This window comes from Dipodomys merriami, unplaced genomic scaffold, assembly GCF_024711535.1.
Source record: "Dipodomys merriami isolate MVZ:Mamm:240054 unplaced genomic scaffold, mDipMer1.0.p SCAF_322, whole genome shotgun sequence".
Lineage (NCBI taxonomy): Eukaryota > Metazoa > Chordata > Mammalia > Rodentia > Heteromyidae > Dipodomys > Dipodomys merriami.
In genome coordinates this window covers 210,628-273,224 of record NW_027204738.1, presented here as the reverse complement: position 1 = coordinate 273,224, position 62,597 = coordinate 210,628, and the positions used below count along the sequence as shown (strand labels likewise).

Genomic DNA, 62,597 nt, shown 5'->3' with positions numbered 1-62,597 from the left:
TCTAGATGCCAAGCAGAGGTGGGAGAGGGTGGAGCTGGGAAACCTGCCCTTCCCCCTCCTCAGCTGGGAGCTAGGTACCCCCCATCCAGTGCCCTCCAGTGCTGCTTCCCATCAGTGGGCACCAGGCATTTCCAAGGGCCTTCCCCCGGCAGAGACAGCGGCCAAGAGCCTTCGGTGGAAGTTTGGACAAGCCCTGGGGGCGGGGGGTGCTGGGGAGAAGTCCAGGTCCAACCAGCCTGGAGGAGGGGGGCACTGGAGGAGAGGGGCACCGGGGAGGGCCCTGGGGGAGGGGTCACCGGGGAGGGCCCTGGGGAAGGGGGGTCACCGGGGAGGGCCCTGGGGGAGGGGGCACGGGGAGGGCCCTGGGGGAGGGGGCAGGGGGAGGGGGCACGGGGAGGGCCCTGGGGGAGGGCACGGGGAGGGCCCTGGGGGAGGGGGCATGGGGAGGGGGCATGGGGAGGGCCCTGGGGGTCACTGGGGAGGGCCCTGGGGGAGGGGACACAGGGAGGGCCCTGGGGGAGTGGGGGGGCACCAGGGAGGGCCCTGGGGGAGGGGGCACGGGGAGGGCCCTGGGGGAGTGGGGGGGCACCAGGGAGGGCCCTGGGGGAGGGGACACAGGGAGGGCCCTGGGGGAGTGGGGGGGCACCAGGGAGGGCCCTGGGGGAGGGGCACGGGGAGGGCCCTGGGGGAGTGGGGGGGCACCGGGGAGGGCCCTGGGGGAGGGGGCACGGGGAGGTCCCTGGGGGAGGGGGCAGGGGGAGGGCCCTGGGGGAGGGGCACGGGGAGGGCCCTGGGGGAGTGGGGGGGCACCGGGGAGGGCCCTGGGGGAGGGGGCACGGGGAGGGCCCTGGGGGAGGGGGCACGGGGAGGGCCCTGGGGGAGGGGGCAGGGGGAGGGCCCTGGGGGAGTGGGGGGGCACCGGGGAGGGCCCTGGGGGAGGGGGCACGGGGAGGGCCCTGGGGGAGTGGGGGGGCACCGGGGAGGGCCCTGGGGGAGGGGGCACGGGGAGGGCCCTGGGGGAGGGGGCACGGGGAGGGCCCTGGGGGCAGCCCCACTCTGCCAGGCACGGTCTTCAGTCTTCAGCTCCTGGAGCCTCCACTATCTCCAGAGGCACAGGCGGTTCCAGCTTGCCTCGACGTCTCTCAGGCGCTCTGTGTCAAAGCCAGCCCCCACCAGCCCTACCCTAACCTCAAGGCCCGCCCCCGTCATGTGATGCCCCTACCCTAACCCCAAGGCCCGCCCCCATCATGTGATGCCCCTACCCTAACCCCAAGGCCCGCCCCCGTCATGTGATGCCCCTACCCTAACCCCAAGGCCCGCCCCCGTCAGGTGACCCAGCCGCCTGTGCTCAGAGATCAGGCTGCTGCAGACGCGCTCTGCCCCAACCTGAGGCCAAGAGGCTCACCAGACCCACGCGGACCTCACCTGTACATGGGGGCGGGGACTGCAGGAGAGCCCAGTCTGGACACCTGTGGCTCAGGTCTATAATCCTAGATACTCAGGAGGCTGAGATCTGAGGATCACAGTTCAAAACCAACCAGAGCAGACAGATTCTTGAGACTTTTATCTCCGATGAACCAGCAAAAAGCCAGAAATGGAAGTTTGGCTCAAATGGTAGAACACCGGCCATGAGGGGGAGAAGCTGATGGAGAGCATGAGACTGAGCTCAAGCTCCAGTGCTGGTTCAGAGAGACAGACATGCAGACACCGATCTCGATGCCAGCAGGGAGGCCATCGGTGAGGCAGAAGGGTCATCGCCCGGGGAGCAAGTGTGCACACCCCCACACCACTCATACACCACCCCCCACGCTGGGCTCGCTCGTGCTCTGAGCAAGGGACGAGGGCTGGGGGCCGGTCCCCTCACCAGCTTCACTCTGGGTCATGTTCTACTAGAAAATGATACACATTTAACTTCCTATATTACATGAAGAGAAAGACGAGACTTAGAAGCAGGCTGGGGCTGGGAAGGTGGCTTGGAGGTAGAGTGCTTGCCTTGCATGCATGAGGCCCTGGGTTCGATTCCTCAGCACCACATAAGCAGAAAAAGCCGGAAGCGGCACTGTGGCTCAAGTGGTAGAGCGCTAGTCTTGAGCTGAAGAGCTGAGGGACAGCACCCAAGCCCAGGATTCAAGCTCCACGACTGACCAAAAAAAGAAGAAGGAGGAGGAGGAGGAGAAGGCTGAGAAGGGGCTGGTAGAGAGGCCCCAGTGAGCAATGACCAGAGAGTCCTGAGGTGCCCCAGGCGCTTCCTTGAAGGCCCCAGCGCAGCCTGGCTGGCTGGCGACCAGAGGTGTGTGTGGTAATTTCTATATCAAGTATGTATGAGGTGCTTTCCAGCTGGAGAGGGAAGAGATGTGGGCACGTTCGGTGGCCAGGGCAGGTGGCTGGGGTCACTGGGCCAGGGGTGGACAGGGAAGGCGGGTAGTGCCCCTTTGGCAAGCCTGGGTGTGTTGGGGTCGTGGCAGGATCATGAGCAATCTGGGGAGTTTGTCTGGATGGTCGGCACTCTGTGGGGCTCCTTCCAAGTTCACGTGGAATTGGGGTAGCTTGTACATGTCAGATAACTGTAACACAGCCAAGAGCTCCTGCCGAGCCCAGAAGCCTCTCTGTGGAGGCAGAAGAGAAAGGAAAGGGCTTGTCCCCGCCTGAGTGAGGCTGGGCTGCCTGAGCCAGCAGCAGACGCAGCAGCGTGCGCTGTCCCGGCGATAAACACAGCTAGGCCTCACATGGGGGGGAGGGGGCAGCACCATTTGTCACTCATACTCTATCCCAAACCCACCTGGGGATTGTGCCGGCCATCTGTGCTAGCTAATTGGCTTTCTCCAAAGGGAGATAAGCTTCTGTGTCTCTATGACAGAAGCTTGTTTGGTGCAACCTGCAGCTGGCGTTTGGCCCCGGCCTCCCCAGCCGCCCTCCAGTGCCGGCCCCGTGCGGTACGAGCCCTGACTTTCCTGCTCTTGACATTTCAGAGAGACAGACGACTCCCGGGTCCTGCCGGAAGAGCTCTGGCTGTGTGCAGCCAAGTAATCCTTAGCTTCTAAAAAGATGGACGCACGTGTCAAGTGCAACCCGATTGTGTGTTCAGAGTCAAAGCTGAAGGAAAGAGGAGGTTGCTCTCCTTCTGGCCCTGAGAAATTTTTCTTTTCTCTTTGTGCTTGGCAGTTACCCAGATGGAGCATCCCTCCGCTCAGCATCATGGGATCGATTGCGTTGGGCCCTGGGTGCTCGGTGGCTGCCAGAGGGGAGCTAAGGGCAGAGTGGTGAAGGACCGGCCCCCCGCCTGCCGTTTTCCTTGCCTGCCAGAGGGCGAAGGCCATGGAGCTCCTTCCTCTGGGGGGTGTGCTGCGGCTCCCTCCAGGCGGTGAGCTGGCCCAGGGGCAGGTGCCGCTCAGGGGAGCAGGGAGGAGTGAGCAGGTCCTGGGGACAGAGGATCGGAGGATCACCGAGGCGGGGCCAGGACCCGAGGGGCTCCAGGGATGAGACAGGAAGTGCCCAGGTCTGGCATCTGGTTGCCAGGCACAACCAGCCCTGGACAGGATCTGGCAGGGCCGAGCCCCCTGCTGAAGATGTTGCAACACTGTGATGTGGAGGCCAGAGGGGGCTGGGGACCGTGCTGCCCTGCCGGGGTCAGGGGAGGTCAGAGGGGGCCGGGGACCGTGCTGCCCTGCCCAGGGGTCAGCGGAGGTCAGAGGGGGGCCAGGACCGTGCTGCCCTGCCCAGGGTCAGGGGTTAACGCTGTGATGCGGGGGTCAGGGGTTAACGCTGTGATGCAGGGTCAGGGGCTAACACTGTGATGCGGGGGTCAGGGGTTAACGCTGTGATGCGAGGTCAGGGGCTAACACTGTGATGCGGGGTCAGGGGTTAACGCTGTGATGCGGGGGTCAGGGGTTAACGCTGTGATGCGGGGTCAGGGCTTAACGCTGTGATGCGGGGGTCAGGGGTTAACACTGTGATGTGGGGTCAGGGGCTAACATTGTGATGCGGGGGTTAGGGGTTAACGTTGTGATGCGGGGTCAGGGTTTAATGTTGTGATGCGGGGGTCAGGGGTTAACGCTGTGATGCGGGGTCAGGGGTTAACGCTGTGATGTGGGGGTCAGGGTTTAACATTGTGATGCGGGGGTCAGGGGCTAACGTTGTGATGCGGGGTCAGGGGTTAACGCTGTGATGTGGGGGTCAGGGTTTAACGTTGTGATGCGGGGTCAGGGGTTAATGCTGTGATGCGGGGTCAGAGGTGGTAGGGGCTGTCCTGCCAAGGTCAGGGGTTTCAGGGGTGGAAGCTAGATTTGGAGCCTCTGCCACATGCACGTCTCAGGCTGACTCCTCCCTGCGCTACCGTGCGGGGCCCTGGGGCAGAATGCCCCGGGGATGGGGCCTCCCCTCCTTAACCCATGGGCAGGGAGCCACTCCTCAGGCCGCCGGGAAGCCAAGTGCTGCCGTCCAGTCCCCGCAGGCCCAGAGCCACGGTGAAATGCGGGTCCATGGACTGCCTCCCAACACGCACCGCACGCACCGCACGCAGGCTCCCCATACCCCGTGCCCGCTGCCGTACCCGGGCGCAGGCTCCCCGTACACCCTGCCCGCTGCCGTACCCGGGCGCAGGCTCCCCATACCCCCTGCCCGCCGCCGTACCCGGGCGCAGGCTCCCCGTACCCCCTGCCCGCTGCCGTACCCGGGCGCAGGCTCCCCGTACCCCCTGCCCGCTGCCGTACCCGAGCGCAGGCTCCCCGTACCCCCTGCCCACCGCCGTACCCGGGCGCAGGTTCCCCGTACCCCCTGCCCACCGCCGTACCTGGGCGCAGGTTCCCCGTACCCCGTGCCCGCTGCTGTACCCAGACGCAGGCTCCCCGTACCCCGTGCCCGCTGCCGTACCCGGGCGCAGGTTCCCCGTACCCCGTGCCCGCTGCCGTACCCAGATGCAGGCTCCCCATACCCCGTGCCCGCTGCCGTACCCAGATGCAGGCTCCCCATACCCCGTGCCCGCTGCCGTACCCAGATGCAGGCTCCCCGTACCCCGTGCCCGCTGCCGTACCCGGGCGCAGGCTCCCCGTACCCCCTGCCCGCCGCCATACCCGGGCGCAGGCTCCCCGTACCCCATGCCCGCTGCCGTACCCAGACGCAGGCTCCCCGTACCCTGTGCCCGCTGCCGTACCCAGACGCAGGCTCCCCGTACCCCCTGCCCGCTGCCGTACCCGGGCACAGGCTCCCCGTACCCCCTGCCCACCGCCGTACCCGGGCGCAGGTTCCCCGTACCCCGTGCCCGCTGCTGTACCCAGATGTAGGCTCCCCGTACCCTGTGCCCGCTGCCGTACCCAGACGCAGGCTCCCCGTACCCCGTGCCCGCTGCCGTACCCAGACGCAGGCTCCCCGTACCCCGTGCCCGCTGCCGTACCCAGACGCAGGCTCCCCGTACCCCGTGCCCGCTGCCGTACCCAGACGCAGGCTCCCCGTACCCTGTGCCCGCTGCCGTACCCTGGCGCCTGCAGCCTTTGCCCTTTGGTCTGGACATGTCGAGGGGCACTGAGTGGTAAACAGACGTGCCTGGCAGAGCAGACTATGAAAACGGTGCAGAAGCCCGCGAGGACTGTAATCAAGCCTGGGATCTGTGGGTGCGCCAGAGTCAGTCCTGGCAGGCCCTGTCCGTGTCTCCAGTCAGGCCCTGTCCGTGTCTCCAGTCAGGCCCTGTCCGTGTCTCCAGTCAGGCCCTGTCCATGTCTCCAGTCAGGCCCTGTCCCTGTCTCCAGTCAGGCCGGGGTCTTTTGGATCACACTGCCAGTTAGACTGTGGTCCAGACTATCTGCCTGGACCCTGGGCCTTGGGCCAGAGGTGGGGTATTGGCTCTGCACTGGCTGGGGGCAGAGGTGGGTGTCTGCTCTGCTGGAAACTGAGCTGTGACGCAGACGGATGAACCGGCTGTGTGGTGGAGCCGCACTGTCGCACAGAGGAGGCCGTGATTAACGGCAAGTTGGATTCAAGAGAAATGGCCGACGTGGACAACAGAGCCAGTGCTGCCGGCTGCCGCCCCGACAGCTTCAGTGGGTGTTAGGTCCCAGCCACAAGCTTGAAGCCTGGGCTTAGTGTGGGCACAACGTGGCTGCCAGGAGCTGTGACTCCTGGCGTCAGTCCCTTGGCTGCATACCTCAAGACCTAGAGATAAGAACCCCCCTTTCCTGACTTCTCCCTTGGCTCACCTGGGCTGGGACAGGGAAGGGGAAGGGAAGGCCTGGGGCTCTGCGTCCCACCCTTGGGCACTGGGCTGGGCTAGGACGGGGGGGGGGGGGATTCTGAAGCTGTTCTCCTTTGTGGCCCTGCCCTGCCCTCTCTGCCCCTCAGTGTGGCTGAGGGCATTGCGTCTGGTGCCCCCACTGCCCACCCCCAAAGACCGGCTCTCTGCTCTGTGCTCGGGCAGCAGACCTGAGTGTGGCTGAGCTGGTCTGGGTCCCCATTTCCCTGAAGCCTCCTCCTCCAAGCCTCCTCTTCCTGGCCTCCTCCGTGGCTCCTCCTCTTCACTGCTCCTCAGCCTCCTCCTCCCCGCCTGCTCCTCCTCACTGTTCCTCCAGCCTCCTCCTCCTCCTGGCCTCCTCCTCCCGGCCTCCTCCTCCCAGCCTCCTCCTCCTAGCCTCCTCCTCCTCCTGGCCTCCTCCTCCCAGCCTCCTCCCGGCCTCCTCCTCCTAGCCTCTCCTCCTGGCTTCCTCCTCACTGTCCCTCCCGGCCTCCCTGGCAGCCACATGCGACTGTATGCAGGGAGGCTCACTCCTCTGGGTGGGTGCTTTGGGGTGCAGTTCTAGGGCTGTCCTCATTTGCTCCTTGGAGCTGCTGAGATGTTGGGTACCATCACTCTTCTAGAAGGATGGAGGGAGGAGAGCTCTGGCTGGCAAGTGGGATGGGAGCTGCTCTGACCTGCGCAGTCTTGAGGTGCTTGGGGTGAGGCAGAGCAGGCCTGTGGCACTTCAGTACCGGTCTGTCGGGCACCGTGTGGCGTGGAGTCTGAGAGCGCTTTCCCTGTCTGTTCTGGCCGTGGTTTGCACGTGGTTTCGGGTGGTCCCATCTCTGTGGGGCTCAGGGGACCCTGTCCTGGGCTCCAGGCCCCGCTGTGCCTGGGGAGGGGTCAGTGCTGAGATCCCCAGCATCTTCTCCTTGAAGCGTGCACAGCCTCGGCCAGGGACACGGATCCTGCTCTGGCTCACGCTCCTCCACTCCATGCTGCATTCCCACAGCCTTCCCAGCACCCCGAGGGGTGAGGCGGCCGGGTGCTGCTCTGCAGAGGGGACCCGGGCCCGAGGAGGCCACAGCACCTGAGCCTCGGCCTCACCTTACCCTCCTGTCCCTCCCCTCCCGCCCCCCAGCCCCCAAAGGTCAGTGCTGCTGGACACCAAGCCCCGGGAGGCTGCCCCGGGAGGCTGCAGAGGAGGCTGCCCCGGGAGGTTGCGCCGGGAGGCTGCCCTGGGAGGCAGCTTCCACGTTCCCCCCACAGCCCGCCTGACTCCTGGGCTGCTGAGGACTGCCCAGCCTCAGTGGCTCTGTCCTCCTGGCAGCCTTGAGCGGTCACACGGTGGGGCCGCGGGTGTCATGGCGGGGGAGCTTCCTGGACTTACCTGGCTGCTCCTCCTTCACCCCACGTCCTGTCACTTTCTCCTGGAGATCTGTTCCCAACAAACCTGTCACCCCTCGCGTCCCGGCCCTGGGCACAGCGGAGTCCCGAGGGTCCTCTGCCTCCACAGCCCTGGCGGCGGGCCAGGGGCCTGGCTGGACGGTGGGCAGCTCCGGGCCTCTCTGGGAGGCTCCTTTGCTGGCTCTCTGCCCCCAGGGCGGCCTGCGGGGTCCAATTCTTCCAGAGCGGCTCCTGGTCTGGCAGCACCTGCTCTCCTGGTGGCCTGCTTGCTCTGCCTTGGCCCGCTGGCTGCCCACCTCCTGGCACCATGCGTCCCGGACACTGTCCCCATGCCTGCCAAGGGCGAGGCTCCTGGGCTCATGTCCTGCCGGCTGCTAATGAGCTGAGAGCTTCAGCAGCCCCTCACCTGTCTGGCCTCTGTGGTCCCGAGTGCGGAAGAGAATTCCTCAGCCTCAGCCTCTCCCAACGCACGGCATCACTGCTGTGTGCTCCGGAAGGCATCAGTGCCGGTGTGACGCTCCCCCCACAGCAATGCAGGGACTCCCCCCACAGCAATGCAGGGACTCCCCTCCCAGATCACCTGCAGGGACTCCCCCCTCCCCCGCAGCACCTGCAGGGACTCCAGGTGTGTGACAGTGCCCCTCCCCCCACAGCACCTGCCGGGACTCCAGGTGAGATCTGGCAAGGAGCAGCAGCAGGCCCTGGGTGTCTGACATCAGAGATGCTGCGGAAGGAGAGAGACTGCACCTGTGCCCCAGGACCTTGACTCCCCGTTTTCCACCCGTCTACCAGCCCTGTGTGGCTGCTGTGCACTTGGAGTATGGATTGGGCAAGGAAGGAACAACTTTTCTTTTATTTGAAATAATTTAAGCTTCAAAAAACACAACCATAACAAAACTTGATACTCGACGTAGTGATGAGGAAACTTCAGTAATTACTGTGTTTGGAACAACATACGTGAACTTATTTTCTGAATTGTGCAGTTTACAAGATCTAAATACAGATAAGTATTTCCAATGCAAATTTAGTGTCTAAATCGAGAGGCACTGAGCGTAAAAGATGGCCAGATTTCAAAGATTTAGCAGAAGGAAATGCAGTGCTTTGTGATATGAGTCTACATCGAAGTTACAGTAATCTGCCTAAATTAAATATGTCATTGAAAACGAGTATCTATTTCTCCAGGTGTGAACGTGGGTCAGGTCCCTGGTCTGCGGCCCTCATGTGGAAGGAAGGTTCCAGCACCAGTAGTGGTCTCGGGCTGGCGATGGGTTTCACCCCCAGGGGACAGGGGAGAGCTGTGACCCTGAAGAGGGGCAGCTGCCAGTGGCCTCCACCCACAGGCAGCCCAAGGCAGAGCTAAAGAGCATCACCTTCATCTGTAGGCCATGGATCCGATAGTCGCAGTGAGGTTAACATAAAGAGCCAGACATGGTTGTGCACGCCTGTAGCCTCAGGACTGCAGGCTGAGGCGGGAGGATCACTTGAGCTAAGAGTTCAAGACCTGCCTGGGTAACACAGCAAGGTCCTTATCTTAAACAAGACGAAACATACCAAAAATAAAAATAGCCAGGCTTGCCGAGTCCGTGGCTCACGCCTGTCATCCTAGTGACTTAGGAGGCTGAGATCTGAGGATCGTGGTTCAAAGCCAGCCCGGGCAGGAAAGTCTGTGAGAGTCTTACCACCAATAAACCACCAGAAAACCAGAAGTGGCGCTGTGGCTCAAGTGGTAGAGCACTCGCCTTGAGCTGAAGAGCGCAGGGACAGCGCCCAGGCCTGAGCTCCCAATCCCCCTCGGAGTCTGGAGGGCGGGATTACAGGTATCGGGCCATGCCTGCCTCAAAGACACTTCTCTCTGGCTTGGGTTTGCAGCCCAGGAGGCCCGGGTTCGGTGGGAAGCCACGCCGCATTCGCAGAGGCCAGGCCAGACTGCATCTCGTCAGCGAGGTCGCACAGCGCGACCACGGCTGCCGTGCGGGTCGGGTCTGCACCACGCCTGTCCTGGGCCTCGCTGCGGGCCTCTGCCGCCTGCCGGCTCTGCTGGCTTTGGTGGGGTTCTGGTGGGCCACAGTGCCCATCCCGGCACTCAGTGCTCCTCTCATTTCATCTGATCTCCAAACCTTTTGTCAAAAGGATGGAGAGAGAACAGACCCGATAATAATGCTCTTCAGCCCCATACTCCGCCTTGCAGCCCAGGAGAGAGGGAGACTGTGAGCTGTCAGCGAGGCTGAGAGCCTGCTCAGCCCTAGGCCTGTCCCCAAAGTGCTTCATCACAATCACTGGGCTATCATTTGTTATAGCCCCATAATTAAGGGCTACCTGGCTCACGGGGTCCCTTGGAGCTGAGGCGATCAGAGGCCGGAGGCTGGGAGGCCGGCGATGGGTGACAAGCAGCGGCAAGGAGCCCAGGAGCACCTGCCCAGCCCAGCCTTGTCTCAGGGCGGCGAGTGTGGCCCGGCCTGGGGTGGCTGGGGCTGCAGGAGTGGGCGTGCAGCCCCTGGGGCAGAGCCTGGGCCGGGCGCCTTCACCCGCACAGCACCATCAGGTACAAACCTTGACCTGGCATGAGGTTCCTGGGCGCAGGGACGAAGGGCGCCGGGCTGGGCACCGGCCTGCCGCAGTCTGTTGGAAGAGGACACAAGTCCTAGCAATAGGTGGCGGGGCTGGTTTCCTGGGGATCTGGGGAGCTGTTGCCCGTCCCTCCCTCCCTGTCAGCCTCCTGTGGCTCAGGGCACTGCTCTGTCTTGCCCTCACGCTGCTCTCCCCCCTCCCCCTCCCCCTCCCCCCTCCCCCCGGGGTGTCTGAGATGTGTGAGGGCTGGCCTGCTCCTCCTCTCCAAGCGTGACTCCAGGGCAGCTCTGGAGCTCAGAGCAGAGGGCGGGTGCTGAGGGACACCCTGATTCCACCCCCAAGCTGAGCACAGAGACCTTTTTCTTTGCTTTTGGCCCCGGGGCATCGTCTCCTGAGAGGGCAGCGTTTGAGGGCTTTCCTGTGGGCACAGAGCCCTGACCACCAGCTGCGTGGTTTTGAGGAGAGCAACACTTCACCCAGGGGCCGTGTGTGTGTGTGCGTGTGCGTGCGTGTGCGTGCGTGCGTGCGTGTGCGCGTGTAGGTGTGCATGTGTGTGCGTGCATGTGTGTGTGCGTGTGTGTGCATGTGCGTGCGTGCGTGTATGTGTGTGTGCATGCGGGTGTGTGCGTGCCTGTGTGTGTGTGCGTGCCTGTGTGTGCGTGGGTGTATGCGTGTGTGTGTATACGTGTGCGTGCATGTGTGTGTGCGTGCGTGTGCGTGCGTGCGCGTGTGTGTGTGTGTGTGTGGTGGACCTCATCCCTGGCCTGCAGGACTCTGTGGGGCGGCAGCTGTGGGCTGGTGGGGGGCCCAGGACAGGAACGGCTCCCAGGACCCCACCCTTGGAAGGCAGGTGTGGGAAGCAGGGTCCTGCAGTCTCTGGGTGGGAACTTGGGGGCCTCAGAACTGTGCTGTGCAGTGACCGGGAGCCTCTGCCTGCCTGCGCCCGGCACACGCACAAGCCGGCCGCCGCCCGGGCGGAGGGCAGGGCCTGGGTTTAGTTCCAGCCCGCACTGGCATCTCTGGGACCCTAGAGCAGTCACTCCTCTTTTCTAGGCCTCAGTTTCCCCAACTGTACCATGTTCACAAGAGGAGGAAGGGCCCCTCCAGCGGGGAGGCTGTCTGGGGGGGGGCCCTTTCCACCCATCCTCCACTGCCCGGTGGAGGCAGGGAGCCCTGGGTGACGGCAGCTTTGCCTTTGCCAGGACCATTCCCACCCCCCGCCCCCCGCCCCTGGCCTGGGCACAGACCCATTCCCCAGGAGGCCTCTGCTGCGCCTCTTCTTCCTGGCCCTTTCCCCTCTCCTTCCCTTCCCCTCCTTTCCCTCCTTCTCTCCCTCCCTCCCTCCCTCTTCCTTCTCATCCTCCAGTCTCCACACCAGAACCAGGGCTGGGCCCTGGGGCCTGGCCCAGCTTCCAGGTCCCTTTGGCTGCCTGGCCTGCGATGGCATGGGGAGTCTTGGTCTTGTTTGCCAGGCCACTGACCGGGAACCAGGCTTGAGTGTTAGCCACTCATTCGTTCATGAGGTGACTCCGGGAAGCAGAGTGGGGTGGGGGTCTGGAGGGGCAGAGACAGAGGACAGGGGTTATTCAAGGAGGGACAGCTGGCCAGGGGCACGAGCGCTGGTGTCTGAGCTCAGGAAGGGGGAGCTGGGACCTCGTCAGCTCCTGTGGGTCAGCGGGTGAAGCTCAGGGTGGCCCTGGAGCCTGTGAGGCCCTTTGGGGCTTCCTGCCCTCCTCAGCCGGGACCCGCCGCTGCCCGCCCTCAGCAGACAGGGGCTGGTCTTGAGGTGGGGACAGCAGTCTGGGCCTGCCCCAGGCTCCAGGGAAACGGTTGCTTTGGGGACTGACCAGGGCCTTCCTGGCTCCCAGTGGTTCTGCTTCACAGCACGAGAGGTTCCTGACTCACAGGATGAGAACAGACGAGTCCCAGATGAAGACGAGGCCCTAATGGTGAGGCAGGAGGCCCCCGGGGGAGGGCGAGGCATGGTCTGCACGCGGTGCTGCGTGGTGAGGTGTCAGTGCGTGTTCTCATGCCTGCAGGACTGTGTGCCTGCGCTCCTTATGAGTGCACGTGTTGCTGGTGTGTGCGCAGGTGTGTGCACTCCCATTCCACAGGCCGTGTCTGTGTGTACGTGTGGAGCACGGTGCGTGTGCAGGTGCCTGCATGTATGTGCAAATGCAGAAGTGTGCGTGTGAATGGGTGCATGCAGGTGTGGAAGTGTGCGTGTGAATGGGTGCATGCAGGTGTGGAAGTGTGTGTGTGAATGGGTGCATGCAGGTGTGGAAGTATGCATGTGAATGGGTATGTGGGGGTGTGGAAGTGTGAGTGTGAATGGGTATGTGTGGATTGCTGAAGTGTGAGTGTGAATGGCTACGTGCAGGTGTGGAAGTGTGCGTGTGAATGGTGCATGCAGGTGTGGAAGTGTGTGTGTGAATGGCTACGTGCAGGTGCATTGCTGAAGTGTGCGTGTGAATGGGTATGTGCAGTGTGGAAATGTGTGTGTGAATGGGTATGTGCAGATTGCTGAAGTGTGCGTGTGAATGGGTACGTGCGGGTGCATTGCTGAAGTGTGCGTGTGAATGGGTATGTGTGGGTGCATTGCTGAAGTGTGCGTGTGAATGGGTATGTGCAGATTGCTGAAGTGTGCGTGTGAATGGGTGCATGCAGGTGTGGAAGTGTGCGTGTGAATGGGTATGTGGGTGCATTGCTGAAGTGTGCGTGTGAATGGGTATGTGTGGGTGCATTGCTGAAGTGTGCGTGTGAATGGGTATGTGCGGGTGCATTGCTGAAGTGTGCGTGTGAATGGGTATGTGTGGGTGCATTGCTGAAGTGTGCGTGTGAATGGGTATGTGTGGGTGCATTGCTGAAGTGTGCGTGTGAATGGGTATGTGTGGGTGCATTGCTGAAGTGTGTGTGTGAATGGCTACGTGCAGGTGCATTGCTGAAGTGTGCGTGTGAATGGGTATGTGTGGGTGCATTGCTGAAGTGTGCGTGTGAATGGGTATGTGTGGGTGCATTGCTGAAGTGTGTGTGTGAATGGGTATGTGTGGGTGCATTGCTGAAGTGTGCGTGTGAATGGGTATGTGTGGGTGCATTGCTGAAGTGTGCGTGTGAATGGGTATGTGCGGGTGCATTGCTGAAGTGTGCGTGTGAATGGGTATGTGTGGGTGCATTGCTGAAGTGTGCGTGTGAATGGGTATGTGTGGGTGCATTGCTGAAGTGTGTGTGTGAATGGCTACGTGCAGGTGCATTGCTGAAGTGTGCGTGTGAATGGGTATGTGTGGGTGCATTGCTGAAGTGTGCGTGTGAATGGGTATGTGTGGGTGCATTGCTGAAGTGTGCGTGTGAATGGGTATGTGTGGGTGCATTGCTGAAGTGTGCGTGTGAATGGGTATGTGTGGGTGCATTGCTGAAGTGTGCGTGTGAATGGGTATGTGTGGGTGCATTGCTGAAGTGTGCGTGTGAATGGGTGCATGCAGGTGCACGGCTGGGCATGCCCCTCGTGGTGAGGCTGGCCTTTGTCTGTCTGTCTGCCTCTGTTCCTCTTTGATGCCGTCTCCAGCCTTCCCTCACCCTAGTCTCTCTATGTTGGCGTCATTCCTTTCATAAATTCAGCCTGGACATGGTTTCCATGGAGTTCTGATAAAAACTGAAATTCAAATCATAATTGCAGGGAGCCGTTAGGGAGGAGGCGAGGGGGGAGCCTGGACCACATGGGGGAGGAGGGGAGGAGGGGGGAGGAGGGGAGGAGGGGAGAGCCTGGACCACATGGGGGAGGAGGGGAGGAGGGAGGAAGGGAGGAGGGGGAGCCTGGATTACACAGCTCTGGCTGCTCCTTCCTTTAATGCATTTTTAGAACGTACACACTTGTATGTACGATTCATACCCTGTTGCCTAGCGATGGTGATGGATGCGCCAGCCGGCTCCCCCTGCCCAGGTCTTGGAACAAGGGTGGAGCTCAGAAGAGCTGTGTGGTGGGGCGGGGCTCAGGGCTCCAGTTCTGCTTCCGGGGGGTGGTGCTGGTGGTCAGGGCTGGCTGTTGCCCCCACTCTGCTCAGGAGCGGAACCACTGGGTGGGGGGTAGTTCTGGTTCTGGGGTTTTTGCGGACCCTCCGCCTCGCTTTCCATAGTGGTTGCACTCATTCCCAACCCCTTGGCCAGCGTAGAAGGGCTCCTTGGGTCAAGATGAATGCCCAGCGCGCGTGCGCGGCATGTGAATGGATGCACACGGCCCTGGACCGAAGGGTCCACGTTGAGGTTTGCGATCGCCTTTATTGAGGGGGAGGGGGAGGGGCTGTTCTATTCCGGGGAGTATTTGGAGGGAGACGGGGGCACACAATGGGGTTCTGGGTTTTCCTGTCGCCACCGGGCTCCTGGCGCTCTAGACTCGGTGGCTGGATGTGCTTGTGGCAGCTGCAGACTCAGCTCCACGGTGACAAGGGCCAAGGGGTGACCGTGTCAGTGTCACGAGTGTGTCCTCACCCTGGAGGAAGAGAGGAAGAGCATCTCTGTGGACCTCAAGCGCATGCACAGGAGTGTGAGGATGGCCGAGCCGCAGGCCTCCGGCGCGGCTTGGCTCGGGCTCCTGGTGCCAGCGGTCCCGGGGTCTGCTCTGCTGCTGCGGGCTGAGGCCTCAGACGAGACCGTGGGGCAGCCATGCTGGGTCTAATAAAGCGGCTGTTTTGTCGTCTGGTCTTTCTTGTGGTAGGGGAGCTGGGGGTGAACTCAGAGGCCGCTGCACTCCACCACCTGACCCACATTCCCAGGCCACCATGTTGTCTTCGGAGGGGAAACCGAGGCTCGAGAAATTGTGGTGCGCCCCAAACTCTGAGAACCTCACAGCCGATGGCCGTGCTGCCCAAGTCCGAGACCTCATCCATTGATGGGCCTGTTCGCAGCACGTGCCTGCTGAGAGTGGCACCTCACGAGCTCAGGCCTCACGGGACTGGACAGGGCTCCCCTGTCCCCAGCTGACCCCCATGGGGAGCTCCGGGTGGAGAAGGCTCCCTTCAGGCTGGGGTCAGTGAGCGGGCCTGGTATGTCCAGACCCCGCCCGTGGTGACCGGGAAAACCAGGTTAGCTGGCAGGGGTTTTGTGGGGTTCACTAGCATGCCGGCTCATCGAGTGGCAGGTCTAGCTGCCAGGAACACTGAGTCTTTCACTCATCCTTCCATAGTCCTGGGCAGTGCGGGCCCTGCGCAGAGGCCCTGTGTCCCGAGGACATCGGCCCTGCCGACTGGCTGTCCGTTCCCCTGAGTTCCCTCCTGGGAATGTGGGCAGTGAAATGGACTTGGCAAAAAGCCAAGCTCTGCCTCCTGGTCCTGCTGCTCCCGCTGCTCGGTCCAGGTCCCGTCCCCCCGCGCGGGGCAGCCTTCTTGGCAGGGACCTGGCCACCTTGTCCTGAGTGGAGAACCAAGCGTACCTGCTCTTCTGTCCTGTGTGGGGCCGGCTCTGGGGGCCAGGTGTGCCTGCTCTTGTCCTGCGTGGGGCCGGCTCTGGGGGCCAGGTGTGCCTGCTCTTGTCCTGCGTGGGGCCGGCTCTGGGGGCCAGGTGTGCCTGCTCTTCTGAGTGTCTGCTGTTCTAGCGGCCTGGAGTCTGGGGCAGGCCACTGCTTGGTGGCCGGTGACCAAGGAGTATTCATCTCAGCTGAGGGCTGCTGGCCCATGGGGTGGGAGTGGGGGGGGAGGGTGCTTGACCCCTTCTCTTCCTGGAACGTGGGTCCTGGCACGTAGGTCCTTGCCTGGCCCACATCCATTTTCAAGATCCTCACCCTCAAGGCCCTCAAACCTTAGCCCACACAGCTGCGAAAGACCCAGCGGTGCCCCGCGGGCCAAGGCTGGGAGGGAAAGGCCAGACGCCACAGGTCTGCCGTCTCTGTACTCATCCGAGAGGCCGGGATCAAACGCCAACCGACAGCATCCCTGCTGGTCCTCCCCAGCGTGGCCCGGTGAGGACAGGCCGGAGAAGGACAGGGCTCTCCTCCCTGGGCCGTGCCAGCCCTGACTCCTTTGACTTTGTGGGAACGTGGAAGCCTGGGTCCCCTCGGTGGACCCTGACTGCCCAGGGGAAGGCAGGGAGACGGATGTCCTCACCCTCAGCCCCGGGCTCCAGGAGTGAAGGCGCTGTCAGGAGGGTCTGGCTGTGAGGCCCAGAGCTGCGAAGCCCACTGGTCCTGGGGCTGGACTGAGCTTTGAGCTGGACCGGGCGGGGGGGAGGGAGGGGAGCCTGGCCCAGGCCCAGGGCCTGCTCTTTAGACACTGGTGGCCCTGCCTGGGGGTCTGCGAGTCCATCAGCGGCCCGTGGGCCCAGCCCCAGGCCACCCTCCTTCCCTTTCTCTAAAATCCATTAGTCTGCGAACAAAGGAAACGGCCTTCGCGCAATTAGCTTTTGATCAGTGAGAGCAGCCATCTCTGCTCTGGCTTTAGAGTGGGGGTGGGAGGGAGGAGGGAGGGGAGGAGGGAGGGGAGGAGGGAGGGGAGGAGGGAGGGGAGGAGATGGGGAGGAAGGAGGGGAGGAGATGGGGAGGAAGGAGGGGAGGAAGGAGGGGAGGAAGGAGGGGAGGAAGGAGGGGAGGAAGGAGGGGAGGAGATGGGGAGGAGATGGGGAGGAGGGAGGGGAGGAGGGAGGGGAGGAGATGGGGAGGAAGGAGGGGAGGAGATGGGGAGGAAGGAGGGGAGGAAGGAGGGGAGGAGATGGGGAGGAGGGAGGGGAGGAGGGAGGGGAGGAGGGAGGGGAGGAGGGAGGGGAGGAGGGAGGGGAGGAGGGAGGGGAGGAAGGAGGGGAGGAAGGAGGGGAGGAGATGGGGAGGAGGGAAATGGAAAAGAAATGGGTGAGCGGCCGCAGGCCTGGTTTGCGCGGCCAAGGACCAGTGCCCCACCACATGTGGCCAGCATGGGGCGGCTGCCGGGCCTCGGGGGGGGGCCGGGGGGCGGCCGGGCCTAGTACAGCGTCTCCCGGGTGGCGCTGCTGGAGAAGGCGTGGTTGCTGGACACGCTGTTGGGCTTCCTGGAGAGCGCCGGCCTCTTCCTCCTGCGTCGCCACACGGGGCAGAGGCAGGTCAGTGTGGACAAGAAGACCTGGCGGAAGTTGGCGGAGACCAGGTTGTACAGGATGGGGTTGATGGTGGAGCTGATGTAGAAAAGCGCGTTGGTCAGCATGTAGAAGTAATGGTAGAAGTCGTAGAGGAAGCTGAGGGAGAAGGAGAGAGGTGCTCAGAGCTCGGCCGCGGGGCCTGGGGGACTGCAGGGTGCTGGGGTCCCGGTGGCTGCCTGGGGTGCTTCTCAGCCCAGCTCCGCTCCCTGGCCGGCCAGACCTGTTCCTGCAAAGGTTGGACCCGCCGGTCCCTCCGCCGTCTTCTCTGTCCAGCGGCCTCACCCAGGCCGGGGGCTCAGCACCCCTCACCCCTGCCTGCATGGGGTCCCCAGCGTCCCAGTACTCACGGGGTCCACTGCTCATCGGAGACGTAACAGAACATGAGGCGCCGCACGTGGTAGGGCAGCCAGCAGACCACAAAGGCAATGACCACGGCCCCTGAGAGAGAGAGAGAGAGAGAGTGTGTGTGTGAGAGAGAGAGAGGGAGAGAGAGAGGGAGAGATGGGGGAGGGGGTGAGAGAGAGAGAGAGAGTGTGTGTGTGAGAGAGAGAGAGGGAGAGAGAGAGGGAGAGAGAGAGGGAGAGAGAGAGAGGGAGAGATGGGGAAGGGGGTGAGAGAGAGGGAGAGAGAGAGGAAGAGATGGGGAGGGGGAGAGAGAGGGAGAGAGAGAGAGGGAGAGGTAGAGATAGAGGGAGAGAGAGGGAGAGAGAGAGAGAGGGAGAGGGAGAGATAGAGGGAGAGAGAGGGAGAGAGAGAGGAAGAGATGGGGAGGGAGAGAGAGAGAGGAAAAGAGAGAGAGGGAGAGAGAGAGTGTGTGTGAGAGAGAGAGGGAGAGAGAGAGGAAGAGATGGGGAGGGGGAGAGAGAGGGAGAGAGAGAGTGTGTGTGAGAGAGAGAGGGAGAGAGAGTGTGTGTGTGAGAGAGAGAGGGAGAGAGAGTGTGTGTGTGAGAGAGAGAGGGAGAGAGAGTGTGTGTGTGAGAGAGAGAGGGAGAGAGAGAGGGAGAGAGAGAGGGAGAGATGGGGGACGGGGAGAGAGAGGGAGAGAGAGGAAGAGGGAGAGAGAGAGAGAGGGAGAGATGGGGGAGGGGTGAGAGAGGGAGAGAGAGAGGGAGAGAGAGAGGGAGAGAGAGAGGGAGAGAGAGAGGGAGAGATGGGGGAGGGGGTGAGAGAGGGAGAGAGAGGGAGAGATGGGGGACGGGGAGAGAGAGGAAGAGGGAGAGAGAGGAAGAGGGAGAGAGGAAGAGGGAGGGGGAGAAAGAGAAGGAGAGAGAGAGGGAGAGAGAGAGAGAAAGAGGGAGAGAGAGAGGGAGAGAGAGGGAGAGAGAGGGAGAGATGGGGAGGGGGTGAGAGAGAGGGAGAGAGAGGAAGAGGGAGAGAGAGAGGGAGAGAGAGGAAGAGGGAGAGAGAGAGAGATGGTCTCATGGGGACACCTTGACTTTGTAGATGGGAAGAAATGCTATTAAGATATTATTGCAAGCCAGGTGCTGGTGGCTCACACCTGTAATCCTAGCTACTCAGGAGGCTGAGATCTGAGGAGCATGGTTCAAAGCCAGCCCAGGCAGGAAAAGCCATGAAACTCTTTCAATAAACCACCAGAAAACCAGAAGTGGTGCTGTGGCTCCAGCGGTAGAGCGCTAGCCTTGAGCTGAAGAGCTGAGGGACAGCGCCCAGGCCCAGAGTTCAGGCCCATAACCAACAACAACAACAACAACAAAAAGAGAGATATTATTGCATTAAATGTATGGACAAAGCTGTCCTCAAACTTATCCATAAGTGAATGGATAGAGCTGTCCATACGCCCAGTGCGACCCTGTCGATGTCCATTTGTTGGCAGTGATGTTTGCTGCAGTGATGTTTGCTGCAGTGATGTTTGCTGCAGTGATGTTTGCTGCAGAAAGAAAAACATTTGTCCTAAAACTCAGGTCTTCAGAGAGGCTCCGCACAGCAGCAGCAATGCAAGGACTTCCGAACGCGTGTGGGTAGCGATGTCGTGAGCGTGGCTGCAAAGCACGGACCACAGGAGGAAAAAGGAATCAAATGGGACAACATGAAAACAAAAGAAACTTCTGGAGCAATCATCGGCGTGGAAGAGCAGCCCACAGAAAGGGGGAGAAATCTCGCCAGCCATGATATGGTGATTATCAAGACACTGTGCTGAGACAGCCATCTGATGTTTGACAAAGGATTTCTGCTTTGTTTTTGTTGGTCATGGGGCTTGAACTCAGGGCCTGGGCACTGACCCTGAGCTCTTTTGCTCAAGGCTGGGGCTCGTTTTCCAGTGGTTGATAGGAGGTAAGAGTCTCACGGACTTTCCTGCCTGGGCTGGCTTCAAACCGCGATCCTCAGATCTCAGCCTCCTGAGTAGCTGGGATGGCAGGCGTGAGCCACCCGTGCCAGGCTGACAAAGGATTTTCAATAAATGGTGCTGGGAAAACAGGATATGAACCCATACCTTTGCCTCTCATCCTGTGTCAATACCAATTCAAAGTGGATTGAGGATTTAATGTAAGACCTGAAACTTAAAAATCACTGTGGGAAAGAGCAGAGAAAACACTAGAACATATTGCACAGGCAGGAGCTCTAATGGCTCAGAAAATAAGAGCAAGGATTGACAAACGGGATCGCGTCAAACCAAGAGGCCCCTGCCCACCAAAGAAAACAGTCACTAGATTGAAGAGACAGCCTACAGAACGAGGGAAAAATCTTTGCCAACAGCGCAGCTGGCAAGGGATTCATAACCAGAATAAACAGGGAGCTCAAAAACTGAGCTCCCGGAGAACCACAATCCAATTAGCAAGTGGATGAGTGAATGAAACAGACAATTCTTGAAGTACCAATGAAGAAATCCACAAAGAACTACATCGAGAAGTGCTCATCATCCTGGCCATAAGGGAGATAGAAGCCAAAACAGCTGTGAGGTACCTCTCACTGAGCAGAACGGCCATCAACACAGACAGGAAGTGCCGGAGTGCACAGGGAAGGGCCTCATGCACTGGAGGTGGGAATGTAAACCAGCGTGAACAGGGAGGAAGCTCCTCAGAAAAGCTAAAAGCAGGACACCACATGATGGATCCAACAGGTGCTCAAGGATCGGAGCCTGGGTAGAGAAGCGCCCCTGACTCTTCACGATTGCCAAGCTCTAGAAACCGGCCAGATAGCCCTGCAACTGGCCAGTGAAGACGCGAAGGCCGTCGCTGTACACAGGGGAGCTCTCTTCAGCCCCGTGGAGGAATGACACCATGTAGTTCCCAGAGAAGTGGACAGAACTGGAAACCACGGGAACGAAACTAGTTCAGGTTCAGAGGACAAAGGTCATATGCATCTTCTCACAGGTGGCCGCTAGACCTAAAAGATAAGCAAGCATGTACAAGATCGTGTGTGTATACGTACACACGCGCACGCATGCGTGCATACAGAATGCTTGTGATAAGAGACCACTTGAGGGGGTGGTGGGGAAGGGGAGGGAGCAACGCTGAAATGCACAGCACTGTCAATGAAGATGACAAAACGAAGCCCTGAAAGCTGCAACACAGGGGCCAGCGTGGTGAAAACGTGTGCAGCGTCACCGTGAAAACGGAACAAAGCACACGCTGAAGAACGTGGATGACAGGAATGGAGAGCAGGCGCTGTCTAGGACAGGGCACGCGTGTGGGAAGAGGGACGTGGAGGGAGGGAAGGAGGGTGAGCCCAGTGACAATGCTTTACACAAAGCTGAGTGCGCGTGGAACAGTGCTGGCTGGGGCTGGCTTGGACGGGGGGGGGGGGGGGGGAAGCGAGGGAAAAGGAGGGCGGGTGAATCTCAGCATGGTACCTCCGACAGAGCCCACCCATACAGCTAACTGACGCTAGCGAAAGACACAAAAAAACTCAAAAAGTGATGTGAAGTTGCCTGCCAGTGAGCCATGCCTGTCATCCCAGCGACTCAGGAGGCTGAAATCTGAGAGTCACGGTTCAAAGCCAGGCTGGGCAGGAAAGTCAGTGAGACTCTTATCTCCAATAAACCACCAGAAAACCAAAGTGGAGCTGCGGCTCAAGCGGTAGAGCACTCCCCTGGAGCACACACACTTAGGGACAGTGCCTAGGCCCTGAGTTCAAGCCTCAGGATCAGTGAGCTCTCTCTGTCTCTCTGTCTCTGTCTCTCTATCTCTCTCTTTCTCTCTCTCTCACACACATATACACACAACAAATCTTGTATGCTTCCATGTATTTGGGGTCCCTACCAGAGTCAGAGTCACAGGGACAAGAGCTGAGCAGGGGGTCTGGGTGGGGGGCTGTGGAGCTGGTGTTTTGCAGGGACAGAATTTTAGCTGGGGAAGCAGAAGAGATCTGGAGATGGTCCATTTTATGCTTTTTTGGGGGGGGTTGGTCATGGGGCTTGAACTTGGCCTGGGCACTGTCCCTGAGCTCTTCAGCTCAAGTGAGCCATGGTGCCACTTCTGGTTTGTTGGTGGTTCATTGGAGCTAAGAGTCCCACAGACCTGCCTGCCTGGGCTGGTTTTGAATTGTGATCCTCAGCTCTCAGCCTCCTGAGTAGCTAGGATGACAGGCGTGAGCCACCAGCACCCAGCTTATGCTATGTATTTTTAAAGCATAATTTAAAAATTCCCCAAGTTTTAGGGGTCCCTTTAAATAGAGAGCCCCAGAGCCCAGGGGTGTGGGCTGCATCCGAGGGAGGCCAGGCAGCATGGACCACAGCAGCGTCAGGAAGAGGAGCCCTGGCTGTGGTCTTGGCGCGCTCCCCAAGTCACTGCACAGAGCCAGGAGAGGCCTCTGGACTTCCAGGAGACTTCCCCTGACCTCTGACTGCAGGGAATTTGCACAAATGCCTCCTGCCTGGGGCTCTGTTGCCAAGACCAGCTCCTGGTCCTGAGGAGTGGACATCCACTCTGAGCCGCCCCAGCCGCCCGTCCAGCGGCTCCGCCTCACCTTCTCCTCCCTTGTATTTGCCTCTGAATACTACCGCGCTGTGTGAGCTTCTCAGCAGTGCTCGGCTGCCTGTGCCAGGGCTGACCCCTCCGCTGACCCCCTCTGCTGACCCTGGTGCCCAGCATCCCGCGGAGTGACCTGGTGACGGAGGGACGTGGGGAGGGGGGAGCGGAGCGGGGCCTCTGGGCCCCCGGCACTCCAGTGCCTTGCTCCAGCAGCACTGGCCACCCTTGCTGACCTCTGACCCGAGGGTTACGTACTCAAGACCCGGACGCCGTGCCTCAGGGCCTGGATCCTGCCGGGCTCCATGCTCATGCTGAAGGTGCTGGGCTGGGCCCCTGCGGCACACACTCGGCCCTGCTCGGCTGCCTGGCGCACCATGACGGTCAGCTTGTTGGCGATGACAGTGTTGAGGACGGAGATGACCACCATGGGGAACACGAAGGATGTGAAGGTGTTGACCTGCAGGAGGCAACAGCAGCCATGGGGGGGGATTGAGGCGTGTGCCCACCCAGCTGGTTGTCATGGCCAGGCTAGGGCCTGCGGCAGGGAGGACCTGCCCTGTCCAGTGCCCCGTCCAGGTTGTGCTGCAGACCAGCCCCTTGGCGCCCCATCCACCCACACCCAGAGGAGGGGGACCTCTGTTACGCTGGCAAGCTCCCGCCGGCTCCCAGAGTTGCACAAACCCCAGGGGTCCCAGCGGCCTGAAGCTTTGGGCTGAGTTCCCAGGGGCAGACAGGTATGCCCACCTCCCCAGCCCCAAGTTCAAGGCCACTCCAAGGAGGCTGAAGCTGTGGCTCCCCCTTGCAGGCGGAGAGTTCATGTCCTTGGAGAATCACATGATCCTCTTCCTCCCCACTGCCGAGGGCATGGGCAGTGCCAGCCCCTCCCACCACCACTTCCAACTTCCACATCCATTCTGCATTGGGGAAACTGAGTCTGAGAGCGGCCCCCCCCCCAAAGTGGCTGGACCTGAAATCTTTATCTTTTTGTGGTACTGGGGTTTGAGTTTAGCCTCACGGTTACTAAGCAGGTGTTCAATCACTTGGCGATCCCTCTAGCCCCTGGGGTCTGGGAGCCAGCCCAGGCACCCTGAAGCCCCCAGCCCCGGCCCCTGCCTCAGGCAGCTCCAGACCCCACTCAGCAGGACTCTGAGGAGGAGGCTTGAGTTCACCTTCAAGTCTCAGCTTCACAAAGACAGAATGAAGAGCCCCGAGGGCAGAGCTCCGGCGGCCCCGTGGGTGGAGGGGGTCTTTTCCCCAGAGTGGGGGTCTGGAGCCTGTGGCCCCCCACCATTGCTTGTTTTGTTTGCAATCTGCCTTCTGTCCGGTGAGGGGTCCTCTGCCCGCTCACGGGCGCCGGGTCTGGCTCAGGAGACAACGCAATGCTGGAGTCACTGCAGCCGGGGAAGAGCTGAACGGCGCGAGTGTGCCCAACACGGGTTTTAAATGTCAAAACACTGAACACACCACACACCTCACCCAGCACAGGCAGCAAAGACAGCTCCCTATGGGGGCCGGCAGCGGCCGGCAGGGCCCAGCGTGGAGCCCAGGGTGGGGCCCAGGCCTCCCAGCTCCCAACCCCTCCATGCTTCCTACCCCGCAGGGGAGAGGCCCTGCCTGCAGCCCCGGCCGGCATGGTCCCGTGGAGGGTGTGACCCCAGCAGATGAGGAGCGTTTCCAACAGGCTACACGTCAGAGCCTCGGGGAAAGCTCTGACAGCACCAGGAGAGGCCGTGCTGGGATTCATACCTCCCATCTCTGCACCTGGCAATGCGGGGTTCTGAGCATGTCTGTTATGAATGGTGACAAGCGTCAAGCTAAGGAGCAAACCCCACGCTTCACACGGTCCTTTTGGGTTAGAACACCTCAGATCTACTCTTGTCCCAAATGTGCACAGAATGGGGTGGCCATCGATGACACAGGCTGTGAGATCGCCAGAGCCTGGCCATCGGGCAGAACCGAGAGCTCCTGTTGTCTAATCAGCATTGATCGCTGCCCATCCTTGCCCTGGCGGCCACTGTGCTGCTCTGCTCCCACAGGTGAGACCACGCAGCGTAGAAGGGCAGACACAGGAAGGGCCCTGGGCCACAAGGTTAGCCACGTCTCCAAAAAGAAAGAGAAGTGGGGGAGGGTAGGAGGGAGGAAGGAAAAGGAAAGCAAGATACCACGGGCTAGTAAAACCCAAGTTCTCAGGTGAAAGTTAGAATTTTGGAACACGCTGATAAGATCACTGGTAAAGTTAAGAAATGTGGATTTTTTGGGTGGTACTGGGGTTTGAACTCAAGGCCCTGTACTTGCTAGGCAGCTGCTCTACCACTTGAGCTACAGCCATTCTTGCCTAAGCTATTGTTTGGAAAGAATTTTGAATGTTTGCCCAGGGACCACCTGGGACAGTGGCCCTCCCACCAACTGTCTTGTGATGAATCTGGCATTCCAGCGGTGAGCTACCACACCCAGCTGGATTGTTGACATCGGGGTTCCATCAAGCAACATTAAAAAGATGCACAAGACCATAACACAATTCTCATCAAATTTCAGTGTGTTTTGGAAAAAACCCGCCAAGCTGAGGATGGAGCTCAGAGGGAGAGGATATGCCTGCACAGGGCCCCTGGTTCTGCCCACAGCATGTGCAAACACACACACACACACGCATGCACACAAAACACACATGCATGCATGCAGACCCATGCATGCACACACATGACACAAGACACAGTGCACACAAACACATACACACACACACACACACACACACAAGAATACTTTGCATAGCTGGGTGCTGGTGGCTCACACCTGTAATCCTAGCTACTTAGGAGGCTGAGATCTGAGGATTGTGGTTCAAAGCCAGCCCTGGCAAGAAAGTTCGTGAGACTCTTATCTCCAATAAACCACTAGAAAACTGGAACTGGTGCTGTGGCTCAAGCAGTAGAGCACTGGCCTTGAGCTGAAGAGCACAAGGACAGCGCCCAAGCCCAGAGTTCAAGCCCCACGACTGACAAAAAAAAAAAAAGAATACTTTGCATATTTGGGGTCTCAGGATGGTCTTCTCACGGCTATGCAAACCGTGACTGGATTTGGTAGGGAATGCCCTGCAGCTGTGTCTTTCCTTCTGTATTTCCTTTCATTTTTGTTCATCAGTGTTTTATAATTTTACAGATTTTTCATCCCCTTGGTTAAATTTATTCCGGAGAATTTAATTTCTTGTTGCTATTGTAAATAGAGTTGCTTTTGGTTTCTTTCCTAGTTTATTGCTAGTGTGTAGACACAATCCATTTTTGTGATGCTGTAGTGTATGAAATGTGGCATATTTTGCTTCTCTGTATCCCGTAGCCATGCTTAATTTGCTCATTAGTTCTAATGGCTTTTCGGCACCGTCTTGAGGGTTTTCTATAATAACATCATGTTGTCAACAAACAGACAATTTCACTTCTTTATCGCTTTCTCCTGACACAGTGCTGCTTAGCTGTGCTGGATCAGCGGGGAGAGTGGTCTCCAGTCCTGATCCCGGAGAAAAGCTCCTGTGATGCTGGGGGTGGGGTGTGTCCCCTTTACTGTGTGGGGGGGTGCTGTTTACTGAGTTCTCAGTTTGACTCTTATCATGAAGGATGATAAATTTCTTTTTACATTTTAAGTTGTTATGTACGGTGGGGTTACAGTTGCAGGATGGTGAATTTTGACAGATGTATTTTCTGTATCTATTCAGATGCTCTTATAAATTTTAGCCCTGGGTTTTATAATTGTGACATATCAATGTATCAACCAGTGAACGTTGAAACATCCAAGACAAATCCCAGCCTCAGCAGGAATTTAAGCCCAGAGCAACGCTGGAGGTCACCTGGCTGGATCGGTGTTGGCGTCTGGTGAGGCCTTGGCTTGCAGTGACCTCTGTCTCTCCTGCGCCTGTCTGCGGCCAGGGCACTGCAGTGCTGGCTGGGTGTTGGCCAGTGAATGAGTGCTCTAGGAAGCCGGGTTGGTGGGGTGTACCAAGCATAAGGCCCTGGCCAGGGCATCCACGCCTGGACCCAGAAACCCCGAGGACATCTCAGCTCTCCGCGCCCCCATCTGCCAGCCACACCTCCCAGCTGGCACTGGACAGTCCTGAGCATGAGCGGGGCCTCTGGGCGGTGGCCGGGCACCTGGGAGCAGGGGTCTGTGAGTTGTGGTGGGGACGTGAACCTCAGGGAGATGGAGCCCCAGCCTGTTCTTGGGCAGCTGTGACGTCGAGATGGTCCTAAACAGAACTCCAGCCCTTTTTCCTGAGCAGGCTCTGCTTTCTCATTTCTGCACGAGGACTCCACAGGTGCTGAGCCCTGAGACTGAGCATGTGTAAACCAACAGAACCCAAGGTGGTCACCAGGGGCAAGGCAAGGGCTGGGTTGGGCCTGGGCCTCTGCCCTGTTTGCATTTGTTCTTTTGTGGGGAGGAGAGAGGCAGAGGGAAAGGGTAAGATAATCACAAAGGGCCTGTGCTTCTGTGCAGCGGGTGTGAGCTTGCTGGGCCCCATCTTGCTAGGACAGGGCAGGAGGGGAGGATGCACACAACACACCTGTTGCTGCGGTGCAGGCCCGCCCGCGGTGGTGCTGGCCTGCCCGCTGCGGTGCAGGCCCGCCCGCTGCAGGAGGCGCTCTGATCCGGGCTGAGGATGGCCGGGAGCCTGGAGCCCGCCAGGTGCTGCCTCTCGCCACCGTCTTCCCTTGCTCTGCACGGTGTCACTTGTTTTGCCCTGGGCCTTTTTCTACCTAATGAATCCTGATGTGTTTAGATAGACAACCCTGACTCCTGCCTGCAACCGGCCCGTGCGAGGTGGTAGTGGAGGGTGGGGGTGGGGTGTCCAGACTCTATTGGGAGGTTTGCAAATCCCAGAACTTCCTAAGAAGGGCGAGGTGAGGAAACCTGCCACAGTGGGGACCCCCATGATGCCCGTGGGACCGGCTGGGGCCCACATGGCAGGGGTGCCCCCCTCTTCCAACCTTGGTGGTCGAGCATGTGAAATCTGGGAGGCAGAAACTATTATTTCCCTCCTTTTGTGGGGGGAGAAACAAGGGCCATTTGTGAACCCAGACTCAAAGCCCCAGCCTGAGCAGTGGCTGGTGCACCGAGTGACTGTCTACAAGCCGACAAACAAACACATAAGCACCCGCCAAGCACAGACCACGAGCCAGACCAGGCAGTGACTCCATCCCAGAGAGATGCCCTGGGCCATGAGTCCTTGGGCCTCTCCTAGGCTGACCCTGCTCAGCAGCCTCTGCCCATGTTCCTCATGTACCTGTCACCTGCCGCCTGGTCCCTGACTTTCTCCTCTGGTTTGGGATTTCTGGGAGCAGCTGGACCACAGTGTCTGGGGTCACTGACAAGAGGCTTCAGAGCCCCAGAGAGCTCAGGAAGTCAGCACCACAGACAGCACCCAGACACGCCCAAGGGCTGGGGACCAGCAGAGCCCAGAGCTGAGGCAGGAGTCTGGGCAAGGCATGTGCCTACTGGGGCAGGGACTTTACCAGGGACAGCTGGGCCTGGCCGCTCCTCTGAGTGAGGCAGACAGGCGGAGACAAGCGGTGGCAACCTCCTTCCACCTGGCCGCAGCCCTGGCCCGGAGAGCTGACCACAGAGACCACTGAGCTTGAGCCCCGAGGAACAGAAAGCCCTCAGGGCCACAGCCTGTCTGTGCCACGCTGTGCCATGCAGACTGGCACCAGTCCCACTGCTGGGAGGCCACCAACTCAGCTCAGAGGCCGGAATCGGATTGGGGTCACCTTCCTGAAAGCCCTGGACTGTCCACCTGCTCCATGCTGAAGCCCTCAGGGCTGCCCCACACCCCGCCCTCCCTGCAGGAGCGGTGAGGGCCTGGCCTCCGTCAGAGCCCTTGTCAGCCCGGAGTGGGTGGATACTGACTCGGAGCAACGGTCTTTCACAGATGGACCAAAGCCACGCGCATCTGGGAGCCAGCCCTCTGGGACAAAGGTCTGCCTGCCATGGCTTCAAATAGCTGCTGGCCAAAAAAGCCCACTAGAATGTTCCTGTCTGCGGGACGTCTGCGAAGCTGCGAATGGCAGGGCTTTGAAATCCTTGTCCAGGCCAGCGGCAGCTCAGAGCCAGGAGCTGGGGCCGAGGCTCTGCCCTCACGTTCTCTGTGCCCAGCAGTGGGGGGCAGGAGGGGCCCTTCTGCCGGCCAACGCCCACTCTGCTCCGCAGGAAGCCACCGCCCACACTGTGGGCTGCGGTGAGTTCAAGGCCCCGCTCTACCTCTGTCTCTGCAGGAGAATGCCCTTTGCCTAACAGCCCCAATTTTGCGCGTGTCTGCTGCTGTGTGCTGGCCTCTGAAGCTTGAGCCACTTCAATAAGATTTACTAATAAGCCCTTCATTTGCATTTTCTAAAACTGAGCAGTAATTTGACTTCAAAGGATTAAACATGAGGCCAAGTCACTCAGCACAGCAGGCTTCTAGGCTTAGCCTGTGCCCTGGCCAGAAGCTGAGCCCGGGGGACAGTCTGCTCTGTGCCAGGGAGCCTGGGGCCTACGGACGCTGCTGTGGACATCCAGGATTTGCACAAAGCCCTCAGCTGGGACCAAGGAGGCGAGGCTCTGAAAAGCTGGGCAGAGGGCTGGGCTGCAAGGCTTGGCAGGGTGGGGCTGGGGCAGGGCTCCGCCGTGCACTTCAGAACACATACTTAGTCCCTGCCCTGTGCCCAGCCACAGCCCGGCTCTGTGGCTGCAGCGGAAACTCCGGCCCCACAATTTCCAGGGCTGTTTTGCCTTGAATTGTGTGGGCCATTTAGCAAATATCCTGTTCCTCCCAGTGGCTAATTACCAACCACTGGCAAAGTTGGCCACTCTGCTTCCCCGGGGACATTGGGCACTGCCCTGTGTGTCAGGCGCTTCCATAGAATTATGCTTAGCAAATCTGATTACACCAGACACACAGCTGAGTGTTGTTACCCACCGGAAGAGGACCAGGGGAGGCGTGTGAGGGCTGCCCGCCCCCAGCCTCCAGCACAGACAGGGCCTCAACCCACCTCAGATCGAACTAGGTTCTTGTCTTGCCAGCCCACCAGGCCCCAGCCCCCAGATAGGTGACGCTTCCTGCTTCAGCCCGGCCACCTCAGGGCTGCCAGACTACGGGGTTGCAGGCACCCCTCCTGCTCGAGAAGGGGTTAGAAGTGCTCTGCTGGCCATGCTCAGCCCCAGGGCTCATCCGGAGCCTGAGGTTGTAAGAATGGGGGCCTGTGCGCCCCCACAGGGGCTCAGAGTGCTTCTCTCTGCCCAGGCCGCACTTTCCTCCCCGCTTCGCCCCTCCAGCCCCCACCCTGTTCCCCTCCCACTTCTGTTTTTCCTTCACAGCTTTCTCGGCAGCAGCGAGCAGCGAGCAGCGAGCAGCGAGCAGCGAGCAGCGAGCAGCGAGCGGGCTCTTCCAGCTTATGGATGGCACAGCGTGGGAACTCACTCCTCCACGTGCGTGTGGAGGGGAGGGTGGCTGGGGCGGGGGCTTGCTCCCACTACTTCTCCTAGATAGGGGAGAGAAGAGGAGGCCACCCAGGGTTTGCACTTTGCCCCAGTACCTTCCCCCTCTTTGCTGGCTGGGCTTCCTTTCTCCCTGTGACGAAGGGAGGCAGGCTGCTCTCTGGCTCTGACCCTGACCCTCTTCGGCTACCACGCCTTGAGGCCCAGCAGGAGCCTGGGGTAATGTGGTCACTACTCTGGCTCCAACGTCACCGTCGGCGGGGCAGAGGGAGGCTGATGCCTGGGGCTGCCACCCATCCCCTGGCAAGGTGTTTGCATGGGGTGCTGGCGGCAGGAGGACGCTGAGGCCTCTGCTACAGACCCCGGCTCTCAGGCCCGCCGAGCTGCTTCTGGAGCCTCCAACCGCTCATCAGCTCATCCTTTCCTCCGGCGGGAGAGCAGGGGGCAGAGCCAATCTCGGGAAGCAAGTCTGCGCCTCACAGACCTCCCCTGAGGACAGGCAGTGATTGCTGATTGCTGGGCCCAGCTGGGAGGCAGGGCCAGCTGTCAGCGCAGGCCCGGAGCTTGGAGCAGGCACGGCAGGCTCTCCCCAGAACGTTCCAGAACTCACTGACTGAATCTGCCTCCTGTCTATTCCACCCAGCCCCTCCCAGCCTCCCATCGACTCCACTCAGCCCTCCCAGCCTCCCATCGACTCCACTCAGCCCCTCCCAGCCTCCCATCGACTCCAGCCCCTCCCAGCCTCCCATGGACCCCAGCCCTCCCAGCCTCCCATGGACCCCAGCCCCTCCCAGCCTCCTCTGCCCTCTGGCATCCTTGCAGCACTGTGTGCACAAGCTCACTTCTTTCTCGTTCCCACAGACATTTAGGAAGCACCTGCTGTGTACGAGGTGCCCTGCCCCCAGCAGTAAGATGGAGCTGGGCAGGCAAACATGAGCATGAGAAGGGAAGAGCGGAGGTGGGCCGGGCCGCAGGCGGGCAGGAGGCCGAGGGGGCCTGATCACGGGGGGGTGATGGGGTTGCTTTCTGACAAGGGTGCTAACACAGACCTGTGGCTCTGAACACAGAGGGAAGGCAGGGAAGGACCAGGCCGGCCTGGTGCTGAGCAGAGGAGAGCCCAGCTCTGGGCAGGGCACATGGCTCTCCAGCCTTGCGGTGGGTCTGCCACGGTGGAAGATCCACAAAGGCCGGTCTGCTGCGGGGCAGGCTCAGGGCTGGTTTGAGTGCTGAGTGGTCAAGAGAGGCCCCATGGTGGTCCTGTTCCTGCCACTGGGCTGACAAAGCTAAGCTTTGTGAGGTGTGCTGAGACCGACCACACAGCCATCAAATCGACAGTGGGAAGCAGTCAGACACCACTGCTGTTCTAGGACAGCCGCCCACAGATGTTTTCTGTAAAGGACCAGAGAGCAGAGGACTTTGGCTCTCTGGACAGATGATCCTTGTCACAATGGCTCAGCCAGGTCATTGTAGCCTGAACCTAGCCATAAACAATGTGTAAGTGAGCAGGTGGGCTGCCTGCCAATAAGGCTTTATTTACAACCGTAGGTGGGGCCCAGAGCTGACTCATGGGCATTTGCTGTCCCCCGGGGGAACCACAGCACACACACAGCACTATCTGTCCAGGAGAAGCTGGGACTAAGGTGATCAACAATGATCAAGGCCTGCATCCTGTGTGGAATGACCGGTCTGTGTCCCCTGTAGAAGAGCGATGTGTTCTGTGTGGAATGATCAGGGTTTGCCTCCCGTGTGGAAGATGGATGGTCCGTGTTCTGTGTGGAGGGCCCAGGGTCTGTGTCCTGTGTGGATCATGGTCTGCATCCCATGTGGAATGATCATGGTCTGTGTCCTGTGTGGAAGATCGACAGTCTGCCAGTCTGTCCTGTGTGGAAGATCGACAGCACCCCTGACCCAGGCTCTGGACAGCACCCCTGACCCAGGCTCTGGACAGCACCCCTGACCCAGCCCCGTAGCTCTCAGGGTGGCACCCCTGACCCAGGCTCTGTGGACAGCACCCCTGACCCAGGCTCTGGACAGCACCCCTGACCCGGCCCTGTAGCTCTCAGGGCGGCCCCCCTGCGGTTGTGCACATAGCCGCAGCTGAGGAGTCTGGCCCACGTACGTCTCCCCTGCCTGTGGTCCCCTGCCAGTGGTCCCCTGGTGTCTTCCATCTGACCAGCCGCATTCTCTCCAAGGGGAAACGTCCCGCCAGACTTCTTTCCTATCAGGACCCAGGCCTGAGATGTAGGCCAGACTTGCTCCAATCCCAGTCTCTGCAAGAACCCAGCAGCCTAACTTCCCTTGGACGTTGCAGGCGGTCAGTCACCCTGCTAGGAGGCCCGGTCAAGCATGTCCAAGGGGGACATGGACTGAGATCTGCCCCACTTCAGTAGCGTTCAGAATAAACCATGGCGTCCAGACCTTCTTCTAGGGGAGGAGGGAGCTCCCTGCCCCCCCGGCCGGACAATGAGTGCTGTAGCCACAGGGCAGGCTGAGTTGCCCGGAAACACGGGGTCAGCTGCTGGCTCTCCAGGTGGCTGGCTTGCGTCTCCACCACTGACCTGCATGGTAATTGCAGCCTCGAAGCTTTATCCCAGACACAGCATGGACAAGCAGCACTAGCCAGGCTCTTGGGGGGGGGGGAGTGGGGCCCAGCCCTGCCAATCCCGTTGCCTGAGCAGTGAGCAGTCTCCTCTGATGGCTTTGAAATGGCCACTTGAAATCACTCAGACCTTGGTCTACAATTTCTCCTGGACCGTGGCAGCTACAGGGGAGAGTGAAGCTGGGCTGAGGGTGGATTTCTGCAACTCAAAGTCAGGCTCAAGGTCACCCTGGGGCTGGGAGGGAGTGGGCTGAGTGGCCCTCTCCCCACAATGCCCGCTCTGTCCCCAGCTGGTGCTCACGCGAGCCCGTGCTGCTGCTGGTGGTGTGCTTGCTGGCTCACGCCACCTCTGTGCTGTGTCCTTGAAGCTGCATACACGTGTGCATGGGCTCACACACACAGGGCACAACCTCACGTGAAACCCAAGGGCCACCCAGGGTCCTGAGGACCTCCGAGCCATAATGGAGACAATCATCTTGGACGACTGACACGGAGTACTGAGTTAGGAGGGGACTGGCCGCGTGGTACAGCTGCTACTGAGAGGACCGCGGCAAAGCTGTAGGCACTGATTGAAGCCAATGTGTCTGGGCTATTTTGTTAAACAGAAGAGGCTCACGGGCTGCTGCCCTGGCTCGGAGCACATTCTCATGTGTCCACACCCCCTCCAGTGTTTCCCCTGCAGAGGCCGGCCCTTGCTCAAATAAAACTCTGGAAGGGCAGGTGGGGTGTGGCGGGGGGCAGGGGACCCTGCTCTCCATCGCCCAGGGTCGGCCGGTTTTAGACATGGCAGTGTGGTGTCTGTGCGGCCTCTGGCACGCTGGGCCTGGCCTTGCTCAAGCGTGCTTCCCACAGCAAGCATGTCATCAGGGCGCCCGGCCTCCAGGCCGATGCTGCGAAGAGCTGAGGCCCTTTGCAAGAGAAGCGCAGGGTCTGCCGCTGTCTACATGCAGCAGACGTCAGACACAGAGGGGTCTGGAGTGCGCTCACAGGGCTGGAGCGATGGCGGAGTCTCCACATCCACACTGGTCAGCCGGTGCCACGCAGCGGCCTCTGCCTTCATTTGGCACGAGTGTGTCTGGAGGGGTGCATAGGTGTAGACAGGTGTGTCTATGCCAAGTGTTCATGAGTGTGTGCGCATATTTGTAAGCACGTCTGTAAACATGTGGCTGATGGGCATGTAGATGCGTGCATGTGTGTCTCTGAGGGTGTGCATGTGTACTTGTGTCTCTGGGTAAGCCGGTGCATGGGTGTCTGGTGTGCATGTGAGCACACGGGTGTCCCATAGTCTTGTCTTGGGACAGGGTCTTGGGGTGAGTCTTTGTCCCCAGTGGCTGAGGGTCATTCTCCTCCCCGCTGTCTTCCAGCCCTCATCTTTGGTGGCCGAGGGGAGTCATCCAGGAGACCCTGTCTGGATGCACACTGGGTGCAGGCCTGAGCTGAGCCTGAAGAGCAAGTCTGTCTCCCCATTCTCAGCCATGTTCTCTCTTTTTCCATTTTTCCTCTTCTTCCTATCCTCCTTCTCTTTGGCTTCTTCCTCCTCCTCTTCTTCCTCCTCCTCCTTTTCCTTCTCTTCTTCCTCTTCCTCCTCCTCGTCTTCTGTTTGTCTCAGTACTAGGGCTTGAACTCTGGCCTAGTGCTCTTGATCAGCTTGCTTGCTCATGGTGGCACTCTACTTTGGGAGCCATGTCTGGTTAATTGGACTTTTCTGCCTGGCTTGGTGTCAAAATGTGATGCTAGAGGTCTGTCTCCTGAGTAGCTAGGATTACAGGTACGAGCCTCTGTGCCTGGCTCTGTGCAGGCTTCCAGAGCCTTCCCCACTACCAAGCACAGGCCCAGACCCAGGCCAGACACAGCCTGGGCTCCTTCTGCCAGCTCCACCGTCAGTGGGCACCACGGGGCATCCCAGTGTTTGCAGGCCCAGTTCCTACGCCAGGACACACACTGCAAGGACCAGCCCAGAGTACTTTCCACTGAGCAAGCAGTGGCCTGTGTCCTGCCCTGCTCTGGCTCCCGTGGAGGATGAACACCAGACGATGTGGACAGTGATCACATGCGTGTGCACTGCCTGCGCACACAATTCTCTGAGGAGATGGAGCACAAGATCCAGCCCTGAGATGCAGATGGGACTCCCTCCAAGAGAGCTTCAAGCAGTCACAGAGCCCGTGGGCTCCTGTCACAGGCCATGGGGGGGGCTGCTCCCCTGGCCCCACCCACCACCCTGCTTCCTCTTCCTCTCCCCCTGCAGCAGCCAGCAGCGGGACAGGCGCTGGTCCTGTGCCCACCCTGGATGGGCAGGGAAGGGGATGGGTGACAGAGGCTGTTCCTGGGAGCCAGGACCCTGCCTCTGCACCCACCCCCACCCGCAAAAGGAATCTCATCTCCCCCTAATAATGAGTTTGTCACAAAGACATAATTGGTTCATTTGTTCGACTGAGCGTTTCAGGCTGTACGTTGGGCTCTTTGTTTCAGAGATGCACAACCTCCCGAAAATGCTGCCAGGCTTTGAGGAAAGCAAATGAGGCATTCATCCCCCCTGCTGGCCTCCCTCGTCCCCCCTCCCCCGCAGTGAGGATCTGCAGGCTGCCTTTGGGGACGGGCTGACCCTCCCGCTCTCTGGGTGTCGGTGCTGCTGCCGGCGCTGGTTCTGTGCAGCACCAGGCCAGGGGGCCACCCGACCACCTGCACAAGGAGCGAAGCACCCACCCCTGCCAGAGGAGCCAGGGGTCTCCCCAGCCTCCCCTACACGGGGCCTGAGCGCGGGACTGTGTGCTCTCCAATGCTGCCACCCCCACCCCCAGGGCGGCGAGGACAGGGCCTGGGATCCCAGGGCCAGGGAGGCGTGTCCCCCAGGGCCGTCCCGCCTCAAGGGGCCAGGCAGGCTCTGTGGAGTTCCCAGCACAGGCAGGCTGGCAGCAGGGGCACACAGGCTGTAGGCCAGAACAAACTGCGAAATGTTAGGAAACTCACACTGTACACATAGAAAGAAATCAGTAAAATAACTGCAATGACATATTGCATTGAACCTGATACATGGAGGATATCATGTGGACATGATACCTTCAGCGAGCGATCACAAGGTCTCCCTTTTGTAAAATCAGACCGCACGCGCCCTTCCTGCTCACGCTTGCTTGTGTCACCTGGGCCACCAAGACGCATCAGCCTTGATCTGTGGAGTTCACCCCAGCGCCACGGCACCGCCTGGGCAGGCGTGACATCTTCCCAGGCCTGGTTGGCGGGAGTCACCCCCAAACAGAACTCCCCAGGCCAAGGAAGCCCCTGAGATAGAAAGGGCCTGGGCCAGGCGGGGTGGGCTGCGGGGCCCAGAGCGGAGCCCAGAGTCTCTTTTCTGCCCACCACCAGCCCCCGCAGGAGGGGCCGCGAGCTGCAGCAAGCTCTCACTGGGGTGCAGGTGTGGAGGCGCTCCAGAGATGTGTCAGGCTTTATTCTGGCCCCCACCATCCCTGCTGGCCCCCACCGTCCCCGCTGGCCCCCACCGTCCCCGCTGGACCCCCACCGTCCCCGCTGGACCCCCACCGTCCCCGCTGGCCCCCCACCGTCCCCGCTGGACTCCCACTGTCCCGCTGGACCCCACCGTCCCCGCTGGCCCCCCACTGTCCCCGCTGGCCCCCCACTGTCCTGCTGGTTCCCCACCATCCCCGCTGGCCCCCACCGTCCCCGCTGGCCCCCACCGTCCCCACTGGCCCCCACCGTCCCCGCTGGCCCCCACCATCCCCGCTGGTCCCCCACCGTCCCCACTGGCCCCCACCGTCCCCACTGGCCCCCACCGCCCCCGCTGGCCCCCACCGTCTCCGCTGGACCCCCACTGTCCCGCTGGACCCCCACTGTCCCGCTGGACCCCCACATCCTCCTCTCCTGCGTCACCCCCAGCAAGCCTTGGGTGTGGACCTCGTGTGGGCCGGCTCACGGTGGGGTGTGGGCGCGACCGCGCCTGAGAGCGGAGAGGCCTGGGGACCAGAGCCCAGACCCATCAGACGCCCGCACCTCATGGCGCTCCAACTGTGCGTCTGCGCAGGTGGCTTCTCCACCCGGCCTCAGCCCTTCATGCCTACAGAGGGGTGGTCAGTGGCACCCCCAGCCTTGGGGCTGGGTCCATGCTCTCGGTCTTCAATGAGGTAAGATACAGGCCATCAGACACAGGCCATTGAGATTCACATTAATTACGCACTTGTCACACCAATGACTCATCCCTGAATGCGCATTCAGCTCAAAGCCTTTTGTCTCTCACCAGCTGAAACCCCAATCAAGAGTTGGGGGGGTGAGGGGTGACCCTCTCCCACTACTCTCTTCACCTCTCCTCTTCCTCTCCCCGGAGCCCCACCCTCAAGGCCCACCTGAGCTTCAGCCGAGAGCCCCAATGGCCTCGATCACAGCGAACCCACGGGAACTTTTCTCTGACACAGAATAGGAGAGTGGGCTGGAATTCATGGAGGGAAGGCGGGTTCTTGTGTGCATGGAGAAGCCACTGATTGGGGGAACCTTCTTATGGAGAAGCTGGTGAGGCAGGGAAGGGGAGCAGAGAAGGGTGCATTGCTTTAGCCGGGCAGCAGCGCGGAGGCTCGCCCTCGTGGAGCTGGATCGGGAGGGCCGCTGGCAGGCTGAGTGCGGCCGGGCGCTGCTGCCCTCTGCTGTGGCTGTAATGAAGATGTATTTCCTCTGACAGATCGGCTCAGGATGCCACGGGTGCTCAGGACCTTGGAACCTCAACGTCTGCCGGCACATCCTGTGTTTTCAGGACTATGCTTGTGCAGCAGGGCGGTTCTCTCCGCCCCTGGGGCCATGGTGAGACCAGCCCCCTCCCCCGCCCGCGCCTGTGGTGGTGCCCCAGCAGTCTGAGAGCGGCTCCCTGCCCGCGACGCTCTGGCCTGGACCCTCCCCGCGCGCCCTGGGTGACACCGTGGTCCTGGACAGACGGCAAGGAACAGAGAAAACCTGGGAAGAGGAGAGGGGTGCTGCTCGCCGAGCGCTGCTCTGGGCGCTGCCGCCCGCCCCTCCCTCCCCCAAGAGGCCACTCCTCCCGCTCTTTCCTTCTGCCACAGCTGGGCTCTGGCCCCGGAATGAGACCTGGGCTGGCCAAGACCCCACGTAGAGTCAGCGCGCACATCCCTCATCAGTTCTCTGGGAGCTTTAGGTCCTTTCCCCACATGGTCCCAGGCCCCAAGGGCAGGGCGGGCTGCCTGCCCCTCAGGGCCCCTCTGGCACAGGCTTGGGCTGCAGGGGCGCTGGCGTCCGGGAGCAGGGAGAAACAGATGGCATTTGGCCACGTGTGGCTGGGCCACAACCCGCTTCTCCCTTCCTGCTGCATGCATGGGTTCAACACTTCAGCCTCTGAGTTACACGTATTTCACTGTAAAGTGAGAAGCAAGGGCATTGGGGGGCCCAAGGCAAAGTTTCTTAAACTGCAGCCTGACACATCGGCAAAGAGGGTATGGACTTTATTTAGAAATGTGGACATGGAGCCCAAATGATGCCACGCGCGCCAACTCACCCAACCCCCAAGATCATCCTGGGAGGACACTGAGGCAAACAGACTAGCCATCAGGTGGCTTGACGTCTGGGCTGACCGGCTTGCCCAGCACAGGCTGGCCTCCCGCACAAACTCCCAGGGCACCGGCTCCAGAGGAGGCTCTCGGCTGCAGCTTCTCTACCCATCTCAGCCTCCAGGGTGACTGTCAGGGGTGAGCAGCAGTGCTCAGGACCACACAACAGCAGAAATAGATCAACCATCTCCCCGTTCCCGGCTGGCCTGGTGGACGGCCACCGGGAGAGCTTGCTAAATCGAAACTGAACACAGGAATCCAGCAGGCAGAGATCAATACAATGAGAAGCAGTTTTCATCCCCCACCAAAGATCAGTAACAGAAACACACCTCTAGCCTAGGTAACAAAGAAGAAAGAAACGCGAAGTATCTAAATCAGAAGTGGAAGAGGGGCCCTCACTATGGATCCCATAGACAGGGAAAGAATGAAGGAATCTGTGGACACCTGCACACTCAGATATGATAGTTGTGTAAAATGGCCCAGTTCCTCAAAACACACAATCTACCACAACTTCCAGAGGAGAAATGGACAATCTGTATAGACCATTACCTCATTAAGAAAACTGAATCAATAATCGTTCCTCTTCCAAAACAGAAAGCATCAGACCAGAAGACTCACTGGTGAGCTCTACCAAACACTTCGGGAGCAAACGATAAATGATAAGAATGCTCAAGAAGCTGGGCGCCGGTGGCTCCCGGCTGTCATCCCAGCGACTCAGGGGGCTGAGATCTGAGGATCATGGTTCAGAGCCAGTCTGGGCTGGAAAGTCCATGAGACTCTTATCTCCAATTAACAACCAGAAAATTGGAAGTGGTGCTGTGACTCAAGTGGTAGAGCACTTGCCTTGAGCTGAAGAGCTGAGGGGCAGCACCCAGGCCCAGAGTCCAAGCCCCATGATAAAAAAAAAAAAAAAAAAATCTAAAGAGAAGAACGAAGCACAGGGAACACCCACCTTATATTCTACTAAGCCGGATGTCTAGAAGAAATGGATACATTTCTATGTGCATTTGACGTATCAAAATTGAGTCAACAGGATTAAACAGATTTATAACAAGTAATGAGATTGAAGCAGTAATAGACTCTCCCAAGAAAGAAGAATGCAGGACTAAATGGATTCACTGCTGAATTCTTCTAGAGCTTAAAGACGAACTAATACCAATGCTTCTCAAACTACTCCATAAATTAGAAAGGGAACAAACACTACCAAATTCATTCTATGAAACCAGTACCACCTTGATACCCAAACGCAGTTAGAACATGCAGAGAAGAAAATTATAGATCAATTTCCTTGATGAATATAAATGCAAAAGTTCTCAAATTCAAGAACACATTATAAAGATCGTGTACCATAATCAAGTCAGATTCATCCCAGGAATATGAAGATGGTTCAACATATACAAGTCAATAATATAACATAATATAGCACACAGACAGAATCTGGGGCAAAGATGCATGATCATCAAAAAGATACTTAAGAGGCCATTGAAAATATTCAACATCCTTTCATAATACAGAAGGCACATACCTCAATTTACTAAAGGATACCTAAAGGATACCCTGTACTAAACGAGAGAAAAGGAAAAGAAAAAAAGCTAAATGAACAGTGTGGGTAGAATAGAGAAACTAGAAATGGAGCCATACAAGTATGGCCAACCGATCTTTGACAAAGGAGAAACAATGGTCTCCCCAGAAAGGGTCTTTTTAACAAATGGTGCTGGAATAACTAGGTAGCTATATGTGAAAAGATGGACCTTATATTTTTAAAAAATCCTCAAAGTGGATCACAGACGTAAACACAAAATGGAGGTAGACTTGAGTGGCACGTGGATGATGGTCGCACTTGAAGTCCCCTGTGTGTGATATCACTCCCTGCCGTGCCGGCCCCCAGCGGAAGCTGGACGGAGGGCTGGACACTCTCTTCTTCCTCCTGTGGCCAGCGTCATGGCACCGAGCTAGCCGAGGCCTCCTCCTCACCTGAGCATTCCTAGGCTCCTCCAGAATAAAAGCCACCCACAGCTCTCTCAGGCTGTCCGGAGAGAGGACCCGGGAGGGCTGGCTCTGGGCAGAGCCCTGTGGCACCTGCTGCATCTCCGGCCAGGATCCTCATCAGGTTATCCTGGTGGCCCGCGTCCTTTTCACCAAGAAACAGTGTTTTTTGGGTCAAAGCAACTTCCCAGAAATCTGCTCGATGAAGGCGCCACCTCCTCACCCCGGCTCGCGTGCCCAGATGGTCTTTCCTCTGTTCCCATTCTGAGTGAGACTCCCGCACAGCGTGTCTCTGCTGGGCAAGGCTGGCCTTTGCAGACACGCACCCAGCCCCGCTGGGAACTGCCCCAAACCAGTCACTCGGAGTGCTACAGACACGAGTCCAAAGTGGTACTGAAGCAGCTCTGGTGAGCGGGGAGAGGGGAAGCGTCCGCTGCTGATTTTAGGCACGGAGCAGTCAGGATCCTCAGACTGCGGACCGCTCCCGTGCGTGCCGGGTCAGCCCTTGTTCATCCGACAGAGGGACACTGAGCCCTCCAGCGCTGGGTGCCAGAGGTACCTGCTCCGCCCAGCAGAGCGCGGGCCACAGGTTCCCAGGGAGCCGGCCACTGGGATGCCCGCCGTGTGCAGCCCCGACCTCCCTGTGGGTGCCGGGCTGGACACCTGGGCCTGCAGTGGCGCGTTGGTTCTGCGAGGTGTGAGTACCCCGCGTCTCCCCGAAGACCCCCACACGTGGCCGTCCCGGGCCACTGTGACGCTGGGGCGGGGGGGGGGGGTCCCAGCCAGCCTGAGGCGGACACTTGTCAGAGCCGTCTGTGTGGAGCGCAGACAGCCTTACCTGCCCGGGCTGGCTGCAGGCCTACCTGGTGGACGGATCCCATCTCTGGGGAGGAAGCCCTGTTGGTCCCCAGTGCCCGCTTCTCGTGGGTTCCCGCACTTAGACCACTTACTCCCTGGAACCTGGCTTCCTGGTTGGGACTCTAAGGGATGGACGGTGTCCGAACAGTCCCAGAGATAATGTGCAGCATCTGGACGCAGGGTGAGGGCAGCGGGGCCTGGGCGCATCTTAGAGATGCTGGACCGGCTCGCGATGACAGCAGTGCACTGAGTGCTGCCGTGGACGCCGGCGGCCGCCGCCACAGAACATGGAACTCGTCTGCTTGACCTCCAAACAGCCAAGAGGTTAAAAAAACACAGCAACAAAACCAACTCCGGGGTTTGCTCAGAGCCGCAGGGGCTGTCTGAGCCGCAGGCACGCTGGCCGCTGCCCGCCCACAGAGGTAGAGCGAGGCCCCTCACGTTCATCTGCCCCCGCGGAGCTCCCCACCGTGGCCATTCCCCAAGGCAGGGGTGACCCGGATTCACTCACTGCCAGTCAACGTGACAGCTCCCTGGACCGCCGGGGCCAGCCGGCCACTCCTGGCCGCCGAGCCTGGGAGGGAGGGCCAGCTCCTCAGGTCCTGCGCTTGCGTTTTCACCGTGACTTCTACAAGGTGGCTCAGGGGACGACTTTGAGCTGAGTACGTCAGGGGGCTGGAGTGGGGTGCTCCCAGTTGTTCTGTGAATGTTAGAGGTCAGGGAAGAAAGCCATCAACCCGGCAGGCCCGAGGAAAGGCTTGAAATTGGTTCTGTGTCCATCACAGCTGCTCACCCTGCTGCAGGGGTCCACGCCTGGCTGGGATTTGGCAGGTCCCGGACCAGATGGCCATGGTCAGGGATTGCCCCCTGACCCCTGACCGCAGGGCAGGACCAGGGCAGGGGTCATTTGGGGGCCCAGTGAGATCTGGGAGGTGGATAGGGCAGGGATTGGGGCACAAGGTAGATGCCAGGGTCCTAGCCAGGGCCAGCTGCCCAGCCACATCCTCCTGGGGCCTGGCACTCCAGCTGGCCCTGAGAGTGCCCACGGGGACAGCCTGGGCTCGCCCCCCTTGCTCCCTCCGGCTCCCCTGGCCCCAAGGTGAAGCCCAGCATGGGAACCAATCCCACGACGCCCAGGGCTGCTGGGCTTCACGGTGCCTGGGGCAGGGCCTTTGCTGACCGAGACCACGGCAGGGCTGCTCCGGGAGCCGCTAAGGAGCCGCGGGAGAGCCGGGGCTCTCTGGCTCCCTGACACCGCCTTTCTGAGGCTGACCGCCTGACCCCAGCGAGGCTCTGCGGCCCTGTAGGCTGACCGACTGACCAAGTGATGCTCTGCGGCCCTGTGACAGGACCCGTGGAAAGCACCCAGCACTGTCAGCCGCTGCTGGAAGGCCTATGGGCTGCAGGGCCACTGACCGGCATGGGCAGCGGGCCTAGAGGGAATCCCCCATCTAAGGGGGAGGGGCACAGACAGCGGCGGGGCTGGAGGCAGACGTAGGGTGGTGGCGCTGGCAGGAGAATCACCAGGACCTCCTCATGTCTCACCTGTGGGTGGGCAGTGACCAGGCTCACAGACAGCAGTGCTAGTCTCAGGACTTGCGGTGGGACAGAGAGCTCAGAGGTCACACAGGAGCTGGGACTTTTCCTGAGAGGGCTCACGTCCTGTCCTCCCGTCTCCTGCGCCGCCTGGCGGGCTTGGTGATGGCCAGCTGCTGCTCCAGGCAGCTGTATTAGGGGCTACGACTCTGCGGGCTCTATCCAGTCCCGCCCGATTTCTCCCCATAGTTACCCAGGGCCCAGCGAGCCCCGTCAGGTGCTCAGAGGAGGGCCGGTCCACAGCTCGGGCTCGGCGTGGCCCTGGTCCCACCTCGTCTCCTCCCTGGAATGATGACGTGGGGCAGAAACTGGGGGTTCCAAAGTCCATGTGGGGCCCTGGGCCTGCGAGCATGGCGGTTCTGGGTGTCTGTACAGATAGAATTGAGGATCTGAGTGGCAGTGTCCTGGCTTGGCCAAGGTGGGCCGGGATTCCATGGACGCACAGAGAAGATGACGTAAGGATGGAGGCAGAGGCCAGCGCCGGGCAGCCTGGCGTGGGGTCCCCGGCCTCCAGAACTGTGAGGGTTTGAATGATCACTGTGGGAGCGGTCTCTCACCACAGGGACCTTGTCAGATCAGCTGACACCCCCCGCCCCGCCCCGCCGTGCTCTCCAGACCCCCAGAGCCCAAGGGCTCTTCGGAACAGCCCAAAAGGTGCTCGGGGCTTGAGATTTTACAACACACAAATATCCGCCCCTGTCGGTGTCCATGGGGGGCTCTGCGCTCGCTTCATGCATCTGACACGACACAGGTATTTTTTAATCCTCTAGACGAGCTTCTTTTAAACAAGCTGTCAGGAAAATTAATTGCAGGAAGTTTAGCAGGCGTTAACCTGCCTAAGAGCCTTGCAATTACCGGCTTCCAGTCTGCAGAGCGCTGACAGCGTGGGGCCTGCGGGCGCCGTGCTGTTCCAGAAACATTCCCTCCCACGGGGGCGTCCTAACCCCACACCGCCACTCCCGCGTCTCCGTGTCTGGCTGATGTTTGTCTCTAACTTTCTGGGCCTTGGTTGGCTCTCTTGGGAGCGCCCCTCCCACCTCTGGAGACCTTGCAGGGTGGCTAAGCTCTGAAGAGGGGGCGAGAGCGACGGTCCTGCCCTATCAGTGGACGGTGCTGACAGTGCGGTGTCTGGCTCTGCCACACGGTAGAGACCAGGCACTTCCCAGGCCTGAAGAGCCCCTGACTCTAAAGGCTCAGGGTGCCCGCGGCCGCGTCTTCCCCTCGGGGCTGCCAGGGATGGGGAGGCGTGGGGGGTGGGCCCAGCTGTGGGGGTGAGCCCAGCTGTGAGGGCTCCACCTTCCTCTCCAGGCAATCCACCCTGACCCTGGACAGTCCCATGCTGGCGTGCACAGCCGGAGGCAGACACCCTTACAAATGACCAGCGCCCAGGCCTGGCGGGCGCTGTGCCCTCCCCCCAGCCCAGACTCGCTCAGCGCCCGGCCCCCGCCCGTCCTGGGCCACCGGGGCTTCCTGGTCCTCACACATGGGGACTTTGTGCGGGTGACAGCGTCCCTCGGCTGTCTCCAGCCCGGGCGATTCCTCGCCGCGGGGCTGGCGGAGCCTTGGGGCAGGGTGGCGTCGTTTTACACAGGAGCGGTCCAGCACAGAGCTCTCAAGCCTGCTCTTAACCTTTAAATATGTCAACGCAGAGCTACTGAAATTTACAATAAACTCACCTTTCCACAGACAATGGGCTAAAAATGTTTAAATCCAAACAATGCTGCTCTTTAGTGTTTTTAAACAAACCTTAATATAAGATTTACTCAAACACGGTGGCCGCTCTGACTGTGCTTCTGGGGTGATTGTGTTTCTTTGTAACCCGTGCTTTGGAGACGTTGTTTTAATAACACTTCGGAGCCAGTCTTTTATCTTCTGCTGCCTCTGATGTGTCTGAGAGTAGGCAGCGCTTAGTCTACAGAGGACTTTCATTTGGGGTCCTGGACTAGCTCTCCTGCCAGAAACAGCCAGAAAATGCTGCAGGCCTTTGACGCTGTGTTCAGACACGGGCCGGCCTGTGCCCTGTGCTCCTGGGAGCCTGGAGACCACCTGTCCTGGCCTTTGTGGTATTTTCCTCCCAGAGGTGTAAGATGCTCAGGTCTGGACAGAACTCTGCTACCCAAGCAGCCCTGTGAGCGGCTTCCCCGGTGCCCCTGGGGTGCCCTGGGCTCCGCTGGCCTGGGCTGGCAGGAGACTAGAAAAGGTTTATTGTAGGCCAGCTGGTATTCGCTAGAGTTGGAAGAGAGGGGGCTCTGAACACACAAGCCTTCAACAGACTCCAGCTAACTACACCTCAGGAGTCAGTAAAAACCGTGTCCCAAACCAGGAGCTGGTGGCTTACGTCAGAATCCCAGCTATTCACGAGGCTGAGGTTCGCAGTCTGAAGTCAACCCAGGCAGGAAATGAGACTCTTATATGGAGATAAGTTAGCCAGCAAAAAGGCAGAAGTGGAACTGTGGCTCAAGTGGTAGAACACCAGCATTGAGCAAAAAAGTAAAGGGACAGTGTCCAGGATCTGAGTTCAAGCCCTGGTGGTAGTGCACGTGCACACGTTATACCCTCATAAGCCTGAAGCAGTCCTTACCCCCAAAACCACAGAAAGGAGCTCAGGGCCTTCCTCAGCATATCTCAGTGCAGCCTGAAACAAGCTCAGGACGGCCAGCCTGCAGCCGAGCACCCACAGACACAGAAAGCAGTGCTCTCCACAGACAGCCAGCAGAGTCCAGTGCAATGTCCGGCGAAAATTAAAATTTCCAGATATCCAAACAGGAAAATGGGCCCTGTCTGGAGGAAAGAGAGCAACTGGGCAGAGCAGACCCCAAGTGCACATACAGTGGACCTTGGGTGGACACAGGGAAGGCCCCCAGGTAGAGTGGACCCTGGGTGGGTACAGGGTGGACCCCAGGTGAACGATGGGCAGATTCCGGGAAGACGTGGTGCAGACCTGGAGTAAGTGTTGGGTGGACGCTGGGGGGACGTAGGATGGACCCCCAGGTAGAGTGGACACTGGGTGAGTGATGGGCAGACCCTGAGTGGACATGGTACAGACCCTGGGTGGACGCAATGGCCCCTGGGTGCACGATGGGTGGAGGAGGCAGGGTAGCACTGGCCTCATGAGGTCCCAACACTTGAGGATGTGCTGGGAGCCCCAGAGCCATGTGGCTCAAGAGCAGAGCGCCCCCATCCAAGTGCACAGTGCCCCATCCTAGTGCACAGTGACCCATCCAAGTGCAGAGTGCCCCATCCAAGTGCACAGTGCCCCATCCTAGTGCACAGTGCCCCATCCAAGTGCACAGTGCCCCATCCAAGTGCACAGTGCCCCACCCAAGGACTTCCCAGGATATAAAACAGGAACTTGGGCTTCCCCGGCAGAACTCAGAGAGGAGAGCGTGCAAAGGGCTTGACTCTGTCTGCACACAGCCCCTCCCTCTAGGACCTCAGGGCTCGTGTCTGGACCCCTCCTAGGGGGCCGTAGTGAAGGATTTGGAAATGGAGCCTTCGCCAAGATCCAAGATGAAGACTGAATGGAGTGGGCCTGGAGGAGGGCCGCCCAGCCCGGCAAGGACTTAAAAACAGCACTGATGTTGGAACCGCCACCAACAGATGGTAAATCAGAAGTGGCAGCTCTCACTGGGCAGACTGCCTGCTACAAGACAAACACCAACATTCTCCAAAGGATTTTAACATATCCTGAAATACCACAACAAAATGGAAAATGCTCAGGAAGCAATCCAAAGTTACTCACCATTCAAAGAACCAGGAAAACAAGATTCACTCAAAAGGAAAAGACAATCATTACACATCATCCTTCCAGAGAAAGGAGTGACCCAGGACAACAAAGCAGGCAGACAGCTAGGCATAGTGGCGCATGCCTGTCGTCCCAGCACTGGGAGGTGAGAGAGTTGCAAGTTCAAAGCCAGCCTGGTATATGTAGTGGGACCCTCATTTCAAGCAAAAACACAGGCATTATGACTGTGTCCCCTGCACTGTGGAGAACCTTGAAATGAAGGAAAAGATAAGAACTTTTATGAGAGAAGAAAAACAACAATAAAAATGCTAGAAATAAATCAGCACTGTTAGGCAAACGGACCTTTATAGAATAATTGATGGCGTAAGCACACTCTCCTTGTGTTTACTCAACAGGGGCTGATGGGCTGCAGCCCTAGCCCCCAAACAACACTAACACACAGATTCTGCACTGAGAAGCATGTTCTCAGAGCATAATAGAATAAACAGATAGCAAAAGGATATTTGGAAAAATCTCCAAAAGTAGACATTAAAAAACATATTTCTAAATGATCCGAAAGTTTAAAAAGGAGTCGGTCGTGGGGCCTGAACTCTGGGCCTGGGCGCTGTCCCTCAGCTCTTCAGCTCAAGGCTAGCGCTCTACCACTTGAGCCACAGCTCCACTTCGTTTTCTGGTGGTCAAAAATTTTGAGATGCCATTAAAGTGATACTTAGCATTAATTATTCATGATAGGAAAGAAGAAAGATCTCAGACTGAGTGTTGTGTCATATTCCTATAGTCTTGGCTACCTGAGGGGCAGAGATGGAGATTGTAGCTGGAGATCAGCAAGGGTAAAAGAGTCGTGAGAAACCAATAGAATGCTGAGTATCATGGCGCATGTCTGTCATCCCAGCTCTGGGTATAGTATAGATAGGAGAATGGCCAAGCCGGCCAACCTAGACATAAAAGCAAGACCCTACTCGAAAAACAATGAGAGGAAAAGGGCCGGGGCAGGGCCGAAGTGGTGGAGTACCTGCTTAGCAAGAGCAAGACCTGGGGCTCCAAACTCCATGACCGCCAGAAGTGAAAGGAAGAAGGGAAGGAAAGAGAGAAAGGAAGCTCTGAAATGGATAACTAAGCTTCCACCGTCAAACAAGGAGGAAAGCCAGAGCAAATCCTTCACGAAAACCAGCAGCTCAAACCCAGCTGCAGCATGAGCAGCGACGTTTATTCCAGGAATGCAAGCGGGCGCCACACTTCCATCCCCCTATGCAAGGCGCGGGGTGCAGCTGGATTCCCGAAGCGAAGGACAGCAGAGAGCTGCCGGGCGGGGACGGCGCTGGACCAGGAGTTGGTGATGGATGGCTGGAGAGTCTGCACTGGGGACGCGGAGGACTTCCGGCAGGCGATGGCTGCTAATGGTGCTTAAAGTGGCTGAGGTGGTGACATTTATTTAATATGTATTTTCACACCATATATAATTCACCGCATCAACTGACATATGAGAAAAGCCACGTGATCATGCTAATGGACACAGAAACCATCACACAAAGCGCAACATCTACTTATGATAAAAAAAAAAATAATGAAACGAAGACCCTCATCCAACGAGGAGCAGAATGGAGCTTTCTTGTTTTGATAAAGAACAGCTGCTGGAAATCTTGGGGTGTCATCTGCACATTGGGGGAACGAAGCTCAGGGAGGTGAAGGCCGGCGTCTGTGGCCACAGCCAGGCCAGGGAGGAGCGCGGGAGCAGGGGTGCGCGTGTGCTCTGGAAAGGATGGGGTGATGACCCAGCCTGGACACTGCCAGAACATCCCCAGATCTTTGAGCGTTCGTGTGCACTGGCCATGGTGACAAGAGGCAAGGGCAAATTCACAGACGGCGTTTACTGTGCGAAGCAGGGACCGTTGGAAACAGAGAATGTAAGCAAAGGCACCAGACGGAACAGCAGTGCTGGGAGCCCGGCCGGGCCACACTCAAACCCCAGCACGCGGCAAAGGCCTGGAGAAGGGCTGAGCCGTGCAGCCCGCGCCTCTGAGCAGTATTTCCACCCCCACGGCTCGGGGCCCTCAGTCCCCATCTGCCTCCTGTCCCTGTGGCTGTCTTTTCTAGAATGTCAACCTCTGCCTGAGCACTTCCTGAACTCAGTCTGAAATATTCCTTTGTGAAGCCCGAAGACAGGATGTGATTGCACGTGAACGAGAATCACTAGATCCAGCCCTGGGGGGGGGGGGGGAGGCTCGGCGGGGCTCGGCGGGGCCAGTGCTGGAGGACTGAATCACTCCGGGGAGATGGAGACCTCATGGACGGATGATGACGAGGCTGTACCATGCCCTGAACTGTGCCTAACAAACGGCAAACCATAGTTTGATATACTTTATTGCAATAAAAAAAAAGGTCAAGAATTGTTTTCCTCTTAAACACAAACAACCAGATGACCCGTGAGGACTGGCTTTCTGTGGCTGGGAGCACGGCATGGGCAGCCTCGAACTCCCAACCTTGGCTCACGAGCTGGACGCACTTGCTGGACTCCTGGCTCAGGACAGAGCTGGCCATGGAGCAAGCTCCTCTGCCCGTCCACTGGGAGCTGCAGGTGGCGTTCTGGAGAGGAGAAGGGAGACGTCCCTCACTGTCCCCCCCCTCCCCCAAGAGCCAGGCCTCTGGACACACTGCCTTCTTGAAGAGAAACGCCCTCAGAAAGCCAGCCGGGGGCAGGACAAGCCGCAGCACCTAGGCCTCGCCCCATAGCAGTGATGGTGGCCCAACCCTCTGGCTCTGGTCTCCTTGAGGACGCACACGGGCTGGGTCAGCCCTGACCAGCTCAGCAGCCACAGCATGGCACAGGACCTCTGCCCTGCACTTGCTCTTCTTCCGGAACCTGCCTGACAGATGTGATTCATGACGCCCAAGTGCTGGCCAGGTTTCACAAGCCAAAGTCAGTGTCCTCAATATACAGCTTTTGTTTTTCTTTTTGAGCAGGGTCTGTAGAGCCCCAGGCTGGCTTTGAACTCACATGTTCTCAGCCTCTACCTCTGGATGCTGAGAATACAGGTATATACCACCCTACCCAGCATCTTAGGCTACTAAAAGCCTATGGGAGGGCTGGGAAGGTGGCTCAGTGGTAGAGCACTTGCCTTGCATGCATGAGGCCCTGGGTTCGATTCCTCAGCACCACATAAGAAAAAAGCTGGAAGTGGCGCTGTGGCTCAAGTGGTAGAGTGCTAGCCTTGAGCTGAAGAGCTGAGGGACAGCGCCCAGGCCCAGAGTTCAGGCCCCACAACTGGACCCCCCCCCAAAAAGCCTATGGGATAACAGCACCGGTGGCTCACACCTGTAATCCTAGCTACTCAGGAAGCTGAGATCTGAGGATCACAGTTCAAAGCCAGCTCTGGCAGGAAAGCCCGTGAAACTCTTATCTCCAATAAAGCACCAGAAAAGCCTTTTTGTCAGGGCTGGCCTCGAACTACCGTCTTGCCAATCTTTGCTGGTGCTGGCCTCAAGCCTTGATCCTCCTGATCTTGGCCTCCTGAGTCATTAGGAATACAGGTGTGAGCCACTGAGCCCTATTTATTTTTCAGCTTTCTAAGTGAAAGAGTTCTAAAGTGCGGAAGTTGGAAGGGCCGGGCAAAGACCTCTGTCCTTCCCTGGACCGGCTGGTTCTGCTCTACCGGGTTGGTCGCCCATGAGCGCTTTGCCCCGCGCCATTACCAGAGCACGCCTTCCATTTGGCCACACTGCTCTCTGATATTTGGGGGTGGGTCAAAGGTGTCCTGCTACTAGCGATCTGCCCGTGTCTGCTGGAGACCAAGTCACCTTCCATCAGTCTCCCTGGACGCTGGGCAGTGGTTTGGGCACCACCGCCCCTACAAGGGAGCCTGCACCCAGTCCAGAGCTGCCACCCAAGTCAGCTCCAGGCCCAGCCAGAGGGGCCTCTGCCTGGATCGGGACACAAATGCTAGAGCAGAGGCTGGCCGGGAGCAGACGCTCCCCGTTGAGAGAGCCCGCAGCCTCCAGCTCCTGCCTCCTGAGCCTGGCAAGGATGTCATACCTCCCGGTGTCCAGAGCGGCGGGGTGCTGCTCCAGTCCTCCACATTACCAGCAGAGCAAGCGGGGTCTGGGGGAAAGCACTCTGTGGATCGACTAAAATCAGCCTACCAGTCCTGCAAGGAGGAAGCCCTGGTGCCCACAGCCCTGGTGCCCGCAGCTCTGGTGCCCGCAGCCCTGGTGCCCGCAGCTCTGGTGCCCACAGCCCTGGTGCCAACAGCTCTGGTGCCCGCAGCTCTGGTGCCCGCAGCTCTGGTGCCCGCAGCCCTGGTGCCCACAGCCCTGGTGCTCTGGTGCCCACAGCTCTGGTGCCCACAGCTCTGGTGCCCGCAGCCCTGGTGCCCGCAGCTCTGGTGCCCCACAGCTCTGGTGCCCGCAGCCCTGGTGCCCGCAGCCCTGGTGCCCACAGCCCTGGTGCTCTGGTGCCCGCAGCCCTGGTGCCCGCAGCCCTGGTGCCCGCAGCCCTGGTGCCCCACAGCTCTGGTGCCCGCAGCCCTGGTGCCCGCAGCTCTGGTGCCCGCAGCCCTGGTGCCCGCAGCTCTGGTGCCCACAGCCCTGGTGCCCACAGCCCTGGTGCTCTGGTGCCCGCAGCTCTGGTGCCCACAGCTCTGGTGCCCACAGTCCTGGTGCCCGCAGCCCTGGTGCCCGCAGCTCTGGTGCCCCACAGCTCTGGTGCCCGCAGCCCTGGTGCCCGCAGCCCTGGTGCCTGCAGCTCTGGTGCCCGCAGCCCTGGTGCCCGCAGCTCTGGTGCCCGCAGCCCTGGTGCCCGCAGCCCTGGTGCCCACAGCTCTGGTGCCCCACAGCTCTGGTGCCCGCAGCCCTGGTGCCCACAGCTCTGGTGCCCGCAGCCCTGGTGCCCGCAGCCCTGGTGCCCGCAGCCCTGGGTGCCCACAGCCCTGGTGTTCTGGTGCCTGCAGCCCTGGTGCCCGCAGCTCTGGTGCCCCACAGCCCTGGTGCCCGCAGCTCTGGTGCCCCACAGCTCTGGTGCCCCACAGCCCTGGTGCCCACAGCCCTGGTGTTCTGGTGCCCGCAGCCCTGGTGCCCGCAGCTCTGGTGCCCCACAGCCCTGGTGCCCGCAGCCCTGGTGCCCGCAGCCCTGGTGCCCGCAGCCCTGGTGTTCTGGTGCCCCACAGCCCTGGTGCCCGCAGCTCTGGTGCCCACAGCTCTGGTGCCCGCAGTCCTGGTGCCCGCAGCTCTGGTGCCCCACAGCTCTGGTGTTCTGGTGCCCCACAGCCCTGGTGCCCGCAGCTCTGGTGCCCACAGCTCTGGTGCCCGCAGCCCTGGTGCCCGCAGCCCTGGTGCCCGCAGCCCTGGTGTTCTGGTGCCCCACAGCCCTGGTGCCCGCAGCTCTGGTGCCCACAGCTCTGGTGCCCGCAGTCCTGGTGCCCGCAGCTCTGGTGCCCCACAGCTCTGGTGCCCGCAGCCCTGGGTGCGAGTCTCAGGTGGGTTGGTGCTGTGCACACCGCACCACGGTGCTGACTGTGTGAGGGGCTCTCGGCTCTCAGTGTCTGGCTAGAGACATGACCTCGGGGGCGGGGCTCCGGTCTTCTCGCCAGCCCACTACAGACACCTGCACCCCATATCCCACAGCCCTGCAGCCCTGCAGCCACGAGCCCTCTGTGATCTTGAGGAAAAGGATGAGTGAGGAGACTGACCCCAAGCCTCCCACAAGGATGGGAAGCCATGTGAGACCGCGGTCAGTGTCTGCAACGTGTGGTGTTGCCATGTGTGTGCACCTGTGCAATGTGTGTGTCAACATGTGTGTGCATGTGCAGGTGTCTATCACAGGTGTGTGCACACACACGTGTGTGTATATCACTGTTGTGCACACATCTGTGTCTGTATGTATGTGTCTATGTGAACAAGTGCTTCTGTGTATGCTTCTCTGGGTGCATATGTGCCTGTGTGTGTGTGTGTGTGTGTGTGTGCGTGTGTGTCAATGTGCCTATACCTACTTGTGTCCATGTGCCTGTGTGCCCATCCATGTGTCTGCGCCTGTGTGCCTGTCCATGTGTCTTTGTCTGTGTGCCCGTCCATGTGTCTATGTGTCTTTGTCTGTGTGCCCCTCCGTGTGTCTATGTGTCTGTGTACCCGTCCGTGTGTCTATGTGTCTGTGTGCCTGTCCGTGTGTCCGTGTCTGTGCCTGTGTGCCTGTCCGTGTGTCTGTGTGTCTGTCCCCTCCCACAGCCACACTCTCTACCCAGCTGTCTTCTGCAGTGACTGTTCTAACTCACTCAGAAATGTCACCATGACGCTCAGCCCCTTCCTAAGCCATTGTTTGCAATTGGCCGTGCTGAAGTCTCTCTGTGTGGAGGGCAGCTGGCGTGGTGGAGAATGTTCAGGACAGAGAAACCCGGCTTTAGGAAGAGGGCACTTTACTGGCCGCCATTCAGCATTTCCAAACGTCCAGCTCCTGGAAGAGGCCGTCAGGCTCCGTCGGGTCAGAGCCTGAGAGCAGGGCCTGTTCACCTGCCCTGTTCACCGGCCCTGCTCACCGGCCCTACTCACCGGCCCTGTTCACCGGCCCTGCTCACTGGCCCTGCTCACCGGCGCTGTTCACCGGCCCTGTTCACCGGCCCTGTTCACCGGCCCTGCTCACCGGCCCTGTTCACCGGCCCTGCTCACCGGCCCTGTTCACCGGCCCTGCTCACCGGCCCTGCTCACTGGACCTGCTCACCGGCCCTGCTCACCGGCCCTGTTCACCGGCCCTGCTCACCGGCCCTGTTCACCGGCCCTGTTCACTGGTGCTGTTCACCGGCCCTGCTCACCGGCCCTGCTCACTGGCCCTGCTCACCGGCCCTGTTCACTGGCCCTGCTCACCGGCCCTGTTCACCGGCCCTGTTCACCGGCCCTGCTCACCGGCCCTGTTCACCGGCCCTGCTCACCGGCCCTGTTCACCGGCCCTGCTCACCGGCCCTGCTCACCGGTGCTGCTCGCAGCTACGTGCGCACCCCGCCCAGCTCCAGGCCACGCTGCTTCCCACTCACGGGTGCTGTGCAGCGAGAGGGCCTGTCCCACAGTGCACCCACCCTGCGCAGCCAGGTCACAGCTGCCTGCTCTGGAAGCTGTGCTCATCATCAGTCACCCAAGAACTGCCGAGGAGAACGGGAGCTGCGCCCTCCCGGCACGCAGGAGGCCAGCGGGGGCCGTGGGGACCCCGCTCTCCAACACGCAGGAGGCCAGCGGGGGCTGCAGGGACCCCGCCCTCCCGGCACGCAGGAGGCCAGCGGGGGCTGCGGGGACCCTCGGCCAGCGGCACGTCCACCTCAGAACGGTCTCTCAGCGCCCGTGCTCAGCGGGCGTCCTGGAGTGGACAAACCGCCAGGACGCGGCCAAACGGGCTACCCGGTGTCCACAGTGAAGCAAACGGTACTTTGGGAGGCGACGTGATCACCAAGGTCTCAGCCCACAGAGCCAGCAGGGGAGTAAGGAGGGAGGGGACGCTTTCGGGGCCCAGGGGCAGCTGTCCTCCCTCCCCCTCTTCTGCAGTTGATTTTGGAAGCAAACGTCCAGACGGCTCCAGACGGCCAGAGGGTGGGGTCTGCGTGAGGTGATCCGGGGGCACTGGCCCACCAACTGCCTGGTGACCTCCGGGGGCAGGGACACTGGCAGATGCCCCCATGTCTCCTGGGGGGGGGAGGGAAGGGGAAGAGGAGGCTCTAGCCCCGCAAAGCTGATCAAAGACAGAAGCTTGAGGAAAGAAAAATGAGGCCTCAAAGGACGCCGCACTGGTAACTGCCCTGTGTGTTCACCGTGCGCGGCGGGTGCCCGTCTGCTTCTGTGTGGAGGGAGACGGCTCAGGAGAGGTGGGGTGCCACCCACCCTCCCCGGGGGGCGCTCCGCACGGACACCCGTAGCACAGGTCTATGCACAGACTGCAGGGGCCCGGCACACCTCAGAAGGGGCTGTTGGGGAGTCTGATTGACCAAGAACAGCCCCTACGTGGTCTCGTAGAAGTGGCACCTTCTGAGGTGACCACAGAATTCTGCTGGGAGCCTGTGGAGGACGCTCCGGGAGAGGGGCCGCCGATGGGGACAGGCAGAAGCCGTAGCCCCGCCCAGAGACCCTGCCCAGAAGCGTTCATTCTCTGCCTTCTTTACCAACCCCGGGGTAGGAGAGACACCAACCTCCACAGCTGCTCAGCTCCACGTCCAAGATGCTATCCACAGTATTGTTTCCTTCCTTTCCCTCCTTCCTTCCTCCCTTCTCCCTTCCTTCTCTCCCTCCCTCCTTCCTTCCTTTCCCTCTTCTCCTCTTGGTTTTCTTGAGTTAGGGTTTCACTTTGCAACCCAAGTTGGCCTCAAGCTCATTCTTCTCCTGCCTCGGCCTCCCCAGTGCTAGGATTATAGGCGTGTACCACCACACCTGGCTCCAAGTGTCATTTCTGCCCCAACTTCTTCTGTGGGCCCATGCCTGATAAGCTCCCTCTGGTGCTGAGCCCGGCCCGATCGCAGACTCGCTAAAAGCTCCTGCCAGGACCCCATGGCTCAGGCTCTAAGGCCCTGGGGTCCCCTCCCTGTCCAGATACCTCAGAGCCTCCCAGCACCTCTCCCACTCAGACACAGGAGTGAGAGCCCCGGCAGCGGCGTCTGCACACTCACATGAGCAGCGAGGGACCCCCAGGAGCACACACACCAACAAGGAGAGCCCCGGCGGCGTCTGCACACTCTCCAGCTCTCGAACACTGCCCGCAAGCCCCTGCTCTCCCTTCCCGGCCAAAGCCATGTTCATCACACTTCACAGATGAGAAAACGGCACTTCCCCAGCCCAAGACGGCCTCACTTCGGCTCTGCCCCGCTTCCAGTCAGGGAAGGGCAGTGGGCATGGAGGGGCGGCCAGGGCTCCCGCGGCAGAGGGCAGAGCTGCGGCCCCGCAGGGGTGGGGTGGGGGGAGGTCACAAGGCTGCCTGAGAAGCTGCTAGAAAGACTTCCCTTAAGAGCACCGTCAGGCTGAACACAGCCTGTGGGGAGAAAAACAGAGACCCGCCCCGGAGCCCCTGGGCTCCCAGGCTCCGACACACCCCGCTGCAAAGTCCTTTGGGGTCTGGGGGAGGAAAGTGCTCGTACCCCCTGAGCAGAGGCCCCTGGCGCGCCAGGCTCCGCGGGGAAGGGACTCTCACCTGGATGACGACCTTGACCGTGGCGGCGTCCACAATGGTGGTGCACACCAGACCTCCCGGGTGCTGCCCGTCGGCGCTGCGGTTCTGCTGGCCCATGGTGAAGAGCATGGGCACCGCCAGCAGCCCCGACGCCAGCCAGATGGCGCCAATGAACTTCTTGGTGCGGCTGCGGGACATGAGGGTCTTGGCCTTGAAGGGGTGGCAGATGGCCAGGTAGCGCTCCACGCTCAGGCTGGCCACGTTGAGGGCCGTGGCGTAGGTGCAGGCGTCCCGCAGGAAGTAGTAGCCCCGGCAGACGGCGCCGCCGAACGCCCAGGGGTGGTGCACCCAGATGAAGTTGTACAGCTCCACGGGCATGGCCAGCAGCAGGGTGAGCAGGTCGGACAGCGCCAGGCTGCCCAGGTGGTAGTGCACGGTGCTCTGCAGACTCTGCAGCGACTTCTTCCGCGCCAGCGTGAACGCCGTCACCGAGTTGCCCACCGTGCCCACCACGAAAAGGGCCAGGTACACGGCGGTCACCAACGCCTTGGAATAGATGTCGGTGTTCACGTCCAGGTCGCTGCTGGGCGCGGCCAGGGCCGGCTGGGACGCGTTGCCGGAGCCATTGCCCACCCCCCCGAAGCCCGGGGCCGAGACGGCGGCCTCCAGCCCGGGCTGGGGCTGCGGGAAGGGCGCGACGCCCGGCACGCCCGCCCAGCCGGCCGGCGCGGAGCTGTTGAGGCGCATGGCTGGCGCCGGCGCGCGCGGCTTTGTCCCGCGCGGCGGGGAGCGGGCGTGGGAGTCCCGGGGCCGGTGGGCGCGGCTGGGGCAGGGCGCAGAGCGCAGAGCGCAGAGCCTGGGCGCCCGGGGCCGGCCGCTCCGCTCCGGACCGCTCCTCTCGGCTCGCGTCGCCCAGGGCTCCGCCTCCTCCCGACGCCGGGCTCCGCGCTCCGACTCCCGCTCCTCCCGCAGGCGGTGCGCGCCTGCCCCGGGATGCCTCGGACCGCGCTTCCCGGGACCCCCGGGGCCGCGCCGCTTCCGCGCTCGGGCTCCGCGGGGCGCTCGCCGCCCCGGCTCGGCTCGGCCGCCCGGCGCCCCCCGCGCACCCGGCCCGCGCCCGCACCCGCTGCGCCTCCACCGAGCCGGCGGCTGCGCGGCGCCCCGCGGCGGGGGGCGTGGCGGCGGAGCGGGGCGGCCCCAGCCGCGTCCCCTCCCCACGCGGTGCGGGCCGGGGAGCGCGGGGCGCTGGGCAGCTCCCCCTCCCAACTTCTCCCGTCTCCAGGAAGGCAGCTGAGCCCCAGTTGCCATCACGGAGGGGGGGGCGGAGGGGGGCCGACAGGCCGCAGGGCCTCCGCGCAGCCCCCGGGGTGCGGGGCGCGGGGCGTGGGGACCGATCCCCAAGCACCCAGGGGGCTCCGGTAGGAGGGGAGGCCGAGCAGGAGGACCGGAGGCGCCGCTCCTGGAGCCCTGGGCGCACACCCGGGAGGCCTGTGATGTCCTGAGTGTGAATGGCCAGGACGCGCCCCCGCTGTCCCTCACTGGGGCCGTCAGCGGAGGATCTTTGTGATCCTCCATGTCCTGCCCTGGCGAGAGTCCTGCCAAGGGTAACCAGGTTTGCCGCCCGTTTCCAGCTTGGCGCAGGATGCCCTCCATCGTCCTCCCCCCCTCGCGGAGCCCTCCCTGCCCTTTCCCCTGCTCCTCTCCTCTTCCCAACAACTCACACTGGATCCTGGGGTGTCGGAGGTTCCAGCCCAGGCATTGCAGCCTCAGCCACAGTCCCTGCCAGGCGCAGGGGCTGTGCTGGGGTCAGGAAAGACAAGACTTCACATGCCGTGGAGAAAGGGAAGTGGAGGCAGGAACTTTGGCCCAGACCTGCCATGGAGGCTGAGAAGCTGATGGCCAGGCGGTCCATGCCTAGACTGCTCTTGCCTCGTCCGGTTCTCCTGCTCCACCCACGCCTGACACCCAAGCCTGATGCTCTCCTTTGAGAGTCTCAGCTCATACAAATCAATGCTTCAACGTTCCATCTTCAAAGGCAACACAGTGGTCCCTTTGCTAGGAGGCAGCTCAGCAGGCCGAGGCGGGCAGGTGGGACTGAAGAGTTGGATGTAATGTCGTTGAGCCTCTGCTGGGAGGTTTGTAGAACAGCTGGCCCTGGAGTGAAGGTGCTGGGATGGATTGTGCTCTGACCCTGCAGGGCGGGAAGCAACGCTCACAGCCCAACCCAGCTCAGCTCGAAAACTCCCAGGTCGCGCTGGATTCGCACTCGGGAGGATCCACCTGCCAGGCAGGCCGGCGGTGGGGCTGCACCTGTCTCTGCAGCTTACCAGGCCCTGTCACGTCCAGGCGCCACCTGCACACCTCCATCAGCACCCACACAGGAGGCCGTGGCCAGTGTCCACTAGGGTCTGTCTCGTTGTCGATCAGAGCCGGCATCGCACCTCAGGCGGGCAGCAGAAATTGCTCTTGCTGGCTGTGTGAGCCACTGTTTGGTTTTCCAGCCTCTGACCTTTTGACTAAGCTAGCTAGCCTTCTTTCCAAAGCTTTCTTTCTCACTCAGCTAACCTAGGAGCTTAAAAAAAACACAATAAATGGCAACTTAGCACAAATATTATGACAAGGAACTCACTTAAAACCTTTCAGGAAAATGCCACAAAGTGCCTGGTCTGCACAAAGGGGCAGAGCCCTTGCTGAGGGCCCCAGTGACCTCTGGGCTGTGACAGACCACGTCCCGCTCCGAGCCAGAGAGACTGGATCTTTCATTTGAAGTGGTTTAGTTCTTCTCTCTATATACCCCCAAGACTCCAGTCCCTAAACAACAGCTGCTGCTGCTGCTGCTGCTCCTTGTCGTCATTCTCCTTTTCTTCCTCTCCTCCTTCTCCTCCTCCTTCCTCTTCTTCTTCCTTCTCTTCCTCCTTCTCCTCCTCCTCTTCTTCCTCTCCTCCTTCTCCTCCTCCTCTCCCTTCCTCTTCCTTCTCTTCCTCCTCCTCCTCCTCTTCTTCCTCTCCTCCTTGTCCTCCTCCTTCCTCTTCCTCTTCCCCTTCTCCTCTTTCTCCTTTGGTTCCTCCCACTTGCTAGGCTAGCACAGTGCCACTAAACTACACCTCCAGCCCTGGTTTTCGCTGATTTGTAGGATAGGGTCTTGCTTCCTGCCTGGTACACACCTGAGGTTCAAACCTCTCTACTTATTGTAAGCTTTCCATCCTCTTGGTGCTCCACAGTGTCCACTCTCCTACCATGGAAATGAAGTCTCTCCGGCTTTTCAAGCTGGCTCCGATCGCAGCCTTCACACAGTGTGGGATGACGGGTGTGAGCCACTGCCCTTGGTTATGATTTGAAAAAGGGGTCTCTCACTTTTCTGGCCAGGCTGGCTTTGAATTGCTATGTTCTCAGCTTCCCAAGCAACTAGGGGAAGGCGTGAAGCACTGGGCCCAGCTCAACAGTTGCTTCTTTGGAGAGGGGGGGGAGGGAGGGAGGGAGGAAGGAAGGAAGGAAGGAAGGAAGGAAGGAAGGAAGGAAGGAAGGAAAGAAAAGGGGGAAGGAAGGAAGGAAGGGGGGAAGGAAGGAAGGAAGGAAGGAAGGAAGGAAGGAAGGAAGGAAGGAGGGAGGGAGGGGGAAAGGAGGGAGGGAGGGGGAAAGGAAGGAAGGCTAGTGAGCCGCTCCTAGGAAAGCTAAGTCCAGGTACTGCAGTGTTTGCTGGTGACCACCGCCCTCCACAGTGGCGCTGGCATCGGGAATCCTGGCTCAGCTTACGTGGGCAGAGCCCTGGGGCGGTGTGTTTACTATGAGCGGCTCCGGCTGGCTGCAGCACCGTGGGGACCACGTCTTCGCCCCGTGTGTAGTAAGAGCCAGAGCCGTTGACGGGCTGTGTTTCTTGGGCATAGCCTGTGTGAGGAGTGACTGGCTTCTGTGATTCCCGCCTCTGTTCTGTAGGTCAGGTCCACCACACAGGCTGCGGCAGAATTCCGTGCCGAGATGAAAATCAAAGAGCCGTCGGCAAAAGATTACCTGAATGGAGACACTGAAGGACGGGGTCCTCGTTTGATCTGCTAACTTACCCTCTTTCCTCTGGTCCCAGACTGCTACTGCACAAGAAGAAGTCTTACCACATTTAAAAAATAAAATAAAGCTGGATGCAGGTGGCTCACACCTGCAGTCCTAGCTACCCAAGAAGCTGAGATCTGAGGACCGTGGTTTGAAGTCAGCCCCAGGCAGGAAAGTTCTCTCCAATTAATCACAGAAAAAAGATGGAAGTGAAGCCATGGTTCAAGTGATAGAGCCCTACCTCTATCAAAAAGAAGCTCACAGACGGTGTTCAGACCCAGAGTTTGAGCCTCAGGACCAGCAACAAAGTAAATTAAATAAGTTCACAATAATACCTATATGGGTTATTGCTATATAACAAAGTGCCCCAACATTTGGTGGCTTAAAGCGGCAAGTATCTATTTACATATTTGCTTGTTTACAGGCTGTGGCACATAAGCACGTGCCAAGTGCTCTGCCACTGAGCTATATCCCAAGTCCTTTCAGTTACACGCGGGGTTAGGAGTTAACGTGTGGACTGTGGGCACTTCCCGACCACTTGCCCTGTCCTGTCTGTTCCCACCCTCAGGCTTGCTTCACTTCCTGCTCTCCTCATCCTGTGTGTGTTGAATCTTCCAGCTGTGTTGGTCCCCTGTGCCCTTCCTCATCTGCTCAACACTCCTCCCTCCCCGCTGCCCCCCCCCCGCTGCCCCCCACAATCTCATTCCAGCTTCCTCATGTTCATTTTGTTACACTGTTAATTTTTGAGCCAGGACCTGTCTAAGATGCTGAGTCTGACCTTGTACTTGAGATCCTCCTGCTTCAGCCTCCAGAGTGCTGCGGTCACAGGCGTGCATGACCACGCCTGCCTGTATGTATTGCAGTGATGATGCGATGTCCCACACAGAGTGGCTGGGTGTAACTGCACTTGAGCCGAGGACACGCAGTCTGCAGGCTGTACAGTGAGCTGAAGATCTCCATCACACAGCGTGGAGATTGCACATGCTCAGGACCCTCCGCCTTCCAAGGAGGAAGCTTAAAAATAGCACAACACGTGTGCATGCGGGAGCCCCCCCCTTGCCTGGCTGTGCGCATGGCTTGCTCCAGGCTGCTGGCAGAGCCCAAGTTCAAGCTCTAGGCTGTGAGGCTTCCGCAAGAGCCACGTGGCCCTTTTATCCCAGCCTGCCCCTCGGCCCTTGGCCCTTGGCGGGCACCTGAGAGCTGGGTCTGGGAGGCTGGGGGGGGGTTCGGGGAGGGGGTAGCTGCCACCCGTGCCCCGCGGCTGCAAGCAGACGGGCCTCACCAGGCCTCAGGGTGCAGGGGTCTGCTGGGGACTGAGGCGGGGTTTGAGGGTGCTTTGAGTCCAAGCTCCATCACGTCCTGACCGTGGCTCTGATAAGGTAGACAAGCCGCCAGCCCAGGAGGGAGGAAGGTTGGACGGGGAGGGTGGTCCAGAGCTGCCCTTCGTACTGCACAGGGGGTGCTGCTCAGGGGCACTAGCTTCACCCTCACGGGTCAGCGGTGCAGGCCAAGCACACAGAGGACCCCAGGACTCCCCCCACCCTGGGCCATCTGTTCCGGGGACCCTGCCGGCGTGGAAAGTGGTCAGGCGGAGGGTGTGGGTCCTAGCCAGCTCCGCAGACACCGGGGAAAGCAGACGCGCTCCCCACCGTGTCCCCACCGGCCTCTTGGAGTGGGCAGGTGGCAGGTCACGGTAAGAGGACCCCAAGGAAATGGGGTGTTCCTGGCTTTAAACAGAAGCCTGGAGACTCTGGATCCAAGGTGCTCCCAGTCCCAAGCAGGGGTTTGCCAGTGCAAGTCCAGTCGTGAGGAGATGCTGCGGGGCCCCAGGTGCTGGTGACCCCCCCCTCGGCGGGCCCCAGTCCCGCGGACGCTGCCCCCCCTGCCCCCTCTCCCCGGCCACCTCACTCATCTTCCTTCTAGGACCTTTCTCCCCCACCTCCCAGGCCCAATGCCCAGGGCTTCTTTCCCTGCTTGCCCTAAAATGCCCAGACCTGCTGGTTCAGACTCAAGGCAGCTCAGCCCACCCTGCCTGCCCCCAAACCGGCCCTCTAAAAATGCGTGTTTCTGCTGGGCACCGGTGGTTCTCGCCTGTCATCCTAGCTACTCAGGAGGCTGAGATTTGAGGACCACAGTTCAAAGCCAGCAGGAAAGTCCGTGAGACTCTCTCTCTGTCTCTGTCTCTGTCTCTCTCTGTCTCTCTGTCTCTGTCTCTGTCTCTCTGTCTCTGTCTCTGTCTCTCTGTCTCTGTCTCTCTCTCGCTCTCTCTCTCTCTCTCTCTCTCTCTCTCTCTCTCTCTCTCTCTCTCTCTCTCTCTCTCTCTCTCTCTGTGTCGGTTAGGGGCTTGAACTCTGGGCCTGGGCACTGTCCCTCAGCTCTTCAGCTCAAGGTGAGTGCTCTACTGCTTGAGCCACAGTGCCACTTCCAGTTTTCTAGTGGCTTATTGGAGACAAGAGTCTCATGGACTTTCCTGCCTGGGCTGGCTTTGAACCATGATCCTCAGATCTCAGCCTCCTGAGTAGCTAGGATGACAGTTGTGAGCCACCAGAGCCTGGCCCATGAGACTCTTACCCTCAATTAACCATCAGAAAACCAGAAGTGGTGCTTTGGCTCAAGTGGTAGAGCACTAGCCTTGAGCTGAAGAGCAGAGGGACAGTGCCCAGGCCCAGAGTTCAGGCCTCACGACTGACAAAAAACAACTCATGTTTCTCCTCCAAGCGTTGCACCTAACATTTACCACACCTGCACACACCTGCACACACCCACACACACCTGCACACACACACCTGCACACACACCTGCACACACACACCTACACACACACACCTGCACACACACCTGCACACCCCTGCACACACACCCCTGCACACACACCTGCACACACACATCCTCGCACACACACATCCTTGCACACACACATACACCCCTGCACACACCCCTGCACACACACACCTGCACACACACCCACACACCCCTGCACACACACCCCTGCACACACACCCCTGCACACACACCTGCACACCCCTGCACACACACCCCTGCACACACACCTGCACACCCCTGCACACACACCCCTGCACACACACCTGCACACCCCTGCACACACCCCTGCACACCCCTGCACACACACCTGCACACCCCTGCACACACACACCTGCACACACCCCTGCACACACACCCCTGCACACACACACCTGCACACACACCCCTGCACACACACCCCTGCACACACACACCTGCACACACACACCTGCACACACACACCTGCACACACACCCCTGCACACACACCCGCACACACCTGCACACACACACCTGCGCGCGCACACACACACACCCCTGCACACACACACCTGCACACACACATCTGCGCGCGCGCGCACACACACACACACACACACACACACACACACACACAAGGTCAGACAGAGGTGGC

At 60.0% G+C, this 62,597-nt stretch overlaps 1 protein-coding gene across 1 annotated transcript; it reads right to left on the bottom strand.

Moving 5' to 3' along the window:
* Nucleotides 1–17,115: 17,115 nt before the first annotated feature.
* Nucleotides 17,116–55,865, bottom strand: LOC138841556 (neurotensin receptor type 1). Its single transcript, XM_070042278.1, has 4 exons — nt 55,140–55,865; nt 22,456–22,657; nt 17,617–17,707; nt 17,116–17,365 (listed from the first exon to the last, which is right to left on the bottom strand). The coding sequence occupies exons 1-4, from the start codon at nt 55,863–55,865 to the stop codon at nt 17,116–17,118; spliced, it is 1,269 nt and encodes a 422-aa protein (XP_069898379.1).
* Between the last annotated feature and the right edge of the window lie 6,732 nt (nt 55,866–62,597).

Bases quoted from the DNA above. Each gene is read 5' to 3' on its own strand.
- LOC138841556 (XM_070042278.1), bottom strand. From the start codon at position 55,865: ATGCGCCTCAACAGCTCCGCGCCGGCCGGCTGGGCGGGCGTGCCGGGC. The intron at 22,658-55,139 runs GTGAGAGTCCCT...TGCCTCCTGCAG, and splicing joins CGGTCAAGGTCGTCATCCAG to GTCAACACCTTCACATCCTT. The intron at 17,708-22,455 runs GTACGTAACCCT...TCTCTCTCTCAG, and splicing joins GCACGGCGTCCGGGTCTTGA to GGGCCGTGGTCATTGCCTTT.